This window comes from Procambarus clarkii, chromosome 13 (assembly GCF_040958095.1).
Source record: "Procambarus clarkii isolate CNS0578487 chromosome 13, FALCON_Pclarkii_2.0, whole genome shotgun sequence".
Classification (NCBI taxonomy): Eukaryota; Metazoa; Arthropoda; class Malacostraca; order Decapoda; family Cambaridae; genus Procambarus; species Procambarus clarkii.
In genome coordinates, this window is record NC_091162.1 from 7,292,419 (window position 1) to 7,364,507 (window position 72,089).

The window sequence follows — 72,089 nt, forward strand, 5'->3', positions numbered from 1 at the left end:
AACCCTGAGCATCAGAACTGTACAATAAAGTATTTGTTTGCTTTTCGTTAAGACTTGTGTATAGAGAAATGTTGTGAAAACATCAAGGAATCAAGTAAAAACTACATTCTTAATGCTGCATTAAATATAAGCAATTTAATTCCTTGTCTGTATTGATTTCTTCAAAGTAAATCAAAATGAGTTTTGTGTTACAAGTATTTGTGATCTCTTCCAGGTTGTCACAATAAACCAAGTACAGTACTGTAGATATAATTCAAGTAACTGTAGCAGTCATAATTAGTAGTAATATTAGGGATGGTTTTTGGGAATGTTTAATACAATATTTTATGTTAGCAAGTAATAACCAACACACATTAATGATACCTGTCATTTCACAAAGCTGATTTGTTGTTTGAACATATAATTTTTAAATTTTTTTTCAGAAAGCAGACTTTGACTCAAATTTGTACAGCAAGTTTAAACAAGTTATCTTTTAGCCATAAGTGTTGTCTGTAGCACATTTATTAAAATAATAAATCTTAAAATTTTGTTTTTGAAATTTTCATTTAAACTTATCAATGTCCCGGTCTTATTGTCCGCAACTTTTCTTATGTGACTGGAGTTTAGTGTCGTGTGTTTCTTAGTTGCAATAATGTCCACACCAAGTTAGTTTAGTTAGTTTAGTTCATTTATTATGCACCCCATATCCATCTTGTGGGTGGTAGTGGAAAGGGTTACAGAGGCACATCCAAGGAAAATCATTGTCATTTAGTAAATGTTAAATTGCACCAAATTTAACTGAATTGGAAGATGCGTACCTATCAAATGTGCCACCATTATACGACACTGTAATTGCATATTCAGAAATTCCTAGATGTCGTTCAGGATGGCAGTAATTCAATTTCTTTATTATGCACCCCATACCCATCCCGTGGGCGGTGGTGTAAAGGATTACAGAGGCACATAATAGGTTCAGGAACTGAACCCTCTAGTTTGTTTAGCTAAGCAAATAACAATTTTTGACGCTAGTTACAAAATTATTAATCTTATACTGTACTGTATATACATGTACACATTGAAAGTACAAAGTCAGAAGGCAAGTGATGTCATTAGCACTTCACTCTTATCTTTCTAAACTAATTTATGCTCAGAATTCATTGCAGAATATTTTGCATTTGCTGCAATTTACTACCTTTATTGACACATTCCTGTATTATAAGTCAACATAAGTAATTTTAAAGAATGTGAATACAAATCGAATTAAACCCAGTCTACCCTTGTAGAATTTTTTAAGGAATATAGATTGGCAATTGACTTAGTTCAAGTTAGCAAATTATATAATTGTCTATTGGAAAGTTTTTTCTACAGTAACCAAAGCAATGAACTATAATTCACCTACGAATATAGGTATTTCATCTAACATCATTTAGGTTAAATGATACATACAGCAAGAAATAATTTGCTTTTACCTAAAGTACGTTGATTTACTCTGTGTCTGGGTTCTCTTTCTCTGTCTACCGTAAACCCATGCATAGTGGCATGTACATTCACTTTTCCTACCATCCTCCTTCTGTTAAGAAAAGTGTCCTCGTCTCTCTCTTCCTCCGCGCTCTACGCATCATTCGACCCTCAGTTTCTTGTTTCTGAAATTGCCTTTATCTACAAATCATTCTCTCACCTTGGTTATCCTTTGCATTTCATCAACTGTGCCTACTCTCAAACTAAACGAAATTTCTTTCATCCTAAACCTGCTTCCAACACTAGTAGCACTGTACTATGCCTTCCCTTCATATCTGAACTCAAAACTTTTACCAATACCTTTCGTCCTCTTGACATTAAACTCGCCTTTCGACAAACTAACACACTTCCTAGCAATCTAGTTCACACTGCTCCTCCTGCTTCTAATGCTGCTGGTGTCTACTCTATTTCCTGTTCATCTTGTCCTCTCCAATACTTTGGCGAAACTGGCCGTACACTGAAGGACAGACTTGAAGAACACAAGAGAAGTGTTAAGTCTGCAGACACTAACAATGCTCTCTTCTGCCATGTGAGGGATTCTAATTATCCCATTGATTGGTCTTCCTCCAAAATAATCTTTCCTGCCTCTACTCTACACAGACGTCGTCTTGTAGAATCGGCTCTGATACACAATGTACCCAACATGAACTTGAGTCCTGGCTTTGTTGCTGTGGACTCTTCCCTTTCACAGTACAGTATATACTCAAATGCTCTAATCTTTCTAACAAACGTGACTTAACATAAGCTTACCCCTTCCATTTATTTCTTTCTTTCTCTTTCCTTTTCTTTCTCTCTTCTCCCCTTTTTCTGTTCATTGTCTTCTCCTACGCTCCCTTGCTATCCTCTTCTTATTCCTATTACTATCTCCTTCGGTGGTTATAATAGGAGCTGCCTCGTATAGGCCAATAGGCCTTCTGCAGTTCTCATTATTATTACTACTATCCCCTACACCTTACTTTCCTCCTCAGCTCTCTCTTGCCTATTTATTGCCTGTCTCTACCTCCTCGTCACTTACGGGCTATTCATGCCCGTGCCACCTCTTGGGTGGCTTAATCTTTATCAATCAATCAATCTCCTCATCACAATCGACTTGAGAATGGTCCAGGACGGACTGAAACGTCGTCGTCTCTTCAACTTCTAGTGGTCAACCCGTTCTCACACAAGACAGCACATATATGACTTAATGCTTAAAGTCAATATGTTGAATATGAATTAGTAAATATGTGATATATTCCCAGTTACTTTTTTTCCAAGGCCCAAACTCTTCCTCACGTACCAATTTACGTCTCACAGTACCCGTCCGTCAACCTAGATAGCAGAATAGTCGTGATTGGTTCAATTATAAGGAAAATTGTACTTTTCAGGTCCCACATGGGTTGTGAAATTTACCTGTTATTGTCCATGCTCTTAGAATATTACAGATCAGCTACTTCCTATTGAAGGCTCGTAGTTTTGTTTTGAGAAATATTAGTTGTTCTTAGTAAATTATAATAAGCACTAAAAATGATTACATAGAATAACAGTCCTTCACCAATCAATATTATATACCATAGTTTGTGCTTTACAAATCTTTAAAGGATGTTTTGTAGGAACGCTAACAGAAAACGATGGTACATTGGAATGTCTATGGGGTAAACTACTGTAAACAGGATGGTATTGTGTCTACTCTTTTTTTTTTTTTTTTTTTTTTTTTTTTTTTTTTTTTTTTGAGTTATACAAGAGTTGTTACATTCTTGTACTCTACCAACTACAGGATCGGTATATTGTCCACTACCCCCTGTTAGGTGAGTAAGGGGTGCAATACCACCCACAGGATGGGTATGAGGGTCACATCCACCCAGAGGATGAGTATGGGGATCACATCCACCCACAGGAAGGGTATGGGGTCCAATACCACCCACAGGATGAGTATGGCGTCCACTACAACCCACAGGATGGGTATGGGGCTCCAACCACCCATAGAATGGGTATGGGGCTCCAACCACCCATAGAATGGGTATGGGGTCCAATAACACCCACTGGATGTGTATGGCGTCGAGCTCGAAAACCGCAGCATTCATCTCAGAACCATGCCTATTTCACGCAGATTCCTTAATAAACGTAAGAGTTTTATATGTCACAAGAAAGATAGAAATATAAGCTTTATTCTAAATACCTTACCATGGGCATATTTAAATTTAAAGCGAAGATACGTGTACTTTTATAATAGCCGAGCTCCGACCCCGGACAGATCGATCGACCGAGCAACTCTCTCTCAGAACAATGTTTATTTCACGTGAATTCGTTAATAACGTTAATAAACATATATGTTTTATATGTCTCAAGAAAGGCAGACATATAAGCTTCACTTTAAACACTTTACTATAGACATACTTAAAGTTCTAATGAAGATACATGTGTTTTAAAAATTACGGAGCTCCCACCCCGTACAGACTGAACGACAGAGCAACTCTCTCTCAGATCAATGTTTATTTCACGTAAATTCGTTAATAAACACAAATGTTTTATATGTCTTAAGCAAGATAGGAATAAGAGCTTCATTTTAAATACATTACAATATACATATTTATAGCTCAAGTGAAGATACATATGTTTTTATAGTAGCGCTTAGTAGCTTGTCGGGCATGGAGTGCAGACGCCTACGCACTTGCCGATATATTGTATAATTAACAAAGATACGCTAATAAAGCCTAAAATCTTATATGCCTCCAGAAAGACCGAGATATGAACATTATTATAATTGCACCAAATGAAATATATCATGTTCGAGAACAGAGATATATCAATTTTAAATTAAGTTTCGACTCTTGCTCGGGCGAGAGAGATTGGGCGACTCTCGCCCCATCTATTGGAGATTCTGTGCACTAAAGACCCAAAGCTACTCAACCCCTCCTAGCATTATTTAAGTAATGAAGTAATATGATATATTTACTCACTATAATGTTGGTGCTGAATGCAGAACATGAGAAAACATATATTTACTCCAAACTAATGTAATTTCATTATGAAATAAGTAACATCAAAGGAAGTCGATGGTCTAAGCGGCAATGTTGTGGAGCGACTTATCCAAGATATATCGTTGTTTGGTAAGTTTGTTGGCATATCCAGTTGTCGCACTTCTCTGCACAAATTATCACAAATTTAAAATATAATGTTAACAAGTAGAATACGTATTTTTAATAAAATCTAACATAACTAGCCAGAAAACATTTAACATTTATTAAAAAATATATGTTTGGAAGTTAAATCGACTTCATATTCAATTTCTTTCTTTATTATGCACCCCATACCCATCTTGTGGGTGGTAGTGGAAAGGGTTACAGAGGCACATAATGGGCTCAGGGACTGAACCCCACAATTCATTTAGCTAAGCAAGTTACAATCTTGATGAGCTAATTACAAAATTCAATATAAGTCGTCACATTAACAATGGGTTCGAGATCGACCTCAAGTACAGGTTCTAAATTAAGCAACTGACATATGTGGAGAGCTAGTGTCAAAATTTATTTGTTTGTCCTGCACACCGCCCCCCATCCAGTGGGCAGCGGTGGATATGTTACAATCACTTAGTTACTACCTACAGTTAGGAAACTGGGGATATTTGGCTAAAATTTCTGGTAGCAGATCATTTTGAATGACATATTGACACATCGCTGGAACATTGGTTATAGAATTGTCTCTAAATTCACGTATCTTTTCGCACTCCATCACATAGTGACGGAGGGTGTGCGAATAATTTTGTTGACACAGTTTACATTTGGCCAAGTCTACATCAGCAGATAATGAGAATTCCCAGAGATACTTGTAACCGAGTCTAAGCCGAGCAGTAGTAACATCTAGAAGTCTGCTGATTTTATTGGATGATCCATAGATGTGTGGCTCCTCTTGCATGATAGTATGATGATAGATGGAATTACTGGTGTAAGAGAAAAACAACTATGTACTAAATAATCAACTCCTTGTAACTTTAATTATGCTGACCTTCCTATCTGTATTCAGACTGTGCCTACCATCATTATAGGTGATTATAACGCTAGGCATAGGAATATGGGTAATTTGCAGTTCAGTAATCGTAACGGCAACCAACTGTTGTCACTATTAGGTAGTCACGATGATGCACAGATTGTGGGTGACCTTGAACCGACGAATATCTACGGGGGTATTCTTGATCTATGTCTCGGTTTCAACGTCGCCCACACCGTCTGTGCCTCTTCAATAGTGCCGGATATGGCGTCTGATCATCTGGCCATATTAGCCACTGTAAGTATTGGAAGCTCTATCCTCCCTGGCGGAATGTTCAAGCGGAAGAGGCTGGCTGTGCCCATCGATCAACGAGACAATCTTGTTGCTCATGTGTCAGATTGGTGCAGTTCATCTGAGCCTTCATCAGTTGAAAATTTTAACAATGAGCTCACAGATACTATCGAGCAGTTTATAGAATCACTTGATCCATCGTCCAGGCCACGTAACCCAAATTACACTGGTCATAGCACTTATGCTTATTATATTGATTCTAAATTGCATGCACTAAAACGCACTGCCAGAATAATTGGACTAGCGTATAGAAGGACCCGCACTGCTGAAATGCTTCGGCTCTTTCAAGCGGCTCTGGCTAAGGCCAGGGAACGTATGGTGGAGCTGAGGCAGACAGACTGGGAAACTTTTGTCCGTGGTCTCAATTCTCACACGCCACTAAGTCAGGCATGGAAGGATATCAACAAGATCAAAGGGAAAAATGCTGCAGAGATCTCTGTTACGACCCTGGGTTCTCCAGTGGAAACCAGAGGTCAAAATTGAGCTATTAAACTTCCTAAGTAGTACAGTTGGCGCATTTCGAATGGAATTGTTTGTATCTTCCCTGCCAGACGTAAGACTATTATTGTTTCTCAAAGAGCATTTAAAGACTGAGCTGGGGGTTGATTATTAAATAATAACATAGGCACCAACTTTGCTTACTAATACTTTCTAATCATTCATAAAGTAACAATACGTTGCATAGGGGAAGATCTTTAATGTGCTTAGCTGCACGATCAATTAGGCTCCTCCCGGCACCACGATGAGGGAGGCAGCTGGTGGCTAGCTCGGTCTTCTCTGTGGCTGGTGTGTGCGGTTAAGACCTACTCTGTGGCTGTCCCTACTCTTCTCCTTCTCCTCTTACTTATTTCCCTTACCTGAAGTTCCTGTATCCTTAAGCTAAGTACGGGCATTGTAAGTGTGCCTACTCTGGTAGTAACGATTGGTGAGACCTGGGGATAGTATTTGCCAGTGTTTGGGTACCCCTAAGTGTTGTGTTTTGTATTAGGGTCCCACGTGGTTTCACTACCCTAAGCTGCATCCAGCTTCAGTGCTTATCCAGTAGTACTTTACCCTAGCTTGTTATTAGTGTAAACCTTGTATCCTGCCTACGTGGACCAAGGCTTTTAACGTAAGATAGTGTGGTAAAGTTATTATTATTATTGTTATTGGTGTGAGTGTATATGGGGGGTTGTTAAGGGGTTAATAAATAAGTACATGAATTACAGAGTATCTCTTCTTCCAAGGTGGGAGCGCAGTGATCAACCCTTAGACTAACATATATGGTCTTGTAGCAAGTTATTACTACTGTGGATAGTTTATTTTGGGGGCCGGGCCTTTTAGCTCTCCCATATTTGATACTCTTGTCTTCTAACTACCTTACCCCTTAATAGTACCAGTACCCCATAGAAGCCCCACTCATATCATTTGTAACAAGTGGTTGGCCAGTCCGGGAGGAACATTATAAGTGTAAAAAATTAGATTCTTGAGTGCCAAAATTAAAATTTTTTATTTCCGCAGAACGGTTGTGTGCTAGCCTAGGGTCCAGCTCATCTAGCAAAGGACATTCTTGCACTGACTGGACACCCAGCTGGATCCCTTCACGATTAAGGTTAGTGTGGCCTTGTGTTAGGGGCCGTGCAAATTTTTGTTTTTTTTCCAATTTTTATTTTTTAATTTTTTCTTTGGCTGGGAGCTAAAATTATTAGTGATGTCTTCTGAAATGCAGAACTGGCAAGGGAGCCTTCAGTGGTAGAGATAAAGAAACTTAAAAAGTCTAATTTAGTATTGTTAGGCCAGGAATTTGGCCTAGAATTAAATGTCGCAGATAAAAAGTGGACTTTGGTGAATGAAATATTACAACATTGTATTGATGAACAACTATTGGCAAGTGATACACCTTTATGCCAGCCTAGCCAAGCAGAAAGTGCAACTCATAGGGAAAGTGAATTAGCTTTAGAGTTAGCAAAAATAAAATTAGAGGAGCAAAACTCAAAACCGAGGAGGCTAGAATTAGAGCGAATGCCACTGGACCTCCACCTGCCGGGGATTCAAACCCCAGGCATTATGAGAAAAAGCATAATTTGCCTGAATTTTCCGAGTCTGACCCTGAAAGGTTTTTCAACCATTTTCAGAGAGTGGCCACGTCCATGAACTGGCCAAAGGAAGAGTGGGTGAAAATCCTACAGGGAAGACTTAGGGGTAAAGCACAAGATATTTTTATAAACATGCCTGACGACGAGTGTTTCGAATATGATAAAGTCAGGGAATGTATTTTGCGGGCATATGAAATTACTCCTGAAGCTCACCGCCAAGTTTATCGTAACCTTAGGCCTACTCACAACCAACCGCTCACTGAATTTGTGAATGATCAAATTCGATTATTTGATAGATGGATTCGCTCGGCGAAAGCCGAAACATACGAGGCTCTCAGGAACTTAATTTTAATGGAGCATTTTATAGATATTATGCCAGAGAATGTTTCACAGTATATTAGAGGAAGGATAGAGTTAAATTCTAAAATAGGGGATTTGGCCAAGTTGGCAGAAAACTACCAATTGGCGGGCAAAAGGCCCAATAAAAATAATTATACCCCACAGAGTAGCAAACCTTATACCCACAGCCAGTCCAGACCAGCTCATTCTAACCCTTTACCTAATGCACCTTCTGTTTCAGACATAACTAACCCTGTTAAAGTGTCTAGCCCAACGGCACCTAAAGGTGAACCGAAGGGTAATTCTGTTAGTAATGTCTCTTCTCCCCGACGTTTTTGTGGTCACTGTAATCGTCCAAACCACACTATTAGCCGTTGTTGGCAACTGCACCCTGAAAAAAGACCCAATGCTCTAGTTGTGACACAGGGCTTGAGGCTTTCAGAAGGGTTAGGGAGTAAGACCTCCAACCCACAGTGGTTGGACTTGCTTACCCCATTCTTATCGAAAGGGAGACTACTTTTGTCTGAGGGTTCTTCCTGGAAGGACGTGGTGATCTTCCGAGACACCGGTGCCATCCAGACTTTAATTTTAGAGAGTGCGTTGCAAGGTGCCAACACTCTCGACACTGGAGAGGTGGTACTGGTCGAGGGTGTCACTAGTGATACTCGGGCAGTACCCCTCCATAAGGTTACCCTGGAATCTGATTTCCACAAGGGTGTTTGTACAGTCGGAGTCACTTCATACCTACCTTTCCCTAATGTTGATGTAATAGTTGGTAATGATTTAGCAGGGGATAAGGTAGGGGACTCCAGACTGCCTATTATGTTGCCTACCCCTAAGGTTTGCCTGGATCCACCCGCCGCAGAGGATAATGTTGTGTACCCTGCGTGCGCGGTGACCAGGTCTATGGGACTTAAATGTAAGGGCAGCCCTGTGCTTGCCAAGGTGGTAAATCCCGAGGTCACGAGGAGCTTTCCGAGTGGTGAAAACCAAGTGGACCTCGCGGACACATTCATGGCCCGACTCGATGACGTGGCCGAGGACATTGTGGAGAGCCTGCCACCGCCATACCGAGAGTAGTGGGGAGGTGGAGGAGAACACTGTTGAGCCTCGGCCAATGGCATCTGACCAAGGCCTAGATGCCTCCTTGAGTGAGTTACAGAAAGCTGACCCCACTCTTGCAGATTGTCATGAAACAGCCGTCTCTATGGAGGAAATTGTAGACGCAGCAACTGGGTACTACTACAATGATCGGATTTTGATGAGAAAATGGAGACCACAGAGTGCTCCCTTGTCAAATGAGTGGGAGGTAGTCCACCAGGTTATGTTGCCGACCTGCTATAGAGAAAGAGTTTTGGCAGCTGCTCATGATGATCCTATGGGGGGACATCAAGGTATTAATATTACGTATCACAAAATTTTAAAGTATTTTTTCTGGCCCAAGCTGAAAAGCGATGTGGCAAAATTTTGTAATGCGTGTATTGTTTGTCAACTGGTTGGGAAACCAAACCAGACTCCACCTAAAGCTCCTCTAAGGCCTATTGTCGTGCCAGAGGAACCATTTTCTCATGTGGTAATGGACTGTGTTGGACCATTACCTAGAACTAAGTCTGGTAATATTTACCTAATCACGATGATGTGTATCACTACTCGTTACCCAGAGGCTTTTGCTGTAAGGAACATCCGAGCAAAAACTGTTGTTGCTCGTATGTTGCAATTTTTTTCCACTTTTGGACTGCCTCGGGTCGTGCAAACTGACAATGGTACTAATTTTAAGTCTGATGTTTTCGAGCAATTTTGTAAGGAACATGGAATAACTCATAAGGTTTCCAGCCCATACCATCCACAGAGTCAGGGGGTAATTGAACGTTTCCATCTAACTCTGAAGCAGATGTTGAAGACATCGTGCGAGAGTTCCCACACCTTCTGGGATGAGAATTTACCGTATGTTTTGTTTGCGGCTAGAGAGGGATTACAAAGTTCACTGGGCTGTTCTCCTTTTGAGTTAGTCTTTGGCCATAAAGTTCGTGGACCCTTGCAAATGTTACAGGAGAATCTGTTAGGGAACGTAACGTTATCCGAAGGTTCGGCTTTCTTTGCGCAACACCACCAGAGACTCAAGGACTGCAAGGCGGCTGCATTAAAGTATCTTGGCAAGGCCCAAGAAAAGATGAAAGAACGTAACGATGCTAAATCTAAGTTACGGGTATTTCAGCCTGGCGACCCTGTCCTGGTATTAAAGCCTCGACTAGGGAACACTATGTCCCACAAGTACGAAGGCCCCTACATTGTGACAGAAAAGACTGGGGACCTCACGTACAAAGTGAGGCACTCTGACAAACGTAACCAGGTAATGCTCATACATGTAAATCGACTGAAGAAGTTCCAGGGCCCCAGGCCCATTGCACTAACCAATGTTTCCATTTCCAGTGAGAGAGGGGATGATTGTTCTGGGGACCCAACTAATCTCATTTTCAATAATTCTAGTTCTGTGAATGCTGTGGAGGAACTGTCCCATTTGCAGATGGCCCAACGTGAAGAGGTGCAGTCGTTGGTTGATGAATTCTCCAGTCTGTTCGGGGAGGTCCCGACCCAGACTGATGCCATTTGCCATGATGTCGAGTTGACGGACTACACTCCCATTCGCCTTCAACCCTATCGGATGAGTCCAGAAAAGAAGGCCATCGTACGGAAGGAGGTCGACTTCTTGCTCCAGCACGGCCTCATCCGGCCGAGCCAGGGCTCTTGGTGCTCGCCCTGCCTTTTGGTCCCCAAACCAGACGGCTCCTGGCGATTATGCACCGACTATCGGCAGCTCAACAAGGTGACCATTGTGGATGCCTATCCGCTGCCCCTCCTCGAGGACTGCATCGACGAGTTGGGAAATGCCAAGTACGTTTCGAAATTCGACCTCTCGAGGGGGTATTATCAAATCCCACTCACTGAACGTGCTAAACAGCTCACCGCGTTCGTGACACCCGAGGGTGTTTTTGAGTATCAAGTGTTACCGTTCGGCTTGCGTAATGCCCCTGCCACGTTCCAGAGACTCATGAACTCTCTACTCGCTAAGGTGCCAAATTGTCGGGCGTATTTAGATGATATCGTGCTGTTTGACAGTAATTGGGCTGACCACATAGCTAGGTTACGCCAGTTGTTTGCCATCTTGAAAAGGGCAAATCTTACCTTAAATGCTAAAAAGTGTCATTTTGGCCAAGGCACAGTGACGTACCTCGGTTATGAAGTGGGCCAAGGAAAAGTGTTACCTCGGCAAGATAAAATCAATGCCATTCTGGAGTATCCAGTACTAAAGTCTAAAAAGGACGTTCAAAGATTTATCGGTATGTGTGCGTACTATCGACGTTTTTGTCAGAACTTTTCCAGTGTTGCCACTCCTCTCACAGACTTGTTGCGGAAAGCCGTTAAATTTAAGTGGTCATCAGACTGTGCAGAGGCATTTAAAAATTTGAAATTGATCTTAGCTTCCGCCCCAGTGCTTGCTAGTCCAAGGTTCGACCGACCGTTTAAAATTCATGTTGACGCGTCTGACTCGGGTGCTGGTGCAGTGTTGTTGCAAACTGGGGATGATCAGGTGGAACACCCAGTATATTATTACTCTGTGAAATTCGACAAGGCGCAACGCAATTATTCAGTGGTAGAAAAAGAGGCGTTGGCGCTAGTGTTAACATGTAAAAAGTTCGAAGTTTACCTCACAGGTAATATAGTGGAAGTGTACACGGACCATAACCCACTAGTCTTCCTGACTCAGATGAAGGGTAAGAATAAACGCATCCTCAGGTGGGCGTTGTACCTACAGGACTTCAATCTTTCCATTACCCACCTACCGGGCAGACTCAACGTGATAGCCGACGCTCTGTCCCGGTTGCCTGAATAACATTCATCTGAGCCACAGAAAGCCATTTACCAACTGTCATGCTTTAGTTAATTTTTTTTAGGTTCTCCTGTGACATTAAATATTCCGTGTCCAATTTATTTACTTCCCTGTTCTTTTATTTTTTTGTGTATGTTTTTTTTTCTTTCAGAGAACTCCTTTGTATTTTTTTTTTGCAGAGAAATTGTTTTGATTGATTTTTTGTTTTTGTCATATGTTTTTTCTTTTGTTCTCTGTATACTCTTACAAAAAAATATGACTACTATTCTAGTAGTCACATTTTTTTTTCTCTGAAGGGGGGAGGAGTGTTACGACCCTGGGTTCTCCAGTGGAAACCAGAGGTCAAAATTGAGCTATTAAACTTCCTGTAGTACAGTTGGGCATTTCGAATGGAATTGTTTGTATCTTCCCTGCCAGACGTAAGACTATTATTGTTTCTCAAAGAGCATTTAAAGACTGAGCTGGGGGTTGATTATTAAATAATAACATAGGCACCAACTTTGCTTACTAATACTTTCTAATCATTCATAAAGTAACAATACGTTGCATAGGGGAAGATCTTTAATGTGCTTAGCTGCACGATCAATTAGGCTCCTCCGGCACCACGATGAGGGAGGCAGCTGGTGGCTAGCTCGGTCTTCTCTGGCTGGTGTGTGCGGTTAAGACCTACTCTGTGGCTGTATCCCTACTCTCTCCTTCTCCTCTTACTTATTTCCCTTACCTGAAGTTCCTGTATCCTTAAGCTAAGTACGGGCATTGTAAGTGTGCCTACTCTGGTAGTAACGATTGGTGAGACCTGGGGATAGTATTTGCCAGTGTTTGGGTACCCCTAAGTGTTGTGTTTTGTATTAGGGTCCCACGTGGTTTCACTACCCTAAGCTGCATCCAGCTTCAGTGCTTATCCAGTAGTACTTTACCCTAGCTTGTTATTAGTGTAAACCTTGTATCCTGCCTACGTGGACCAAGGCTTTTAACGTAAGATAGTGTGGTAAAGTTATTATTATTATTGTTATTGGTGTGAGTGTATATGGGGGGTTGTTAAGGGTTAATAAATAAGTACATGAATTACAGAGTATCTCTTCTTCCAAGGTGGGAGCGCAGTGATCAACCCTTAGACTAACATATATGGTCTTGTAGCAAGTTATTACTACTGTGGATAGTTTATTTTGGGGGCCGGGCCTTTTAGCTCTCCCATATTTGATACTCTTGTCTTCTAACTACCTTACCCCTTAATAGTACCAGTACCCCATAGAAGCCCCACTCATATCAGTTGTAACAATCTCGTACCCTAATCCTCTGCACAGAGCAAATGAGCTTGTTGATGCTTGGGCCACGACTTTCAGCTTTGACAGTCTTCCTCTACCCTCACAGAATAAATTAAATAATAGATATACTGATAGAGCAAGGCTCCTTGACTTCATGCTTCATCAAGAGGATGACTGTGACATGCTTTTTACTGAATACGAACAAGACTCTGCTCTACATAAAGGCAAAGCTACATCACCCGGGAAGGATGGAGTTACTTACGACATACTGCGTATGCTTCTGCTAGTTCCAGGGAATCCCTTGCTTCAATTGTATAATATGAGCTATGTAACTGGGGAGCTTCCTAAGTCATGCACCAACAGTGTTATTATTCCCATTCCTAAACCTAACCAGCCGAGTACTTTTCGCCCAATCTCCCTCACTAGTTGTCTCTATAAGTGTCTTGAGAGGATGGTTCTCAACCGTCTCCTTTACAAAATTAATAATTTTCTGATCAGGGGGAGAAAGATACTGGCAGTATGGGGCTTTAAATTTATTGAAGATTAAATTCTGTAGAACATGTAAATATAAAGTTTCAAATATATAAAGTAAGTAAATATATAAAGTTTATATTAAACACGGTTTATATTATAGACATATAAACAAAGTTTATATTATATTAAACTTAATATTGAACATGTAAATATATAAAGTTTCAAATATATAAAGTAAGTAAATATATAAAGTTTATATTAAAATATATAAAGTAAATATATAAAGTAAGAATTAACAGTAACAATTCCAAGTCCGAGGACTAGATTTAACTTAAAAGGTACACCCGTAGTAAGTATGAGACCTTAGCCTATAGTGACATGGAAACTAATTCTGCAGAAACCTAAAGGTTAACTGGTACTAGAATTAAGGCCGAGTGCAAATGTGTAGTAATTATATAACACTAGGATATAACAGGCAGGACACAAAGAATAACTAATAAGTGAGAGACCACATAACACGTAATGTACCCGGCCAAGAGGCCGTAAAAGACCTAATGAATAAGGAGAAGGGGGTGTGACTACAAGTAGGGCTTACTAGCACCTAGACTGGGCAAAGTATTAGCTGCGGACAGCGGGACACTTGGGGACCGGCGCTGCACCCCCACCGCAGGCCAGCGGCCGGACCCCCCCCCCCCCCCCCCCGAAGGGCGAGTGCCAGCTGGCCGCGTGAGGCACTCAAAGTGGCAGAGCAACAACGTCCCGTCTGACGTAGGATGTGAGAGCACTACTTTTCCACCTGCCGGCTGCCATTATTTCTGATGTGGCGAGCCCGTCCCGAGACAGCTGGGTGCGGGGCGTAGTCATCTGGAGGCAAGCCTAGCGCCGAGAGGGCAGCGCGTAGGATCCTGGAGAAATCTCGCCTGGTGCCAGGAGCGCTTGTAGGATCTGTGCTTGTAGGATCCGAAGAGTGTTGATTCCTGACCATGTAAGCGATACCTGGTCCAGTCGGAGCGTGCGTCGATTTTTTGTCGCGTAGATCACCTCCCCCGGGCTGAAAGATATAAGGCAGTAAGGGTGGGCAGAAGCGGCATGCAGTGTTATCGTGACAGGCAAGGGCACAGACGAGAGGGAAAACCTTAGCTGAATCAATACGGAGACGAAAAACGGGGGGAGGGAGCCCGGCAGCAGGAATTAAGAGATTCCTTAATTAACAATCCTGGATGAATAAAGAGTTTTCCGAATAATTATACTGTAGCAATGAAGGGGGCTAACAATTCTAAGAATCTTCCAGCAAACGGAAGGGGGGAAGTACCTTTGCTCAGAGCAAAGGTGGGAGAAAGCCAGTAGGAGAACAGCAAGGAAGCACAAAGCAACTATAAACAGGGATAATACGAAACACTATAAATCTTGAATATAAACAATACATATACCAAGAACGGGTATATACAACAAAGCAATATATACATAAACAATAAAATGGAATAAGAACCAATTCTTAAAGCCAAATCTATAACATGCTTGTGTCCTAAGCGGATGTAGAATGTGAGCGGGGAACATTACCCTTGGTCTCCATCCCATCTCTGCCTCCAGACGGGTGATTGGGCTGGATAGAAGCCAAGGAGTCTGCCTTAAGTGGCCGCTGAGTGTAGTCGTGTGTTGTCAATGAGCGTCTGCAAGCCGCAGCTAGTACGCCGTGAACTTCGGCTACATCTTTTAGAACAGGAGCAAAGTGAAATCGACGGCAGGGAACTGTCATCCAGTAACTGTAATAAGGAATAATATTAAGAATACAATGTCGTAAATAATCGTACAATGTAAGAATACAATGTAATATCGTAAATAACCGATGACGGCAAGTGCCGCAGAATGGAAGAAATTAAGAAAGCAACGCCAAACCATAATAACAATTTATATTTTTAATAAAATACTGGAATGACAGTAACGATACGGAATAATATTAATACTACCATATAGCCCAGCAAATAAGGGAAGATAATAGTATTAACGTAGGCCCTGGCGGCTGCATCCCGGCGCCGCTGCGTGCGTTGCAATGGTGATAAGAGGAATATCCGGCTCGCGTTCTCTTCCTCGCCGCAGTAGGGTGAGGAGGGGGGGGGGGGTTCCGGCTTGTCGTGGCTGCGAAAAAAGGGAACAGAAGAAGCCGACGTTGTGCGCCAAGCGGGCAGAGCGCAGGGGAAGGAATAGCGGTTGGAGGTAAGGGCCCCTAACCTAATGATAGATGAGGTTAAATTAAATAGAATACTATTACGTAGTAGGAAACAACAATGGCGAAGGAACAAGAAGAGTAAAATAGCCCAGAAGGCCGGATGGCCAAAGAACGTTAGCGACCGGATGGCCAACAGCATGCTGGCTGACTGCTGACCAACAACATGCTGGCCGACGTCATGCTAACTGACTGGCTTGAGCTTGCCGAAAGGAAGGCCGAATGGCCAGTTTTTGCATGACACCGTGCGCGAGGCCATGCTAAACTTCTCGGTAGCATTCCAAATGTATCTTAATGTACTGTCGATACGATGAAGAATGGGTGGTCAAATATAATGCACAATATTTAGAATATAGAATGAGGGAAACGAGTGTAATAGGACGAAATAACCGGAGGAAAAAAAATGTGGGGGGGGGGACCCCACCCGAATGCACTGCAACTAGCGTATCCTAGCTGAAATTAACTTAAAGGCACAGAGGCAAAGGAATAGATTAAACAAATTCTAATTGAAAGTCCCTTAATATAATCAATTGAACGTGAAACTTAAGCAAAGTGTAAATTGCGGGAAAAATTTGCCGTAATAAATACAAATCAAATTGCGAGTCCAACAATAACAAATTTAACAGATATGGCCCACTGCCTTTTGACGAAAGGCGGTGGAGTTTCTGACGGGGGAAGGAAGAGACAATTGCGCATCGCGTCCCGCAGGCGTGGTGCGGCCAGCCTGGGTGGCATAAAAGGCGCGGGAAGTCAGGTCCCGCTCTCACTCCCTCTCCCGACCAGGTCCAAGATTCACGAAGCGGCTCCACGCTCAGCACCACGCCTCATCGACACGTGGGCCAGTACCCTTACCACTTCTACGTTTACGTTTTGTTTACTGTGTACACGGGATTTCTCAAGCAATCGGACTCCCTCTCCGCTACTATGGTCCCACAACTGATATTCTCCGATCCTTTGGGGCCTTCCACATCCCAGGCCGGTACCGCAGGGGCCCCCTGCCCTACCCAGCAAACCCTAAGGTAAGAGAGTTTCCTGTACAAGTTAGTCAGGACTACCCCCAGTGCTGGCGTGTGTTTGCGCCGTCCCTCGCGGCCCGTTCGTTCCGCTTAGCTAGTTCCCTAGGGCCTTCCGCCTGCTTGCCTCCCTGGGGTTGCTGGCGTTTCTCCAGGTCGGGACTGGTGCGCTGGTTATCTGCGGCGACTTCATGTGGCCTGGTTTCGGTGGTCCTGTGCCCTGGGGCCCGGCCCTATTGCGTGCTCGGTGGACCATTCGTCCCAGGTGTGCCCTCCCCGGTTTGCTGTGCCCCTAGGCTTGCCCTAGGGGCCATGTTTCGCCCGCGCCTGGCCGTGCGTGCGCGGCCAGGCTCCTTCTGTGGTCTGGCATCGCCCTCTGTGGCGACGCCACGCGGCGGTTTCCGGGGTTCTGAGCCCTGGGGCCCAAGCCCGGTAGGCGGCGCCCACGTGGCTTTGAGCTCGGTGAAGCACTCGCCCCAAGGATGCCCTTCGTTTCCTTCCCCGGAACCTGGTTTGTTGCGCCCTCTTGGCTTGGCCCTAGGGGCCAGGGTTAAGAACATAAGAACATAAGAACAAAGGTAACTGCAGAAGGCCTATTGGCCCATACGAGGCAGCTCCTATTCTATAACCACCCAATCCCACTCATATACTTGTCCAACCCGTGCTTGAAACAATCGAGGGACCCCACCTCCACAATGTTACGCGGCAATTGGTTCCACAAATCAACAACCCTGTTACTGAACCAGTATTTACCCAAGTCTTTCCTAAATCTAAACTTATCCAATTTATATCCATTGTTTCGTGTTCTGTCCTGTGTTGATACTTTTAATACCCTATAAATATCCCCCCGGTTATGTCCATTCATCCACTTGTAAACCTCTATCATGTCACCCCTAACTCTTCGCCCCTAACCCCTAACAGGGTTCGTGATGCACTTGGACGTGCGTGACCGGCCAGGTTCCCTGCGAGCGTCCTGGCGTCACCCTGGTGGCGACGCCTCCTGGCCGGGTTTTTAGTTGTCTTTGTCCCTAGGGCCCGACCCTAGGGGCCCATGCCAAGGACGGCATCACCCACGTGGCATGGAGCTCCAGGAGCGCTTGCCTTGGGCTGTGTTCGCTTCCTTCCTGTCCTTCTCCCTTTTCGCCCTCGGGCAGGAGACGCCCTTGTGGCGGCGGTGCCCCGGTGGGTAGGCCCAACACTTTCTTGTTTGGCTGACTTGCGTCAGCCGGTGTCGTCCGGCATGTTCTTCTGATGTTTGTCTGGACGGTGATGCCCTGCTTGTTCGTCCCAGTTGTTTGTCCGTCCGGTGTTGCTCGTTTTGTCCGTATCTAGGCGTTTTGCCTGGCTGGGGTAGATCAGCCTGTTCGTTCCTAGACGTTAGTCTGGCTGGTGTAGCACAGCCTGTTTGTCCCTGTAGTTTGTCTGGCTGGTGTAACCCAGCCTGTTCGTCCTAGACGTTTGTCTGGCTGGTGTAGCCCAGCCTGTTCGACCTAGACGTTCGTCTGGCTGGTGTAGCCCAGCCTGTTCGTCCTAGACGTTTGTCTGGCTGGTGTAGCCCAGCCTGTTTGTCCTAGAAGTTTGTCTGGCTGGTGTAGCCCAGCCTGTTTGTCCTAGAAGTTTGTCTGGCTGGTGTTGCCAAGCGTATTCGTCCCTAGACGTTTTGTCTGGCTGGTGTAGCCCAGCTTGTTCGTACTAGACGTCTGTCTGGCTGTGTAGCCCAGCCTGTTCGTCCCTAGACGTTTGGGCCGCTTGGTGTAGCCCAGCTTGTTCGTCCCAGTTGTTGTCTGGCCGGAGTAGGCCAGCTTGTTCGCCCCAGACGTTTGTCTGGCTGGTGTAGCCAGCTCGTTTGCCCAGACGTTTGTGGCTGGCTAGTGGCCGCCAGCTCGTTCGCCCAGACGTTTGTCTGGCTGGTGTAGCCCACTCGATTCGCCCCAGACGTTTGTCTGGCTGGTGTAGCCCACTCGATTCGCCCCAGACGTTTGTCTGGCTGGTTGTGCCCAGCTCGTTCGTCCCAGACGTTTGTCTGGCTGGTGTAAGCCCAGCTCGTTCGCCCAGACGTTTGTCTGGCTGGTGTAGCCCAGCTCGTTCGCCCAGACGTTTGTCTGGCTCGTGTAGCCCAGCTCGTTCGTCCCCAGACGTTTGTCTGGCTGGTGTAGCCCAGCTCGTTCGCCCCAGACGTTGTCTGGCGGGTGTAGCCCAGTTCGTTCGTCCCAGACGTTTGTCTGGCTGGTTTCGCCTGCTTGTTCGTCCCAGTCGTTCGTCTGGCTGTTGAAGCCAGTCTGTTCGTCCCAGTTGTTTGCCTGGCTGGTGTAACCCAGCTTGTTCTTCCCAGTCGTTTGTCTGGCTGTTGAAGCCCAGCGTGTTCGTCCCAGTTGTTCGTCCGGTCGGTGTAGCTCAGCTTGTTTGTCCCAGTCGTTTGCCTGGCTGGTGTAGCCCAGCTTGTTCGTCTCAGCTGTTTGTCTGGCTGGCGCAGCCCTGCTTGCTCGTCACAGACGTTTTGTCTGGCCGGTGGAGCCCGGCTTGTTCGTACACGGATGTTCAGTCTCATCCGGTGATGGTGTAGCCCGGTGTAGCCCGATCTGTTCGTACCCAGTCGTCTGGGATGGCCGGGTATCCCGGCTTGTTCGTACCCAGTCGTTTGGGCTGGCCGGTGTATCCCGGTTTGTCCGTCCCCAGGTGTTTGCTGGCCCCGGTGTCCCACGTTATGTTCGCCCCAGCCGTTTGGCCTGGTCGGGGTAGACCGGCCCGTTTGTACCTTGACGTCTCGTCCACTCGGTAGCCGCCTGTTGTTCCTGCACGTACACGTTCCCTCCTGTTTCCCTGTCCTGTCCTCCTGCGCAGGCGCATGCCGTCGGGCGGTCTGCCCGCTTGGGAGGGCTATGTTATGTTATTATCTTTTATTTAAGTTTCTAAATTAATTATTGCATTGTTCAGCTTAGTTATGCCTTGTATTTACTTACTATTCCTCTAGCAGCGTTAATGCAGTGTCCATTGCTGTGGGATACTCAACTAATTTTGTTTCACTTTTGAGAATATTATTGCTAGGCTAGCCATTCTCCCTTGATTAATACTGTTTTAATAACCATTCCATCCCTTGAACATTACAGTTTTACGCTATCCAAACCATACCATGCACATTACTGCTTAACCTACCATCCTATCCCTTGATTAATCCCGCTTTAAGCTACCAAATCTTCCCATGATTACCACTGTTTCTTTTATTTGTTCAGCTTATATGCAAGTACATTATATTACGGTCTTATTCTATTATTAGAATATATTATTCCCCTCCCGTTCTCACTGTTCTGTTCTACTCCTCCAGGGTAGGCGCATGCCGTAGAGCGGTCTGTCGGTTTGGTGGCGAGAAGCCGGATCACGCAGCAACTGCAACACGGAAGAGGGCTCGGGCGACGTCGCGTGAGGACAACAGCGCAGTGGGGTGAGGACGCAGCCGGCCTTCGCTTCGCCCCCCCCTCGGGGGCCTCCTCGGGCGGCTCTGATGTGCACGGCGACCACACTTCCCAGAGGCCACTGCCGGCAAAGCGGCGGTGGCACAGCGTCGCAGCCTCCACCTTTTTCGGCCGACGATTGGACGACGCTGCAGGCGCCCATCGCGCAGGCTCGGGGGCCCTCTCATGTCACAAGCCTTCAGGGCATTGGAACCACCGAGGCAGACCCTGCCGCGGCTGCTACAGCCGCCCCTGCCCCCCACCTTCACCGTCCGTCGCCCACGGGCCAAGGCCAGGGGGCATAAGTCGAGGCGATGTGCGAGCTCCTCCAGTTTGTCCTCCTTCCTTCCTAGTTTTGTAGCGTAGTTGCTCTGCCTCCCTGAGGTTTCCCTCGCGGCCAGCGGGCACTCGCCCTTCGGGGGGGGGTCCGGCCTGCTGGCCTGCGGGGGGGGGTGCAGCGCCCGTCCCCAAGTGTTCCGCTGTCCGCAGCTACTACTTTGACTTTACAGACATTCTACTAGTAAGCCCTACCTTGTCAGGTAATTCCTTCCTTGGCGGCTCGGCCTCTGGCCTGGGGTTATTTTCTTCTCCAAATACATATCAGGCTTCCCCAGTCACTATGTTTTCTGCCGCCTGATTATTCTCCAGCTAGGGTTTCCCTATGTTATGTTGTTCACTTTGGTGTCCTGTTATACTTAGTATTAGATTTGTTACATTCGCCTCACTGCTAATTCTAGACATTAGGACATTAGGTTTCTGCAGAGTTTGTTACTAGGCTATAAGATTACGTTTTACTACGGGTGTACAATTTAAGATGTTTCGTGTACTTTGCGTTAGCCACGGCTATGTTATACATTTGTTAAGTCCTATTTAAAAGCCTGTTTTACTTCTGCAGAATTATTTATCATGTCAATAAAATTACGCCCCCAAGGCTTGGTGTCTTCCTTCCCCTGATCAGAAAATGGCCCACTGCCTTTTGACGAAAGGCGGTGGAGTTTCTGACGGGGGAAGGAAGAGACAATTGCGCATCGCGTCCCGCAGGCGTGGTGCGGCCAGCCTGGGTGGCATAAAAGGCGCGGGAAGTCAGGTCCCGCTCTCACTCCCTCTCCCGACCAGGTCCAAGATTCACGAAGCGCCCACCCTCCTCCCCCTTTCTGCTGGCTGCCAGTTCTCACGGTTCTGACTACGTCAGTCGTTGTTCCTCACGTTTTCCTCCGTTTCACTGGGGATGGGTGGGGGGTGCAGCGCCCGTCCCCAAGTGTTCCGCTGTCCGCAGCTACTACTTTGACTTTACAGACATTCTACTAGTAAGCCCTACCTTGTCAGGTAATTCCTTCCTTGGCGGCTCGGCCTCTGGCCTGGGGTTATTTTCTTCTCCAATACATATCAGGCTTCCCCAGTCACTATGTTTTCTGCCGCCTGATTATTCTCCAGCTAGGGTTTCCCTTATGTTATGTTGTTCACTTTGGTGTCCTGTTATACTTAGTATTAGATTTGTTACATTCGCCTCACTGCTAATTCTAGACATTAGGACATTAGGTTTCTGCAGAGTTTGTTACTAGGCTATAAGATTACGTTTTACTACGGGTGTACAATTTAAGATGTTTCGTGTACTTTGCGTTAGCCACGGCTATGTTATACATTTGTTAAGTCCTATTTAAAAGCCTGTTTTACTTCTGCAGAATTATTTATCATGTCAATAAAATTACGCCCCCAAGGCTTGGTGTCTTCCTTCCCCTGATCAGAAAAAGCAGATGTAGGAGGAACCAAGGGACGTTTCCCATAGGCGAGCCCGCACGGCTGGGGGGGGGGGCGGAAATGACAGAGGGCCGAAAGAGAAGATAACGTCGGTGAGGCGCGCTGGACGGCACACAACCCGGCTGAGAAAGGACATAGGCCCAAAAGCGAGAGGCGATAACGTAGAATGGGATGGAAGAATGCGGAAGTAAGAGGGCGAGACCGAGTAAACAGGGAACCAGGGGGGGGGGGGCAACCAATAAGCCGCGGCTCGCGCACCGCTAGCCATACCTAAACATACCTAGACAGGAAGGGAGAAGCATAAAAGTAACCCAGCAAAAGAGACAAGCAGCTGTCAAAGCGTAGCCTGCAGGAGGCGAATGACTGGGGAAGGCTGACGAACAGGCCCCAATAACTTAAAGCAAGAGCAGAGGCCCGTAACACAGCAACGAGCCCGACGCGTCGGAATTTACCCAAACCATAAAGGCAAAGCTCAGTAAACACCAGAAGGAGACCAAGAAAATATCTAAGCAACAGAAAGAAAGTTAACCAACCCAATGAAAAACCCCCAGAGAAGGGGGAGGAAAGTAGCCTGAATAAACAAGCAAGAAGCAAGAGGCCCGCAACACCGATAGCGAGGCAAGCAGCAGACCTTACGGACGTAGTAGCAACAAGCGTAATTGAACGACAGAGGAACCGGGGAAGAACATAACTAACAGCGAGAGCTAGGCGTAATCGAAATAAATGAAAGGAACCCAACAACTGCAGGGCCAGAAGCATAAAGCTAGAGGCGAGTGCCCACAACTGCACCTCGCGCATCCTGGCTGCCTTGAAACAACGGCGAAGGAAAGGGGACTACTGACTGTAGACACTGCCAAGGAAATAAACAAAAGATGGCAGAACAAAATAACGTAAGGCAAATATAACATTTCGCCCTATAGTAAAAATTGTTTATAACAAACATAAAGGATGCACGACACAAATGTAACCAAATAAGTAACAGGGATTAAATAGTGGTAGGGGAATGGGACTTCGCCCATTTATCTATAATAATAGATAATAAATTTAATGACAAACATAAAATGATGCACAGCACAAATGTAACCAAATAAGTAAGATGTATTAAATTGTGGTAGGCTAAATGGAACATTTCGCCCTAGAAAATAAAACCATTTTTACATTAAGAAAACGGAGGAGAAGCATAACATAATATAACTATATAAGTAACGTGAATAAACTGCAAGAGCTAAGCATAAACTACTGTAACTACCGATGAAAACTAGGCAAAAGTGCAGGGCCAGGAAACGGGAAGCTAAAAGGGGGCCCGCGAATACTGCAAATAGCACATCCTGGCTGACTCTACTTAATAATTTACTTAGTAACTCTGCAAATAGCACATCCTGGCTGACTCTACTTAATAATTTACTTAGTAACTCTGCAAATAGCACATCCTGGCTGACTCTACTTATAATTTACTTAGTAACTCTGCAAATAGCACATCCTGGCTGACTCTACTTAATAATTTACTTAGTAACTCTGCAAATAGCACATCCTGGCTGACTCTACTTAATAATTTACTTAGTAACTCTGCAAATAGCACATCCTGGCTGACTCTACTTAATAATTTACTTAGTAACTCTGCAAATAGCACATCCTGGCTGACTCTACTTAATAATTTACTTAGTAACTCTGCAAATAGCACATCCTGGCTGACTCTACTTAATAATTTACTTAGTAACTCTGCAAATAGCACATCCTGGCTGACTTTACTTAATGACGTAAGGCAAGGAAAAAGTGAGCAAACATACTGAACACAGCAACGCAAAATTAAACATGCGACATGAGCAAAGCATCAACTGTCGGAGTAAATTAAGGAGGCTGTTTGGGAAAAAGAATCCGTGGTGACCTGAAAGCAGGAGGCATGTTAGTGCTGAAATGTAGAACGTAATTAAGAGTAAGGGCAAGGCATGTCGCGAGATGTCTGCAAGTACAAAATAAGAAACCTTCCATATAAAGTGTGTGAAAAATCTGAATTTACATTGTCTTAGGAAGGCAAAGAATGGGATATCATTAAATATACGACGTTCCCGACGACGCTTCGACGCCGCCATCTGCTGGAGGGTACCGTGCCCCAGGCAACGTGGGGGCCACCCCCCTGTCCAGGGCACCTGAATAGGGGCAAGGCATGGCACGTGATATCTGCAAGTACAAAATAAGGGGATACAATCGGCGTGCATATATAACCATTTTTACATTAAGAGAACGGAGGTGATGCAAACATAAATATAACCAAATAACTAACGTGAATAAACTGCAAGAGCCAAGCGTAAATACTGTAACCACTGAGGAACTAGGCCAAAATGCAGGGCCAGGGAACGTAAAGCCAAATAAGGGCCCGCGGATACTGCAAATAGCACCTCCTGGCTGACTTTACTTAATAAATTACTTATCACTCTGCAAACTACTCAGTACTTACGCGCTGCGCAAATGTTTCTTTCTCCCCCATCAGAAACATCCCCGCTTGCGATCAAGCAGTGGCCATATGTTGTCTCCCGAGATATATGGTTTTACGCATGGAAAGCGTGTACATTACTGTATTACCACATTCCTCACCCTGTTTTGTACTCTGTATTATGTTTAAGGTCCTCATTTTTACCGTACCTGAGTACCTGGAATTTATCACTGTTAAACATCATGTTATTTTCTGATGCCCAGTCGAAAACTTTATTAATATCAGCTTGAAGTTTTTCAATGTCCTCAGCCGAGGTAATTTTCATACTGATTTTTGTGTCAAATCCTTTAATTAAATCCTTTAAAAAGGATAAATCCTTTAATTGGTTGAAATTGGTTTTAACATTCGAAATCTAATTTGTTGATGTTAAATAATATAATATGTTGATGTTGATAATATAAGGTTCAAATTTATTAAGATACATACTTTAAAAACTATTTCTATTTGATACCAACAGTATCACGTTAAGAGAAGCGTCTCGCCTTGCTAACCCAAGTATAAAATATATAAAGAAACGGTGCAACTGTACTGGTATCTGCAGTACAAATATATGTCCCTATTTAAAGAAAAAATAAACTGCACCAATCACTGCCACTCCTCACACCAATGCAACAATAAGGAGAGTGATAACAGTGCTTCACATTCGACAATGTTAAATTATTTAACAGATGACGAGATAATGAACATTGGAACAAATGTACAGCTCTCTGACCTTCATATAAAATCTGCATGTGACCTCATCAAACAAACTGTGCCAAGCGTAGAAGGCCTTCATGACCCAGCGTTGTAGCGGGACCTCTCCTGGCCAGTTACAATTGGTGAATTTATTCAAATTATCCAAGTTGATGGTTGTCACTGGGTCACCGTTTCCAACATTGGAGTAACGGAACAAATTAACATATACGACACCAGGCATAAATTACCATCCAAATCTACTGAAGTTATCTTGTATGCTCTTGCTAATTGCCAGGATGATAAGCTGATATGCAATATAATGAATGTCAGCAGACACAGGGACTCAAGTATGAGTGGAGTATATGCTGTGGCGTTTGCTGCATCACTTGCAAGTGGTGTAGATCCGGTGAACCTCGTATGATATGCAGAATATGAGAACATCTTCAAGAGAACTTTAAAGGAAAGTGTCTCATCTCATTCCCTGCAGCTCAGACACTGAGAAGAAAACGAATCATCCGGTCATGCTCGATGGAAGTGTACTGCATTTGCAGAAAGCTAAATGATTTGAAGCTGATGGTATGCTGTGACCGTTGCAATATTTGGCACCATGAATCATGTGTAGGTGTTACAGAATGTAATGATGATTCGTGGATTTGTTTCTTGTGCGCTAGCAAGTTGTGAATTATAATTTAAAATACTTAATTAATACATTATTATTATTATTATTATTACTATTATTATTATTATTATTATTATTATTATTATTATTATTATTATTATTATTATTACTATTATTATTATTATTATTATTATTATTATTATTATTATTATTATAACTTTACCAAATGCTTTGCTGAATCAAATAATGTTATTACTTTCAATGTGTTACAATAGCATAATTAAGTGCTGCAAGTGTCAGGTCTTTTATATAATCGGTATTTGTTATATTCTGTACTCTTTTTATGTTATTTAAATTTCAAATAGGAATAGTTTTTAAAGTATGTATCTTAATAAATTTGAACCTTATATTATTTAACATCAACAAATTAGATTTCGAATATTAAAACCAATTTCAACCAATTAAAGGATTTATCCTTTAATGTTAAAAATTGTTCAAACTGAAATAAATATATAACACTGTACGGTACAGTTGTGTTTAATTATGTTTTGCGATTCCTTTGGAAAAGGTATTTGTGCACCAAGTACTACTAGGTCAGTATGAGATATGCTGAATGTTGTCAATATACCATCTGAATACGCCTCACTTTTCTTTAATCATTGGACGTCCTAACGATTAAGGTCCCCAAAAGGACTTAATCAGACCTCAGTGGATGTTTTTACTCTCCCTCTCTCTCTCTCTCAGAGCATCCCTTGTGTGTTGTATGTGGGTGCTGAAGTTCAGTCTCTTGTCTATGTATAGGTGAAGGAACTTTCCATAATTGTTATTGCTAATGTTTACTTGTAATACTGGGTATACATCCGGTGTTCTTACCCTCGACGGCGGCGAGGGTAAGCCGCGGCCGTATGGTCTGAAACTCACAAATATTTACAAAGGGGGGGGGGATAACATTTCCTCTTCAAGCACGCGCACACAAATGAACTATGTTACTTAACTGGAAGCACTCGCACAACATAATTTACACGATTTTTCAGGATTATTATACTTCTTACCAGTATATATACAGTATAGTACCTAGGAGGTTCTCTTCAATGATATCTAAGATAATTAAAAGAACCCAAGCAAACTACTGTGGAAATGTGCAGGACAAACATATCAATTGTGACACTAGCTCTCCACATATGGCATTTGCTTAATTTAGAAACTGTACTTGTGGTCGATCTCGAACCCATGTTGTTGATGTGACGATGTGTTATGAATTTTGTGCCTAGCTCCTCAAGATTGTAACTTGCTTAGATAAATAAATTGTGTTCAGTCCCTGAACCCATTATGTGATAAATTAACTAAACTAAAAACTATAGTATGGCGACGAAACCTGAACTGCATAATGTAAATAGGGATTAACCAGAAAAAGATATAGGTGAAGAATAACACCAGGTAACTGTAAAGCTGGCGCCCAGTTGGGTGGGTGAGGAGCACATGACTGTAAAGCTGGCGCCCAGTTGGGTGGGTGTGGAGCACATGACTGTAAAGCTGGCGCCCAGTTGGGTGGGTGTGGAGCAAGACTAGAAACTGTGTGACTCCTCATAGATGTAAAGTGCCTTGTATAGTGACTGTTGTGAGCCTCTTGTTGAATCACTTGTGACACAAAAGATTACTGATGTGTGTATTTGTGTGGGTGATTAAATATGTATGTGTATTTATATATGTATACGTATGTATATGTACATGTATGCATAAGTATGTGTACATTAATAATTTTGTAACTAGCGTCAAAAGATTGTTATTTGCTTAGCTAAACGAACTAGAGGGTTCAGTTCCTGAACCGATTATGTGCCTCTGTAATCCTTTACACCACCGCCCACAGGATGGGTATTATGGGGTGCATAATAAAGAAAGAAAATGAATGGACCGAACCCCACAATTCATTTAGCTAAGCAAGATACAATCTTAATGAGCTAGTTACAAAATTCACTATAAGTCGTCACATCATAAATGGGTTCGAGATGGACCACAAGTAGTGCATTACATAATTTATCAGTATTGTGCAGCCTGTGATCCCCGCCTGGCTGGATACTGATACCTAGGTAGTTTTCATGTGTCCGGACACCGGCGATAAGGTGGTATTATTTATTTAACTTAAGAGATATATATTTTTAAATGTTGTCACATTAACGACTACAACTTCCTTTCTTCTGACATATAGATTTTTAAGATTAATTAAAATATATGGAAACTAATTATACAATTTATTGGCTGGTGTGCAGGGCTTCACACTCTCAGAGCTAGCCATCAAGTAACTATCAAAACGCATATATCTTCGTTTTCACTTCAGTTATATTTATGACAAAGGATTTTAAATGTAGCCTATATTTCTACCTTTCTAATGACATAAATACTTTCGTTAATTACAATATCTAGATCAAACTAACATTGATTTTCAACAGGTTGAATATTTTCCATCAATGGAGAGCATCAGCCAAGAAGCCTTCTTTATAATATGAATATCTTTCCTCACCCAATAAGACCTAATCTCTGAATAAAACGCAAAAAAAGACTTGATTGTAACCTATCCACCGCTGCCCATTGGATGGGGAGAGGGGGTTATGTGTTGGATAAACATATCAATTGTGACACTAGCCCTCCATATAAATCAGTTGCTTTAAATTATAAACTGTACTTGTGGTCGGTCTCGAGCCCATTGTTGATGTGACAATGTGTATTGACTTTTGTAACTAGCTTATCAAGATTATAACTTGCTTGGCTATAAGAATTGTGGGGCTCAGTCCCTGAGCCCATTATGTGCCTCTGTAACACTCCACTATCGTCCATAGGATGGGTATGGGGTGCATAATAAATGAACTAAACTAAGCTCTGCCTTTTTGATAACATATACAATTATTAGCTTTATTTGTGAATCTCAATTAATTAAACAATATATCAAAGAGCCTGTAGGGTTCGGTGAGATGAGCGAAGAGACATGGGAGATTTTACATAAGTACAGTACATGGTAGTTTAAGTAGCGAACGCATGTCAACGAATAACGAGTATATATAACAAAACCATTGTCCTATGAAGTCGATTTAACTTCCAAACATATATTTTTTAATAAATGTTAAATGTTTTCTGGCTAGTTATGTTAGATTTTATTAAAAATACGTATTCTACTTGTTAACATTATAATTTAAATTTGTGATAATTTGTGCAGAGAAGTGCGACAACTGGATATGCCAACAAACACTTACCAAACAACGATATATCTTGGATAAGTCGCTCCACAACATTGCCGCTTGGACCATCGACTTCCTATGATGTTACTTATTTCATAATGAAATTATATTAGTTTGGAGTAAATATATGTTTTCTCATGTTCTGCATTAAGCACCAACATTATAGTGAGTAAATATATCATATTACTTCATTACTTAAATAATGCTAGGAGGGGTTGAGTAGCTTTGGGTCTTTAGTGCACAGAATCTCCAATAGATGGGGCAAGAGTCGCCCCATCTGTCTCACCCGAGAGAGAGTCGAAACTTAAATTAAAATTGATATATCTTTGTTCTCGAACATGATATATTTCATTTGGTGCAATTATAATAATGTTCATATCTCGGTCTTTCTGGAGGCAAATAAGATTTTAGGCTTTATTAGCGAATCTTTGTTAATTATACAATATATCGGCAAGTGCGTAGGCGTCTGCACTCCATGCCCGACAAGCTACTGAGCGCTGCTATAAAAGCATATGTATCTTCACTTGAGCTATAAATATGTCTATTGTAATGTATTTAAAATGAAGCTCTTATTTCTATCTTGCTTAAGACATATAAAACATTTGTGTTTATTAACGAATTTACGTGAAATAAACATTGATCTGAGAGAGAGTTGCTCTGTCGTTCAGTCTGTACGGGGTGGGAGCTCCGTAATTTTTAAAATACATGAATCTTCATTAGAACTTTAAATATGTCTATAGTAAAGTGTTTAAAGTGAAGCTTATATGTCTGCCTTTCTTGAGACATATAAAACATATATGTTTACTAACGAATTCACGTGAATAAACATTGTTCTGAGAGAGAGTTGCTCGGTCGATCGATCTGTCCGGGGTCGGAGCTCGGCTATTATAAAAGTACACGTATCTTCGCTTTAAATTTAAATATGCCCATGGTAAGGTATTTAGAATAAAGCTTATATTTCTATCTTTCTTGTGACATATAAAACTCTTACGTTTATTAAGGAATCTGCGTGAAATAGGCATGGTTCTGAGATGAATGCTGCGGTTTTCGAGCTCGACGCGCGGCAATGGACACCATACACATCCAGTGGGTGTTATTGGACCCCATACCCATTCTATGGGTGGTTGGAGCCCCATACCCATTCTATGGGTGGTTGGAGCCCCATACCCATCCTGTGGGTTGTAGTGGACGCCATGCTCATCCTGTGGGTGGTATTGGACCCCATACCCTTCCTGTGGGTGGATGTGATCCCCATACTCATCCTCTGGGTGGATGTGACCCTCATACCCATCCTGTGGGTGGTATTTGCACCCCTTACCCACCTAACAGGTGGTAGTGGACAATATACCGATCCTGTAGTTGGTAGACACAATACCATCCTGTTTACAGTAGTTTACCCCATAGACATTCCAATGTACCATCGTTTTCTGTTAGCGTTCCTACAAAACATCCTTTAAAGATTTGTAAAGCACAAACTATGGTATATAATATTGATTGGTGAAGGACTGTTATTCTATGTAATCATTTTTAGTGCTTATTATAATTTACTAAGAATAACTAATATTTCTCAAAACAAAACTACGAGCCTTCAATAGGAAGTAGCTGATCTGTAATATTCTAAGAGCATGGACAATAGCAGGTAAATTTCACAACCCATGTGGGACCTGAAAAGTACAATTTTCCTTATAATTGAACCAATCACGACTATTCTGCTATCTAGGTTGACGGACGGGTACTGTGAGACGTAAATTGGTACGTGAGGAAGAGTTTGGGCCTTGGAAAAAAAGTAACTGGGAATATATCACATATTTACTAATTCATATTCAACATATTGACTTTAAGCATTAAGTCATATATGTGCTGTCTTGTGTGAGAACGGGTTGCCTTCTAGTGTGTGGTCTGGGCAACCTAACGTACGTTCTTGCTACGTTAAATAACATCGGCATCGTTTCCTTCGATTAGGAAATTATAGTAAAATATTGCAAATTATTATCCAAGTTTGCGATATCGGGCGCGTGGAGCACTGCGAGAGAGAGACTTGACAGAGAGAAGCCATACTAGAAGAGTGTCCTGAAGCTAGTGCCAAACTTAGTTCATTACCCGCTGTAACGGCTTGGGAATTGGAATGATTATACTGTTGGTCCAAGAGATAGGAAGTTCCCCAGTAACATAGCTCATATTATACAGCTCAAGCAGGGGATTTTGTCCATAAAATTATTATTTTACATGTCTGGGACGATTCAACTAAATATCCGATTACAAGAACATATTCAATCACGATTGGAACCAAACTAAGATGATTGGAGGTTGTTGTAAGTGTAATGGTCTAGAAACTGACTTTACTCTCTTGGTTTGTTAATATGAATAGTATTGCAGTACTATAATTCAAATTTTGTGTTATTGCTGCAGCCTTCTTTAGTTACTCCTAAACAACAGGAATCTGGTCATAAAAAACGGTATTGGATTTAAGGTGAAATTTCTTGATAAACTATTAAATTTATGTTTAAATGTTTGTTATATATATTTTGTGGATATTAGCTCTAATATAGGGATTTTCATTCTCATTAAAACAATTAAATGCAAAAGCAGTTTTCATCCAATGTTTAGTAGGTGCACAATAATATAGTGGGGAGCTACATTTCAATAATGATGTCTTTACTGTCGTTGGCTATGGCATCATCATTTCAAGACTTGAAAAAACAATACAAATAATTATATAACAATAAAAACTATATCATGAGTATGCAGATTTGTTGAGTTATTATGTAAGAAATTGCTCAAACGTTTAACAATTGTATAAATACACTTCAGGTTTTTAAATACTGAATGATATGTCTTTTTAGTATTTAAATTTTATACATGTGTGCTATCAGCAATTGTTCCCTGGTATCACCAAATGTTTGTGATATTAATACTATACATGGAACATTGAAGAATTTTTAAATGCTTAATTGCTAAAGAAAGAGTAAAGCCCTTTATATCTACTTACAAGTTAAAATCCAAATATCAATTAAGTACACATACACATATTGGTTGATTAATAAGTACATATGTGGTATATGTCAAGCTCATATATCAACTCTTGATATATGTCAGTACGGTCTGCTGCATGATGCGAGGAAGATGTGTTGCTCCGCATCTTCGTGTTTGCACGTGGCTGCTGCAGCTAGATGTTGTGTGTTTGTTCTCGACTGTTGCAGTGATGCAGTGCCTTTGTGTATCGAGGAAATGGCTGAGGCGGTCTGCCTAGGTGATGGAAGATCCTGCACTGGGCCTGGAAAGTGTGACAGTGGGGATGGCAGACAGGATGATACTAGGCCGTATCAAGCAGTAGTGAATAAACGGCGAAATATTCAAAGACAGCGAGACGGAGACAGTGAGGAGGAAATAACAAAGAGACCAAAAAATGAAGCCATGCTCATCAGGACGCGGGAGATGCAGACTAATGGAAGGAAGAGGCTGTTGTTCCCTACAGCATGTCAACTAAATTTTCATCAAAAGCTGGAGTGGACGGTTCGTTTGGCTAAGAAGTTTTTTGAATATGAACCACTATTCAAGGAGGGTCTTCACCGGCCCTACATGACAGTTGGGACAGAAAAGGCTGTGGAACACCTAACGAAGGATGGGTTTGAGAATATTGTGATGGTTACTCCGGAAGAAGGTATGATACACACCAAGGTCATAGTGTTTAAGTATCCAACTTATTTGGATCCTGATTATCTATTGCTCAACAATGATAGTGTTGTTCGGGCAAAGAGGAACAGTGTTCGTGGTGAAAAACAAAGCCAGGTTGTTGCCTTGGTAAAGGGTCAGGATCCAGAAAGAATTTTTGTGCAAGGACTAGGCTACAGGAAAGTTGCAAAATACATTGAGGAGCCCATATTGTGCATGAAGTGTTCTCGTTGGGGACATATGGCTTGGAAATGCCAGTTTGACTCCAGGTGTCGGTACTGTGGTAAGATTAAAAACGGTGAAAAAATTGTCCCATCTTGTTGCATTGCCTTGTGAATTTGCAGCCTTCGCCTATTTTTTTACCTTACACTTTCCTGAGTTGAACTTTAGCAGCCTTTTCTAGACCTTTCCTCCAGTTTGTCCAGGTCTTCCTGTAGTAGTGAATGTCTGCGATCACCTGCAAGGTGACTTAGTGTTGACTACAAGACGACTTCTTGATGCCTGCACGATGCTTTCTTGTTGGCGCCTTCCTGTCTCAGGATGATTGCCAGATGATCTCCAGCTGGCGTCTGGACGACTTCAGGACGAACCCCAAACGACTCCTAGTTGCTTTTCATGTTGTCTGGTGGCAATATATTATTTATTACATTGTTACATATTAATTTAAGTTCTTTTCTATTCAGTTCGGGTTTATGGTTGCCACACTTCACCCCCCCCCCCTCTCTGCTATTATTTGTAATTATTGAGTTTATTCTGGGTCTTTCTGCTACTATATTATTGTTTTAAGACTAATTTGCTTATGGTCTTTGGCTTCATGGGCGGATTTGGCTGAGTTATTCTCCACTTGTTACTATTTGCTATTGATGTTTTGATGTTATTTATAGTCACTTTTTTGGTGTTATTGATCTCATGTCAATTCCCCTTTTGGCTTCCGGCCTCGCCTGACGCCCCGAATGTTGTTATTATTGTATCATACTATTATTAATTCAAGTTCTTTATTATTCGGTCCAGGTTTTAGTTGGCTTACTTCCACCCTCCCTTTGCTTTAGTTATTATCGTTTTCTCTGGATTACGGCTTGTTATTGTTTATGCTTTTTAGCATAACGGTCTTAGGGTAATGAGTGCTATGCTGGCGGCGGTAGTTCTCATACTATATTATTACTTCAATTTCTTTACTGCCTTACCCCCCCCCCCACCCTTTGCGAGGCACCTTTTTGCAGTCCTGCCTTTTCCTTAGTCAAGGCATCCGTAGTTACGGCCCTCACCTGGGCCCGTCAGTCCGTCACATCCTGTTTCACTTTCCATTTCACGTCCTGTTTCACTTTCCAGTTCACGTCCTGTTTCACTTTCCATTTCACGTCCTGTTTCACCACCATCTTCACCCCCGGTTTGGAGAGCCGGTTGGCCGAGCGGACAGCACGCTGGACTTGTGATCCTGTGGTCCCGGGTTCAATCCCGGGCGCCGGCAAGAAACAATGGGCAGAGTTTCTTTCACCCTATGCCCCTGTTACCTAGCAGTAAATAGGTACCTGGGTGTTAGTCAGCTGTCACGGGCTGCTTCCTGGGGGTGGAGGCCTGGTCGAGGACCGGGCCGCGGGGACACTAAAGCCCCGAAATCATCTCCAGATAACCCCGTCTACCCTCCATAACTAATTTTTCTAATGCCTCAATCCTCTTGTCTAGTTTTTTTAGATATTCCAATATTTGAGTACCAACCTCAGAGTTCACTATATTGTCCTGAACCTTGTTTCCACAAGGTTAAATTTTTTCAGCTGCATTTCCTACTTTCCCTAGGCTCGCCTTAAGTGTCTCCGTTCCTTTCTCCCACACATTGTTCATAGGCGCTGCCATTGACTTCCAGCTGTTTCCTCTATGATCCTGCTGCACAATCTTTCCTTCCTTCGAGGATACATCTATCCTGCTTGTAGCACCCGTCCTAGAGTCTCTCAGATGAGGCTTCATGCGGCATAGATAGGAACCAGCATTGTGGCTGCCTCGACAATTGCAACAAGATGGGACGATTTTTTCACCGTTTTTAATCTTGACTCTACACTCTCGAGAGTCGTGTTTCTTACCACAGTACCGACACCTGGAGTCAAACTGGCATTTCCAAGCCATATGTCCCCAACGAGAACACTTCATGCACAATATGGGCTCCTCAATGTATTTTGCAACTTTCCTGTAGCCTAGTCCTTGCACAAAAATTCTTTCTGGATCCTCACCCTTTACCAAGGCAACAACCTGGCTCTGTTTTTCACCACGAACACTGTTCCTCTTTGCCCGAACAACACTATCATTGTTGAGCAATAGATAATCAGGATCCAAATAAGTTGGATACATAAACACTATGACCTTGGTGTGTATCATACCTTCTTCCGTAGTAACCATCACAATATTCTCAAACCCATCCTTCGTTAGGTGTTCCACAGCCTTTTCTGTCCCAACTGTCATGTAGGGCCGGTGAAGACCCTCCTTGAATAGTGGTTCATATTAAAAAAACTTCTTAGCCAAACGAACCGTCCACTCCAGCTTTTGATGAAAATTTAGTTGACACGCTATAGGGAACAACAGCCTCTTCCTTCCATTAGTCTGCATCTCCCGCGTCCTGATGAGCATGGCTTCATTTTTTGGTCTCTTTGTTCTTTCCTCCTCACTGTCTCCGTCTCGCTGTCTTTGAATATTTCCCCGTTTATTCACTACTGCTTGATACGGCCTAGTATCATCCTGTCTGCCATCCCCACTGTCACTCTCCAGGCCCAGTGCAGGATCTTCCATCACATAGGCAGACCGCCTCAGCCATTTCCTCGATACACAAAGGCACTGTATCACTGCAACAGTCGAGAACAAACACACAACATCTAGCTGCAGCAGCCACGTGCAAACACGAAGATGCGGAGCAACACGTCCTCCTCGCGTCATGCAGCAGACCGTACTGACATATATCAAGAGTTGATATATGAGCTTGACATATACCACATATGTACTTATTAATCAACAAAATATTGACTACAACCAATAAGTCATATATGGAGTATGTGTACTTACTTGATAATTGGATTTTAACTTGTAATTAGATATAAAGAAAAGGGCTTTACTCTTTCTTTAGCAATTAAGCGTTCAAAAAATTTCATAATTCAATGTACAGTGTTTATTAAACCCGAACATTTGGTGATACCAGGGAACAATTGCTGATAGCACACTTGTATAAAATTTAAATACTAAAAAGACATATCATTCAGTATTTAAAAACCTGAAGTGTATTTATACAATTGTTAAACGTTTGAGCAATTTCTTACATAATAACTCAACAAATCTGCATACTCATGATATAGTTTTTATTGTTATTTAATTATTTGTATTTTTTTTCAAGTCTTAAAATGATGATGCCATAGCCAACGACAGTAAAGACATCATTATTGAAATGTAGCTCCCCACTATATTATTGTGCACCTACTAAACATTGGATGAAAACTGCTTTTGCATTTAATTGTTTTAATGAGGATGAAAATCCCTATATTAGAGCTAATATCCACAAAATATATATAACAAACATTTAAACATAAATTTATTAGTTTATCAAGAAATTTCACCTTAAATCCAATACCGTTTTTTATGACCAGACTCCTGTTGTTTAGGAGTAACTAAAGAAGGCTGCAGCAATAACACAAAATTTGAATTATAGTACTGCAATACTATTCATATTAACAAACCAAGAGAGTAAAGTCAGTTTCTAGACCATTACACTTACAACAACCTCCAATCATCTTAGTTTGGTTCCAATCGTGATTGAATATGTTCTTGTAATCGGATATTTAGTTGAATCGTCCCAGACATGTAAAATAATAATTTTATGGACAAAATCCCCTGCTTGAGCTGTATAATATGAGCTATGTTACTGGGGAACTTCCTATCTCTTGGACCAACAGTATAATCATTCCAATTCCCAAGCCAAATAAAGAAAATGCTTTCCGCCCAATTTCCCTTACACGCTGCATTTGCAAAACATTCGAGAGAATGGTCCTAAACCGTCTCCTCCATAGAATAAGAACCTGCATGCTATCCCCCCAGATATATGGCTTCATGCATGGAAGGAGTGTGCATCATTGCATCACTATCTTTCTTACCCTACACACTGAAGTCATATACCACCTTTCTAGATCTCAAGTCTGCCTTGGATATTGCAAAACTCAACTTCAGCACCCACATTCAACACATAACTAAGAAAGTCTCTAAGACAGTTGGTATACTCTCTAAAATAAGATATTATGTTCCCAACTCTGCTCTCCTCTCACTATATTATGCACTAATCTACCCCTATCTTACTAGTTTACTAGTTGTGTTTTTGCGGGGGTTGAGCTTTGCTCTTTCGGCCCGCCTCTCAACTGTCAATCAACTGTTTACTAACTCCTTTTTTTTTTTTTTTTTTTTTTTTTTTTTTTTTTTTTTTTTTACCCTCACCACACACACACACACATATCTTAATTCTGGTATCTGTGCATGGCTGTCTACCACTGCAAACCACCTTAAGCCCATCATCACCCAGCAAAAATCTGCTATCAGAATAATAACTAACTCAGCTTTCAGACAACACTCAGCTCCCTTGTTTAAATCCCTAAACTTGCTAAATATTAACTCCCTCCACACATCCTCTTGTGTCAACTACTTACAAAACCCTGTTCTTAAATGCAAACCATGCTCTGAAACTCTCCCTGGACAGATGTAATAGGACCCTTATCACCACGCCAGAAATAAATATCTCTTTGATATCCCCAGGGTCAAACTTAATCTGTGTAAACACTCTATGCAAATTAAGGGACCTAGTCTATGGAACTCACTCCCTAGTGAATTGAAAAGCTGTCAAACTTTTGCCTTATTTAAAAACAAACAAAATGTACCTAATTTCATCTTAGTTTCCTACACTGAGCTTTAAATTTGCTCTGTACCTAGTGTTACCCAATCTCCTAATTTTTATGTATTTAACCCAAACAACCTTATCATTGTGTTCATTGCTGTCTTCTTTTATGTGCTAGCCATATGCTGTGTTGTGCCTACCAATTTTTGTAAACTACCATTCACGCTGTCATTGCAATCAATCTTAGCTACCTATGTGCTTTAATATACCTACAATTTTCTCTTCTTTTTTTTTCTTGCCTTTTAACTGTTAACTTTTTTTTATATATTTTGCAAGTATTTACTTACTTAAAATTTTCTTAGATTAAGGACCTGCCCGAAACGCTGCGCGTACTAGTGACTTTACAAGATTGTAATTACCATATTATGTATCCTCACAATCCCAATGTACCTTCTTGTATATGCATAAATAAATAAATAAATAAAATAAATAGACATGTTATCTTGAGTGAGCTTGCAAGAATGAATATTGGTGGTCGGCTTCTTTCTTGGATCAGAGGTTACTTATCCAACAGGAAGTCATCTGTATTTTTCCCGGGGCATAAAAGTGTAACAAGAGACTTTGAACTAGGTACCCCGCAGGGATTTTTTTTTTGTTTTGTTGCCGCCGAAGGCAGCTAGTTTATTGTGCACTCCATACTCATCCTGTGAGCGGTAGCGCAAAAGCATTACAGAGGGCACAAAAGGTCTTTATCAGACCTCATCTTAGATTATTACATAAACAATTTCTTCAATCCTTCACACCTTATAGATACAATGTCAGCTAGTTACAGAGAAAGTGCTATTACAAGAGCTACATATTTACAGTAAGTCATCATACATTAATGGTAGGTCTTATCGCTAATACATAATAGTTTGGCCAATGTGGATATTACAGAGTCATAGGGGAGCTTCTGTTTATTATTAGTCCTCACAATACACTACTTGTTTCTGAATCTCATATGTCGTTCATCTACTGGAAGCAAAATGTGGGTACAGTGCAAGGATTTCATCCATTGTAATAAGATAGGTTTCCATATCATACAGAGTGAGCTTAGATTTATCTCTAAAAGGCTCAATTTTACTACAATCCAAGATATAGTGTTCGAGTGTGTGTCCCTGCCTATGTCCACACACTTTACACTTTACTTCATCTAGATCCCTATACAAGCCGAACTGCCAGAGATACTTGTAGCCAAGTCTTATACGCGCTGTGACAATATCTGTTAGTCTACTGACTTTGTTACTTGCCCCATACACATGTTTTACTTCACACATTTCATTGTGATGAACAATGGACCTACTAGTTCCAATGAACAAATCCACAAGGGCCGTGACGAGGATTCGAACCTGCGTCCTGGAGCATCCCAGACACTGCCTTAATCGACTAAGCTACGACAGGGTAAAAGGGTTGAAACCCTGTGTGTGATGATGTAAGGGCGAAGAGGGAGAACGGCCTATTGACATAGCTCGGGTGCAGGGGGGGGGGGGGGGGTGTAAAATCCTGGTTTGTGCCTCGGAGAGGCTACGGGATCCAGTAAGTTCAGTAGAACTTCGGTTTCAACCCTTTTACCCTGTCGTAGCTCTGTCGATTAAGGCAGTGTCTGGGATGCTCCCGGACGCAGGTTCGAATCCTCATCACGGCCCTTGTGGATTTGTTCATTTGATGCATCACGTTAGTGTGATATCTGTGTGTGCTGCTAGTTCCAGTTTGCACTGTTCTACTTTCCTCAAATTCATCCAGGAGTTCTCGTCTAATGACACTTTTAAGGGACCTATTTGATAGCTCAAGATTCCGCTCAATACTGTCTTTATTTACTGCAGCCTTAGCAAGGGTGTCAACTTTATCATGTTCCTGCAGGCCAATATGAGAAGGAATCCACAACATTTTTATATTTACCTTCTTGCTAAGTATTCTTATATATCTACGTCTAGCTTCCAAGACAAGCACGTTATTACTTGATTGCAAACTGTTTATTGCTCGTAGTGAGGAAAGGGAGTCAGAAATAATTAAGCTGTCTACTTCAGTGTTGTCAATAATTTCGAGTGCTACCAGTATTGCTACCAACTCGGCTTGCATTGTGGATGCTCAGTTACTAATTCGGATATTCCTTTGAATTGTGCTGCCATCGGGCTGATGAGCAATAACAGCACTTCCTGCCCTCCCTGTAGCTGTATTGAGTGATCCGTCAGTGTATATGGTCTGTGCAATGTTGTTTTCAGCTTGTATATTGTGAATGTGTTCTATGGTGCTTAATTTAGCAGCAAGCTGAGCATGAGGGTTGCTTGTGATTAGTTTCTTGGTGGGGTATGCAGGGGTCAGTATGTCAAAAGGTACTATCTGCCAGGGTGGAAGGAAGTGCTGTGCACTTTCATCTGTATATACATCGTGCAGTCTCATCATTTTAATATGAGTGGCAGTTCTTTGAATCCATTTAGACTCGCTAGTTCCATTTCGTATGTGTTCTAACAGTGCAACTGACACAATGTTGTTTTTGTTATCACGCAGAAGCTTTAGTCCCATCATAAGATTAATTTCAAATATTCTATCTCTAATGCTAAGTATATTTAATTCTTTCCGCATGTTGAGAACTTTGGTAGTTATAGGACAGCCAAGTATAATTCTGAGTGCTTCATTTTGCATTAGTAGAGAAAACAAAGATCCTGAACCGACGTCCACCCAGACGAGGTGGGACCGTTCGCAAGATGCAGCTGCATGATGGCTCTCTGCTCGACTATGTAACCAGATACAAATACCTTGGTCTTGAAGTTCCACTGTACCGCAATGTTGTAGCCAGACTGGGTCGCCAATGTAGAGAGAGGCTCCGTGCTCTCAAGGCTGTGGCAGGCTACCATCCAAGCTATGGTGCAAAGGTGAGAATTGTCAAAATGATGTATCTCTCATATATTAGGTCACTGATTAATTATGCTGCACCCATGCTTGCTCTAGTGCCTGAGAGAATGCTTGGAGGGCTGGAAAAGATGCAAAACGAAGCCATGAGGATAATCCTCGGATGCCCCCGTACAACTAAATTACTAAACATGAGGAAGGAACTGAATATTTCATGTGTAAGTGATCGTATCATTGAAATTAATGCTTTAATTGGTATCAAGATGCTTAGGCTAACCCACCCTAACCCCTGCACTGAAGCCCTCCAAGCCTTCCTCCTTGAAGGTCAGCATCCCTCCAAATGGATTACCAGAACTGCAAATGTTCTCAGAATGTATAATATTCATCACCTCTACCAAGAGAGACAACAACAACACTTTCCTGCCCCATGGGAGATCACTCCTTTCCAAATTACTGTCCCCTCTTTCCCACCCAAGAAGCTGATTAAAGAACAAGCCCTGCTTCGACAAGAAGCAAAGTACAATGCCTTAAGCCAAATTGTTGTTTTAGTCAGAGAGCGCTCCCTTTCCCAGATTATTTACACTGATGGATCCTTGCAACAGTCCCATGGTGCAGCTGGAAGTGCAGTTGTTGTGACAGGGAGAGATGGTTCCATCTCCCATGAGTGTAGAGCGCGTCTAAGTAACTGTGCCTCCACTCTTCAAACAGAATTGGCTGCCATAATCCTTGCACTCGAGCGCGTATATGAATCCAAAGTTGACACGCTAATTGTAAGTGACTCCTTGTCCTCCTTGGAGTAAGGGAATACCCTCAGCTCCCCAACACAGATATAGTGAAATAATCAATGATGGAGTCAGAGTTTGTCTCCTGTGGATTCCTTCCCATATTGGTCTCCGAATGCATGATAAAACTGATGAGTTGGCCAAGACTTTTGCTCGTAAAGAAGGAATTGGTTACCAACTTGAACCATCTTTGAGCAGCCTGAGGGCAGTAATATTCTGGGAACATCAACTAAATTTCGGAGACTTGAAGCAAAGTGAAATTCACACCAGTTACTCCATCTATCATCATTCTATTATGCAGGAAGAACCGCACGTCTTTGGGTCATCCAATAATGTTAGCAGACTTCTAGATGTTACCACTGCTAGGCTTAAGCTCAGCTACAAGTACCTCTGGGAGTTTGTAACATCTGCTGATGTAGATTTGACTAAATGTAAACTCAGCAGAACTAGTCGCATACTTTGCGTCATTATATAATGGAATGTGAACAAATCGCGGAATTTAGAGATAACATCATCAATGGTGTCCAAGAAATGTGTAAGTACTTCATTCATAATGATGTGCTGCCCGAAATCTTAGCGAAGTATCCAAAATTTGCTTATTGTAAGTAATGCTGCATATGACTGTAAAGCTGCCACCCAGTTGGGTGGGTGTGGAGCACATGACTGTAAAGCTGCCGCCCAGTTGGGTGGGTGTGGAGCACATGACTGTAAAGCTGCCGCCCAGTTGGGTGGGTGTGGAGCACATGACTGTAAAGCTGCCGCCCAGTTGGGTGGGTGTGGAGCAAGGCTAGTAACTGTGTGACTCACCATAGATGTAAAGTGCCTTATATAGTGACTGTTGTGAGCCTCTTGTTGATCACTTGTGACACAAAAGATTATTGATATGTGTATTTGTGTGGGTGAATAAATATGTATGTGTATGTATATATGTTTACGTATGTATATGTACATGTAAGTAGTGTAAAAGGAGACAAATTGAGGTAAAAAAATTTCAGAAACGGTTGGGCACTTCCATGCCGACTTGACCCTGGCGGGCCAGATCGTCCATCCCTCTTATTTTAGGTGGTTAGGTTAGGGCACAGTCAGCGCGCTCCTGGCTGGCTTGCGGGGGTGGGGTGGTGGTCCCTCCTGGGGTCCCGGGGGGACCACCACCCAGGGTATACCTGAGGAACTGGTGCCCTATCCTAACCTGTTTTCTTGCACGATTTGTCGCCTTGCTTTAAGATGAGTCTAGGGCCTCAAGAAGGGGGTCTCTACTTATGAGAGGTACCGAGGATGAATGTTCAATAGTTGGAAACCAAAAAAATACACTGGTGAAAGGCGTATAAACGTTTTTGGAGTATTTTAATGGCATGAGCAAAATGCACGATTTGTCCCGGGGGTGTTACGAGAGTACTACGGTATCAATTTGGGGGTGGTAACCCTTCCCACTACCCGCCCCACATGATGGGATTCATAATAAATGAACTAAACTAGCATTCAATTATATTCTCAACAAACTTATGCAACCCCCATACAATTACATTAGCAAGCTAACACAAATTCATTGAGCAAGTTTAACTATTCGCATACTTTGCGTCATTATATATTGGAATACGAAAAGGAAATTCGCAGAATTCAGAGATAACACCATCAATGGAGTCCAAGAAATACGCTTGTACTTCATTCATAATGATGCGCTGCCAGGAATCTTAGCAAAGTAACCAAAATATTTGCTTACTGTATGTATGTGCAGGATGCACATGACTCTCCGGTTAGGCGGCTGTGGAGTGAGACCAGCAACTGCAGACTTCCCATAGTCGTAAAAATGCCTTGCATAGAGACCGTTGCAAGCCTCTTGTTGAATCACTTAGGGTGCATATATGTGTGTGTGTGTATGTAACGAGCTTTCAAGAGATTGTCACTTACATAGCTAAACAATATGTAGGGTTCAGTTTCCAAATCAATTATGCGGCTCTCGAACCCTTTTCCCCCGCTACATGCAGGAGATCCCTTTTATTTTCAGCTAAAATATGCATTATATTCAGGGGGGTATGTGTATATAATATACACATTATATTATATTATCCAACGTCCAAACTATTGGACATTGCAAAATTTCACTAAATAATGCAATATTTTAGTTGCCCCCTCTAATTATAGAGATTTTAATCTCTAAACATTTGAGTGTCAAGAACAACTCTCGTGCAGGCCCGCATTCAGTTCTCGACGTTCAAGCTTTTGCTATAGTAAATGTCTCTAAAAATGAGGCCGTATCTCGCCCTGACCAACTGTTTTTGGCTCAATTGTAACCCATCCAGCCGCAGTCTGCTGGGCAGGACCCAGTGCAGGTTTGGAAGGCTTTGGAAATTAAAGCACCGTAAGATTGTGAGTGTTCAAGTCTAGGGGGGACTAAGCATTTTTTTTGTGTGAATGTGCAAAGCCCGTGTTTATTTGTGTAAGTTAAAAATTGAGTTTTTGTTTGTGTATAAGAGTTTAGCAATGTGTTTAAGTAAGATTGTGCAACTGTTTTAAGTTTAGGGGGGACTAAGTATTTTGCGCGAATGTGAAAGCCCTGGGTTTATTTGTGTAAGTTAAAAATTGAGTTTTTGTTTGTGTATAAGAGTTTAGCAATGTGTTTAAGTAAGATTGTGCAACTGTTTTAAGTTTAGGGGGGACTAAGTATTTTGCGCGAATGTGAAAGCCCTGGGTTTATTTGTGTAAGTTAAAAATTGAGTTTTTGTTTGTGTATAAGAGTTTAGCAATGTGTTTAAGTAAGATTGTGCAACTGTTTTAAGTTTAGGGGGGACTAAGTATTTTGCGCGAATGTGAAAGCCCTGGGTTTATTTGTGTAAGTTAAAAATTGAGTTTTTGTTTGTGTATAAGAGTTTAGCAATGTGTTTAAGTAAGATTGTGCAACTGTTTTAAGTTTAGGGGGGACTAAGTATTTTGCGCGAATGTGAAAGCCCTGGGTTTATTTGTGTAAGTTAAAAATTGAGTTTTTGTTTGTGTATAAGAGTTTAGCAATGTGTTTAAGTAAGATTGTGCAACTGTTTTAAGTTTAGGGGGGACTAAGTATTTTGCGCGAATGTGAAAGCCCTGGGTTTATTTGTGTAAGTTAAAAATTGAGTTTTTGTTTGTGTATAAGAGTTTAGCAATGTGTTTAAGTAAGATTGTGCAACTGTTTTAAGTTTAGGGGGGACTAAGTATTTTGCGCGAATGTGAAAGCCCTGGGTTTATTTGTGTAAGTTAAAAATTGAGTTTTTGTTTGTGTATAAGAGTTTAGCAATGTGTTTAAGTAAGATTGTGCAACTGTTTTAAGCTTAGGGGGGACTAAGTATTTTGCGCGAATGTGAAAGCCCTGGGTTTATTTGTGTAAGTTAAACAAAAAAAAAAATGAGTTTGTTTTTGCGAGCGAGTTTGTTTAAGCATGTGCTATAATTAAAAAACTTCCAAAGTAATGACAGTAATGCCAAAATGAATTCATCTTTTCACTTTTTGAAAGGTGGAGGTGTAACATTTTCTGAAAACCTTTGCGCTTGATATACCATGGCACTGACATAAATGGCAACTGTCGACTTTTAAATTTTAACACATGATTTCAAAAAGCATTTCATAGCAACAGTCGTTGCGCTATATGAAGTTATTGGGCCCCCACCACAATAGCTGAAAACTATTATGTTAAAAAAATGAAATTTCATACAGAACGTATTAAATTGCTTACACTACTCAACTACTTTCCTTTATAATATATTTACAAGTGTCAAAATAATGTTTGGAGTGTCAAACCCAACACAATATGGCTGAGGCCCCACTATTTAAACTTCTTTTCGTATTCTATGAAATATCACAGGTATTGTTAATGCTTGTAACGTTTATTACAAAAGATAGACATACATTTGATGCTATTTTTCATATTAAAATCTAATTTGAGGCCCGAAAAATATATCTATAAAATCTATAAACAGGTTAGAACCATACAAAAGCAAGTATGCCTTTTTCACCAGTAATCAACTGAATGCCACAGAAAATGGAATCTTTACTTTAGCTACAGAAAATGGAGCAAAGCCAAGGGGGGATGACTGGAATAAACAGTTTCCAACCTGACTCTTCTCGCACATAAACATGTCTTTCTTGACCTCATTTCAAATTATATAGAGTACTGAAAGCTCATTTTCCATAGCAAATATACTAAGGAACTCATTTTACGACTAGAACGCAAACTAAGACCCCTCATTCAGATTCAAAACACGAGAATTATTGACTGAACATTTCCCCACTATCAAGCACACAGGACTCTTTAAAGCTATCTTAACTTCTTTAAAACCCCAATATGACCCATCTCACATGCAGATCCTGTTCTATGACTCGCCCTTCATATCAATGTACCCCACAGTATCATGCAAATTCAAGATAAGGCTTACTACACCTATACCTTTCAGTCTCCGTGGTGTAGTGGTAAGACACTCGCCTGGCGTTCCGCGAGCGCTATGTTATGGGTTCGTATCCTGGCCGGGGAGGATTTACTGGGCGCAATTCCTTAACTGTAGCCTCTGTTTAACGCAACAGTAAAATGTGTACTTGGATGAAAAAACGATTCTTCGCGGCAGGGGATCGTATTCCAGGGACCATAGGATTAAGGACTTGCCCGAAACGCTACGCGTACTAGTGGCTGTACAAGAATGTAACAACTCTTGTATATATCTTGTATATATATGAAAAAAAAAAAAAAAAAAAAAAAAAAAAAAAAAAAAAAAAAAAAAAAATATATATCCAAACTTGGTCTTGGTAAGGAATCTTGACCCCCCCTTGTATGCTTGACCCCCCACTGGGGTTATCCACCTCTGACCATTACAGAAAATGGAGCTGTGCCCAAGGGCTCCCTATACTATTCAGTCATAGCCTCATTAAAGTACTCCAAAAACTTCTATATTCGCTTTCAACTGTGTTTCTTGGTTTGAATCTATTGAACATTCACCCTCTGATCCATTCAAAAGTAAGGGCCCCCAAATTGATACCGTAGTACTCTCGTAACACCCCCGGGACAAATCGTGCATTTTGCTCATGCCATTAAAATACTCCAAAAACGTTTATACGCCTTTCACCAGTGTATTTTTTTGGTTTCCATCTATTGAACATTCATCCTCGGTACCTCTCATAAGTAGAGACCCCCCTTCTTGAGGCCCTAGACTCATCTTAAAGCAAGGCGACAAATCGTGCAAGAAAACAGGTTAGGATAGGGCACCAGTTCCTCAGGTATACCCTGGGTGGTGGTCCCCCCGGGACCCCAGGGGGGACCACCACCCCACCCCCGCCAGCCAGCCAGGAGCGTGCTGACTGTGCCCTAACCTAACCACCTAAAATAAGAGGGATGGACGATCTGGCCCGCCAGGGTCAAGTCGGCATGGAAGTGCCCAACCGTTTCTGAAAATTTTTTACCTCAATTTGTCTCCTTTTACACTACTCATGTATGTATGAGAATGTGTACATGTATATATAACATAAATAATTTTGTAACTAGCGTCAAAAAATTATTATTTGCTTAGCTAAACGAATTAGAGGGTTCAGTTCCTGAACCGATTATGTGCCTCTGTAATCCTTCACACCACCGCCCACGGGATGGGTATGGGGTGCATAATAAGAAAAGAAATTTAATTCCCTTGGAGATGTATTTCTTTCTTATCTCAATAAACATACTTAAACTTGATAAAACAACAACGTGAGATCAGGTTTATTGAAGTTATTCAACAACTATTGCAATAAAAAATATTGCAAATTATTATCCAAGTTTGCAATATCGGGCGCTAGGTGGCGCGCGAGCACTGCCAGAGACTTGACAGAGAGAAGCCATACTAGAAGAGTGCCCTAAAGCTAGTCATTATTATAGTCTAATTATTTGATCTCCGGGCTAAGTAACCCGATGTATATAGTTGTGGCCTCAATTTATATATTATGTAGGGTTCCTTGTCTTTATACTCCTTAGGTAGAAAGTACTTGACATTAGTATTTAAGCGTGGAGGAAGCTAGAGGGGAAGAGTACTTTACCCCGTGGGATGGCGTGTTTACCTGAGATAACAGACACTGACAAGCCTACACGACTTGAGAACTGTAGAATGGGATTTTAAATTTACTTTTGGTAGATATACCTTTAAAATTTTATTATTATTATAAGTAAAAGAATTAAATATAACTGATTTTTTGTGATACCAGGGAACAATTGCTGATAGCACACATGTATAATATTTAAATACTAAAAAGACATATTACTCAATATTTTTAAAATTGATGTGTATTTATACAAATGTTTAACGTTTGAACAATTTATTACATAATAAATCAACTTATATATGCATATTCATGATATATAGTTTTCATTTGTATTTAAAAAAAATAAGTCTTGAAATGATGATGTCATAGCCAACGACAGTAAAGACATCATTATTGAAATGTAGCTCTCCACTATATTATTGTGCACCTACTAAACATTGGATGAAAACTGCTTTTGCATTTAATTGTTTTAATGAGGATGAAAATTCCTATATTAGAGCTAATATCCACAAAATATATATAACAAACATTTAAACATAAATTTATTAGTTTATCAAGAAATTTCCTCTTAAATCCAATTTCGTTTTTTATGACCAGATTCCTGTTGTTTAGGAGTAACTAAAGAAGACTGCAGCAATAACACAAAATTTGAATTATAGTTCAGCAATATTTTTTTTTTTTTTTTTTTTTTTTTTGAGATATATACAAGAGTTGTTACATTCTTGTAGAGCCACTAGTACGCGTAGCGTTTCGGGCAGGTCCCTGGAATACGATCCCCTGCCGCGAAGAATCGTTTTTTCATCCAAGTACACATTTTACTGTTGAGTTAAACAGAGGCTACAGTTAAGGAATTGCGCCCAGTAAATCCTCCCCGGCCAGGATACGAACCCATGACATAGCGCTCGCGGAACGCCAGGCGAGTGTCTTACCACTACACCACGGAGACTGCTAATACTATTCATATTAACAAACCAAGAGAGTAAATTAAGTCAGTTTCTAGACCATTACACTTACAACAACCTCCAATCATCGTAGTTTGGTTTCAATCGTGATTGAATATGTTCTTGTAATCCGATATTTAGTTGAATCGTCCCAGACATGTAAAATAAGCACTTTCGCGCTCTCGGTGTTCAAAAAAAAGCATACCCCAGATGCTTTTGGGGCTTCGCGCGCCTACGCGGTAAGACCGAAAAAGTGTACACTCTTTTGACTGTCCTGATAATAATTGAAAACGCACGTATATAAATTTGGTATCACTGTGTTCGCAATAAAATTTTCTATAAGAACATATCTATAAAATGCCGCCAAAGCATAAGGATTATCAACACCAAATAAAAAACTATTCAGATCACTAGAGGAGAGCGCCAAACAGCAACAAAATGTTTCCACTCTTTTAATGGTTGCGAAGCCTACAGTTGTCCTACATCGCTAATTGTGGTATCATTGGAATCGCAATAAAATTCTCTACACGGACATATGCATATAAATATAGATTCAATGTCGTAGCCCACCCAAAACAGTGTGGGAACTGGCCGAAGTGTTACCCGCGGCGGCATATCCGCGAAACTCGCTTTGAAAAGTGTATATTCAATTCACTGTCCTGACATTATTTGTCGATGTATGTATTTCATTTTTGTACCAATGTGCTCGCAATAGAATGTTCTATAAGAACATAAGTATTAAAGGTCACATAAGGATGCGTTCGACCGGCAACATATATAAAAACTACGTCGATTACACTCATCGTGTCAATAATACAATTGTTTTACCACGATGATTCACTGCCACGCCGTTTTCTTTTATAAGCTGTTCGGCTATTAGAGAAAACGTAAATTTCATGGCAAACATTTGTAAACTATTCCCAAGTTGATCGGATAATAAATGGATTTTATACAAATATTTTTGCTCGTGACTCCCGTGAGGGGCACGCGTGCGGTATGATTAATAATATTGGTGCCGACGACGGTCTGCTGGAAAGCGCCAAAGTGTTATGGACAAAAGTACATAAGAATACATTATAGTTTCACTAGATACTTCAAACAAAATACCACAGAATACTGTAAGGTAATAACAATAAATACTACTTAATAAGGTACTCGCCACCAGTCCAGGTATTTCTCCTCATACCATCTTGCAATGATGTCTTGTACTCACCTAATTGTGCTTGTGGGGGTTGAGCTCTGGCTCTTTTGTCCCGCCTCTCAACTGTCAATCAACTGGTGTACAGGTTCTTGAGCCTACTGGGCTCTATCATATCTACATTTGAAACTGTGTATGGAGTCAGCCTCCACCACATCACTGACTAATGCATTCCACCTGTTAACTACTCTGACACTGAAAAAGTTCTTTCTAATGTCTGTGGCTCATTTGGGCACTCAGTTTCCACCTGTGTCCCCTTGTGCGTGTGCCACTCGTGTTAAATAATCCATCCCTGTTCACCCTGTCAATTCCGCTGAGAATTTTGTATATGGTAATCATGTCTCCCCGAGCTCTTCTGTTTTCCAGCAACGTGAGGTGAAGTTCACGTAGTCTGTCTTCATAAGTCAAGAGTCAAGCCTTTTAGTTCTGGGACTAGTCTAGTGGCATACTTCTGAACCTTTTCCAGCTTCGTCTTGTGCTTGACAAGGTACGGAGTAACTGAATCTAAAACAACAACAGAGCATACATCTCATTTCTTCCATAGAAGTGTTCCCAGTTACCAATGAATGATATTACATTTGATTTACAATACATGTCCATATATGTCCAATATATAAGTGCCCTCGACAACCATTTATTTTCAATTCCCTTTCTTGGAAGAATGCCACATATGATCGGGATTCCTCCCTTGCTCATAACTAATTATATGGCTGTCTTAAACCTCAGTATCAGTGCCTCACTCCTACCTCGTCCTACACCATTTCCATCGGCACTGATACAAATAATGAGTTTGTTCCCATTTCTAGCCAATATATTTAACTTGCCCTGAGACTTTTAATTGTGTTGTAGGGAACTAACAGCGCTAGGCCATAATTTTACAGGACTTTAGAAAGCCTGCTCCAAGTTCAGAAGAATTTATATTGCAAATGTAAACGCATCTCGACCTAACTAACGTTAGTTAGGCCAAGTAAAAAAAGTTTATACAGTCCACTGTATAAAATCATAATAGAGAGCATCAGACGTCAGTGATACCAAGCCGCCATGGCTGATAACATGCAACTAATCCTTTATAATTCTAAAATGGCATATTTTCCAATTTTATTTAAATTTGTTTATTTTGTTTTAAAACTTGTGATAGATATTTCTTATATAACACATGCAAAATCATGATATTCTATTATTTTCTATATAATTATTTGTATTGTTTTTTTTATATTGAAATATGATATACTAATAATTCTAAATACTCACATGACTCAAATGTCACTCACGAGTATATTAATGTGAACCAACTGCAGGAACATCTGATCAAACTGCTTTTGCAACAAAGTGTTTCAATTTGCAAGAAAAATCTATATTAAAGCAAATTTCCACAAAATATATATAAAATATATACACACAAATAAACATTAATATATTAGTCTGTCAAAAAGTTTCATGTGATATTCATTTTCGTTTTTAATGATGAGATTCATATTGTGTAGGCATAACTAAAGAAGTCTTTGTAGTAAACATGCAACGTTAGGATTATATTACACTATAATAATAATAATAATTTTTATTTAAGCATAAGTACATACATAGGATACAAGAAGAATGAATGATTTATAGGTAAGGCAAGTACTACACCTAAAGCCACTAATACGCAGAACGCTCCCAGCACAATGTGCAAAACAAAATACAAAACTAAGGAACTAATTGAGATTTTTTAAGCAAAACTATTGAAAACAAATGATAATTATTGCATTACCTATACCAAACCAAATTCGAGGGTAAAATCCTAAGTAAGATATTAACGAAGCTCTAACGATGCACTTATTAGTATGATTAACTTGATACATACAGCTCTTGATAAAAATGAGTTCCCTGTTGGGTTATTTGTGGACCTGCGTAAGGCTTTTGACACTGTCAACCACCAAAACCTTCTTAAATTACTTCATTATGGAGTCAGAGGTCACTCCCTGCAATACCTTTAGTCTTACTTTTCTGACCAGGGGGAGAAAGATACCGGCAGTATGGGGCGTTAAAGTTTATTGAAGATTAAATTCTGCAGAACATGTAAATATATAAAGTAAGTAATTATATAAAGTTTATATTAAACACGGTTTATATTATAGACTTATAACAAAGTTGAAATTATATTAAACTTAATATTGAACATGTAAATATATAAAGTTTTCAAATATAAATTAAGTAAATATATAACGTTTATATTAAAATATATAAAGTAAATATATAAAGTAAGAATTAACAGTAACAATTCCAAGTCCGAGGACTAGATTTAACTTAAAAGGTACACCCGTAGTAAGTATGAGACCTTAGCCTATAGTGACATGGAAACTAATTCTGCAGAAACCTAAAGGTTAACTGGTACTAGAATTAAGGCCGAGTGCAAATGTGTAGTAATTATATAACACTAGGATATAACAGGCAGGACACAAAGAATAACTAATAAGTGAGAGACCACATAACACGTAATGTACCCGGCCAAGAGGCCGTAAAAGACCTAATGAATAAGGAGAAGGGGGTGTGACTACAAGTAGGGCTTACTAGCACCTAGACTGGGCAAAGTATTAGCTGCGGACAGCGGGACACTTGGGGACCGGCGCTGCACCCCCACCGCAGGCCAGCGGCCGGACCCCCCCCCCCCCCCTCCCTCCCCCGAAGGGCGAGTGCCAGCTGGCCGCGTGAGGCACTCAAAGTAGCAGAGCAACAACGTCCCGTCTGACGTAGGATGTGAGCACTACTCTTCCGCCTGCCGTCTGCCATTATTTCTGATGTGGCGAGCCCGTCCCGAGACAGCTGGGTGCGGGGCGTAGTCATCTGAAGTCAAGCCTAGCGCCGAGAGGGCAGCGCGTAGGATCCTGGAGAAATCTCGCCTGGTGACAGGAGCGTTTGTAGGATCTGTGCTTGTAGGATCCGAAGAGTGTTGATTCCTGACCATGTAAGCGATACCTGGTCCAGTCGGAGCGTGCGTCGATTTTTTGTCGCGTAGCTCACCTCCCCCGAGCTGAAAGATATAAGGCAGTAAGGGTGGGCAGAAGCGGCGTGCAGTGTTATCGTGACAGGCAAGAGCACAGACGAGAGGGAAACCCTAGCTGAATCAATACGGAGACGAAAAACGGGGGAGGGAGCCCGGCAGCAGGAATTAAGAGAATCCTTAATTAACAATCCTGGATGAATAAAGAGCATCCGAATAATTATACTGTAGCAATGAAGGGGGCTAACAATTCTAAGAATCTTCCAGCAAACGGAAGGGGGAAGTACCTTTGCTAAGAGCAAAGGTGGGAGAAAACCAGTAGGAGAACAGCAAGGAAGCACAAAGCAACTATAACAGGGTAATACGAAACACTATAAATCTTGAATATAAACAATACATATACCAAGAACGGGTATAACAACTAAGCAACATATACATAAACAAAATGGAATAAGAACCAATTCTTAAAGCCAAATCTATAACATGCTTGTGTCCTAAGCGGATGTAGAATGTGAGCGGGGAACATTACCCTTGGTCTCTATCCCATCTCTGCCTCCAGACGGGTGATTGGGCTGGATAGAAGCCAAGGAGTCTGCCTTAAGTGGCCGCTGAGTGTAGTCTTGTGTTGTCAATGAGCGTCTGCGAGCCGCAGCTAGTGCGCCGTGAACTTCGGCAACATCTTTAGAACAGGAGCAAAGTGAAATCGACGGCAGGGAGCTGCCATTCAGTAACTGTAATAAGGATAATAATAAGAATACAATGTCGTAAATAATCGTACAATGAAGAATACAATGTAATATCGTAAATAACCGATGACGGCAAGTGCCGCAGAATGGAAGAAATTAAGAAAGCAACGCCAAACCATAATAATAATTTATATTTTAATAAATTAATACTGGAATGACAGTAACGATACGGAATAATATTAATACTACCATATAGCCCAGCAAATAAAGGGAAGATAATAGTATTAACGTAGGCCCTGGGCGGCTGCATCCCGGCACCGCTGCGTGCGTTGTAATGGTGATCAGAGGAATATCCGGCTCGCGTTCTCTTCCTCGCCGCAGTAGGGTGTGGAGGGGGGGGGGGGGTTCCGGCTTGTCGTGGCTGCGAATAAAGGGAACAGAAGAAGCCGGCGTTGAGCGCCAAGCGGGCAGAGCGCAGTGGAAGGAATAGCGGTTGGAGGTAAGGGCCCCTAACCTAATGATAGATGAGGTAAAATTAAATAGAATACTATTACGTAGTAGGAAACAACAATGGCGAAGGAACAAGAAGAGTAAAATAGCCCAGAAGGCCGGATGGCCAAAGAACGTTAGCGACCGTATGGCCAACAGCATGCTGGCTGCGCTGGCCAACAACAAGCTGGCCGACGTCATGCTAACCGACTGGCTTGAGCTTGCCGAAAGGAAGGCCGAATGGCCAGTTTTTGCATGACACCGTGCGCGAGGCCATGCTAAACTTCTCGGTAGCATCCAAATGTAACTTAATGTACTGTCGAAACGATGAAGAATGGGTGGTCAAATATAATGCACAATATTCAGAATATATAATGAGGGAAACGAGTGTAATAGGACGAAATAACCGGAGGAAAAAAAAAATTGTGGGGGGGGGCCCACCCGAATGCACTGCAACTAGCGTACCCTAGCTGAAAATAACTTAAAGGCACAGAGGCAAAGCAATAGATTAATACAAATCCTAATTGATAGTCCCTTAATAACAAATTGAACGTGAAACTTAAACAAAGAGTAAATTGCGGGAGAAAAATTTGCCGTAATAAATACAAATCAAATTGCGAGTCCAACAATAACAAATTTAACAGAACGCAGACGTAGGAGGAACCAAGGGGACGTTTCCCACAGGCGAGCCCGCACGGCTGGGGGGGGGGGGCGGAAATGACAGAGGGCCGAAGAGAAGATAACGTCGCCGAGGCGCGCTGGACGGCACACAACCCGGTCTGAGAAAGGACATAGGCCCAAAAGCGAAAGGCGATAACGTAGAATGGGATGGAAGAATGCGGAAGTAAGCGGGCGAGACCGAGTAAACAGGGAACCAGGGGGGGGGGGGGCAACCGATAAGCCGCGGCTCGCGCACCGCTGGCCATACCTAAACATACCTAGACAGGAAGGGGAGAAGCAAAAAGGTAACCCAGCAAAAGACTAGTAATTAGTAACTCTGCAAATAGCACATCCTGGCTGACTTTACTTAATAATTTACTTAGTAACTCTTGGAACTAATTAACTAATTAACTAAGGAACTAATTGAGATTTTTTAAGCAAAACTATTGAAAACAAATGACAATTATTGCATTACGTATACCAAACCAAATTCGAGGATAAAATCCTAAGTAAGATATTAACGAAGCACTAACGATGCACTTATTAGTATGATTAACTTGATACTTACAGCTCTTGATAAAAATGAGTTCCCTGTTGGGTTATTTGTGGACCTGCGTAAGGCTTTTGACACTGTCAACCACCAAAACCTTCTTAAATTACTTCATTATGGAGTCAGAGGTCACTCCCTGCAATACCTTTAGTCTTACTTTACTGACAGGCTCCAGTATGTTTCTGTGAATAATTCCATTTCTCCTACACTACCCATAAACATTGGTGTTCCACAGGGCCCTCTCCTCTTTCTCATCTACATTAATGACCTTCCAAATGCCTCCCAACTCCTCAAACCAATCTTATTTGCTGATTACACAACTTTCATTTTCTCCAGTCCTGACCCTCTTGCTCTAAATGTCACTGTGAACACTGAACTAAATAAAGTCCATCTTTGGCTAACTGCTAACAAACTCACCCTTAACATTGACAAAACTTTCTATATTTTGTTTGGTAATAAATCCTCAAATGAAATTAATCTAAGAATAAACAATATACAAATCAAGTGTTGATAGAGCATCAACTAAATTACCAAGTTGATGGTAAATTCCTTGGTGTCCTCATCGATAACAAGCTGAATTTCCAGAGACACATTCTAAATATAGCAAAAAAAGTTTCTAAAACTGTTGGCATTCTTTCTAAGATCAGATATTATATACCCCGCCCTGCCCTGGTGACTCTCTATTACTCTCTCATCTATCTTTATCTCAACTATAGTATTTATGCTTGGGGTTCTATTACCCAAAATCGTTACGTCCTCTAATTACCCAACACAAAGCTGCTATTAGGACAATATCCAACTCTGGCTCCAGACAGCACTCGGTACCCTTACTCAAATCTCTGAATATATTAGATATTAAGTCACTGCACATCCTCTCATGTGTACTCTATATATTTAAAACTCTGAATTGTAATGTCAATCCTGACCATAAAAGCTTCTTAGAAGGTTGTAACAGAACCCATGGGCACCACACCAGAAACAAATACCTATTTGATATTCCAAGAGTACGACTTAATCACACTAGAAATGCTCTACAAATCAAGGGACCCAGAATGTGGAATGTCCTTCCCAATCATGTCAAAGGCTGTACCTCTCTCAACCAGTTTAAGATGAAAACTAAGTACTACCTAATTAACTCCATGTAACCTACCTTACCCCTAAATGTCATCCCATGTCTTACTGTTTTTAAACAATGCTGTTTGTTGACCAACTTGTATACTGGCTATTTTCTACCATGTTCCCCCTTTTTTATCTTTTAGTTTGTTTTTCTTTCAACGCATTTATACTTTAAGCTCAATTACTATTAAGTTTTAGTTTAAGTGTTTTTTCCCCACCTCACCTTACCCGAAAGGCTATGCGTACTAGTGGCTTTAGGTATTGTATGTACTAACTCTATCTATAAATCCAACATTATGTTTGTAACTAATCCTCTATGTATATACTTTTACCTGAATAAACATTTGATTTGATTTGATTGATTCGTTTCAAAACACTCCATGTACAAATTGCTCAAAACCGGGGAGGGGATTACCTATCGTCATTCCAACAGTTACAGCCCCGCTCCTGTGCCAGGTAAGTCCACTACGGGCTCACCACAGCCCGTAGTGGACTCACCTACTTGGAACTTTTTGTTCCGAGTAGCTGAACCTAAAGCAACAGCCATGCCAAATGTTTGTTTATAAAATGAATGGCTATGGGTAATCCCCTCCCCGGTTTTCAGCAATTTGTACTTGGAGTATTTTAAAACGAATATCTTGCCTAGGATTTTACCCTCGAATTTAGTGTGGTATAGGTACATTGACGATACTTCATGCCTGTGACCGGTTAACCATGACCAAACTGAGTTTCTCATTCAGCTTAAATCGCTGATTCCGTCAATTAAATTCACAATTCAATTTCAATTCAATTTCTTTCTTTATTATGCACCCCATACCCATCCCGTGGGCTGTGGCGAAAGGGTTACAGAGGCACATAATCGGTTCAGGAACTGAACCCCTTAGTTCGTTTAGCTAAGCAAATAACAATCTTTTGACGCCAGTTACACAATTATTAATGTCACAACTGAGAATGAAAAGGATGGTGTTCTGCCCTTTCAGACATTATGATTCATAGAATCGGTAGGAGTTTCAAAATCCATGTTTATAGGGAACCTACTAATGTGTGTTCGTATGTTCATTTTTACTCAAATTAAATGTGTCAACAAAATTATTCGCACACCCTCCGTCACTATGTGATAGAGTACGAAAAGATACGTGAATTCAGAGGCAATTCTATAACAAATGTTCCAAAGATGTGCAAATATTTCATTCAAAATGATCTGCTACCAGAAATTTTAGCCAAATATCCTCAGTTTGCTAACTGTAGGTAGTAACTAAGAGTGATTGTAACCTATCCACCGCTGCCCACTGGATGGGGGGCGGTGTGCAGGACAAACATATCAATTGTGACACTAGCTCTCCACATATGTCAGTTGCTTAATTTAGAAACTGTACTTGTGGTCGATCTCGAACCCATTGTTAATGTGACGACATATTTAATTTTGTAACTAGCTCATCAAGATTGTAACTTGCTTAGCTAAATGAATTGTGGGGTTCAGTCCCTGAGCCCATTATGTGCCTCTGTAACCCTTTCCACTACCACCCACAAGATGGGTATGGGGTGCATAATAGATGAACTAAACTACTCAAATCACCATATTCAGCTTAAGCAGACAGAATTTTCTGGAATGTTTCTCAAGAGTCCTGAGAGTTTGCAGCCCGGAATTTTTTGATGAAGAAATAACGAAAATATTTGAAATTGGGAAGAAGTTAAAATACCCAAAATCGGTCTTGGATTTTGCATTTTGTCAAGTGAAAAGGACGTTCAACAAACATGCTCCCAAGTCTAAACCAGAACTAAAAAAAACTCGTTATTACCACATTTTGATGGACTAGTAAATCTTGCCCCAGCTCTGAAAAACCTTAATATTAACCCAGTGTTAAAAATAATAAAACGGTTAAGTCCATGTTAATTAAGAACTCGCCCTCGTCTGTAGCAGGTTGTGTGTATTTCATCCCTTGTAATGAGTGTGCATGTGTTTACATCGGCCAGACAGGTAAATCTCTTTCCTCATGTTTAAAACAACATTCATATGCCATTCGTACAGCCCAGCACTCCAGTGCATTGTATTTACATTCCAGTTTATGTGATCATTCTATTGACTTCAGAAAGGCGAAATGTATTGTTAAAATTACGGGTTTTGTTGAACGAAATGTGATTGACTCCACTCTGATCAGTGTAACAACAGCCTTAATGTAAGCCCTGACATGTACAAACTAGATCCCCATATAAGCTTCAATATAGCACGTCAATACAATATATTTTCCATTTAACCTGTGTTTATTTATTCCAGTTTTCAGGACATACATATGAGTGAGATGGATATAAATAAGAACTGCCTCGTATGGGCCAATAGGCCTTCTACAGTTTCCGCCTTTCTTAAGTTTCATTCCCCCCTACTACTGGAAGGACGATACTCAACTCACAACAACTTCACCCTGCAACTGGAAGGACGATACTCAATTCACTGCACCCTCGTTGAATGGTGAACACTGGATGGAGCCCAAGGGCATGCCACCCTAGTGCGTGTCACTGTGGGCGGGCCTGCAGGGACAACGCCAGCCACGGGGTCGACCCTGGGGAGTTGGCTCCCCAGGGTCCCATCCCAGACGCTGCTTAGCTAAGAGCATTAGCCTCGTATAACCGTATCTGTACCTTTTTCAGTTCAGGAAATCCTAACTGTTTAATCCTAATCCTAACAGCAAAAATGGGAAGACGGGCACGGATGCGGACATTTTCAAGAGGAAACTAGATTTATTCCTCCAAGGAGTGCCGGACCAACCGGGCTGTGGTGGGTATGTGGGCCTGCGGGCCGCTCCAAGCAACAGCCTGGTGGACCAAACTCTCACAAGTCAAGCCCGGCCTCGGGCCGGGCTTGGGGAGTAGAAGAACTCCCAGAACCCCATCAACCAACCGTTTTACTTTAACCTTTGTTTCAACATTTGTCACTACAAAAGGTTGAACACCGCTAACACTACTAGAAAGTTCATTTTCCTGACTATCCTCTATCATCAATACGTTATGTTCTTCCTTACTTCAACACACGTTTCACTTTCCATTTCACGTCTTGTTTCACTTTCCATTTCACATCCTGTTTCACTTTCCATTTCACGTCCTGTTTCACTTTCCATTTCACGTCCTGTTTCACTTTCCAGTTCACGTCCTGTTTCACTTTCCATTTCACGTCCTGTTTCACCACCATCTTCACCCCCGGTTTGGAGAGCCGGTTGGCCGAGCGGACAGCACGCTGGACTTGTGATCCTGTGGTCCCGGGTTCAATCCCGGGCGCCGGCAAGAAACAATGGGCAGAGTTTCTTTCACCCTATGCCCCTGTTACCTAGCAGTAAATAGGTACCTGGGTGTTAGTCAGCTGTCACGAGCTGCTTCCTGGGGGTGAAGGCCTGGTCGAGGACCGGGCCGCGGGGACACTAAAGCCCCGAAATCATCTCCAGATAACCCCGTCTACCCTCCATAACTAATTTTTCTAATGCCTCAATCCTCTTGTCTAGTTTTTTTTAGATATTCCAATATTTGAGTACCAACCTCAGAGTTCACTATATTGTCCTGAACCTTGTTTCCACAAGGTTTAATTTTTTCAGCTGCATTTCCTACTTTCCCTAGGCTCACCTTAAGTGTCTCCGTTCCTTTCTCCCACACATTGTTCATAGGCGCTGCCATTGACTTCCAGCTGTTTCCTCTATGATCCTGCTGCACAATCTTTCCTTCCTTCGAGGATACATCTATCCTGCTTGTAGCACCCGTCCTAGAGTCTCTCAGATGAGGCTTCATGCGGCATAGATAGAAACCAGCATTGTGGCTGCCTCGACAATTGCAACAAGATGGGACGATTTTTTCACCGTTTTTAATCTTGACTCTACACTCTCGAGAGTCGTGTTTCTTACCACAGTACCGACACCTGGAGTCAAACTGGCATTTCCAAGCCATATGTCCCCAACGAGAACACTTCATGCACAATATGGGCTCCTCAATGTATTTTGCAACTTTCCTGTAGCCTAGTCCTTGCACAAAAATTCTTTCTGGATCCTCACCCTTTACCAAGGCAACAACCTGGCTCTGTTTTTCACCACGAACACTGTTCCTCTTTGCCCGAACAACACTATCATTGTTGAGCAATAGATAATCAGGATCCAAATAAGTTGGATACATAAACACTATGACCTTGGTGTGTATCATACCTTCTTCCGGAGTAACCATCACAATATTCTCAAGCCCATCCTTCGTTAGGTGTTCCACAGCCTTTTCTGTCCCAACTGTCATGTAGGGCCGGTGAAGACCCTCCTTGAATAGTGGTTCATATTAAAAAAACTTCTTAGCCAAACGAACCGTCCACTCCAGCTTTTGATGAAAATTCAGTTGACACGCTGTAGGGAACAACAGCCTCTTCCTTCCATTAGTCTGCATCTCCCGCGTCCTGATGAGCATGGCTTCATTTTTTGGTCTCTTTGTTCTTTCCTCCTCACTGTCTCCGTCTCGCTGTCTTTGAATATTTCGCCGTTTATTCACTACTGCTTGATACGGCCTAGTATCATCCTGTCTGCCATCCCCACTGTCACACTCTCCAGGCCCAGTGCAGGATCTTCCATCACCTAGGCAGACCGCCTCAGCCATTTCCTCGTTACACAAAGGCACTGCATCACTGCAACAGTCGAGAACAAACACACAACATCTAGCTGCAGCAGCGACGTGCAAACACGAAGATGCGGAGCAACACGTCCTCCTCGCATCATGCAGCAGACCGTACTGACATATATCAAGAGATGATATATGAGCTTGACATATACCACATATGAACTTATTAATCAACCAAATATTGACTACAACCAATAAGTCATATATGGAGTATGTGTACTTACTTGATAATTGGATTTTAACTCGTAATTAGATATAAAGAAAAGGGCTTTACTTTTTTTTTAGCAATTAAGCATTCAAAAACTTTCATAATTCCATGTACAGTTTTAATAACCCGAACATTTGGTGATACCAGGGAACAATTGCTGATAGCACACTTGTATAAAATTTAAATACTAAAAAGACTTATCATTCAGTATTTAAAAACTGAAGTGTATTTATACAATTGTTAAACATTTGAGCAATTTCTTTCATAATAACTCAACAAATCTGCATACTCATGATATACTTTTTATTGTTATTTAATTATTTGTATTGTTTTTTCAAGTCTTAAAATGATGTCATAGCCAACGACAGTAAAGACATCATTATTGAAATGTAGCTCCCCACTATATTATTGTGCACCTACTAAAGATTGGATGAAAACTGCTTTTGCATTTAATTGTTTTAATGAGGATGAAAATTCCTATATTAGAGCTAATATCCACAAAATATATATAACAAACATTTAAACATAAATTTATTAGTTTATCAAGAAATTTCACCTTAAATCCAATTTCGTTTTTTATGACCAGATTCCTGTTGTTTAGGAGTAACTAAAGAAGACTGCAGCAATAACACAAAATTTGAATTATAGTACTGCAATACTATTCATATTAACAAACCAAGAGAGTAAAGTCAGTTTCTAGACCATTACACTTACAACAACCTCCAATCCTCTTAGCTTGGTTCCAATCGTGATTGAATATGTTCTTGAAATCGGATATTTAGTTGAATCGTCCCAGACATTTAAATAATAATATTATGGACAAAAGTACATAAGAATACATTATAGTTTCACTAGATACTTCAAACAAAATACCACAGAATATTGTAAGGTAATAACAATAAATACTACTTAATAAGGTACTCGCCACCAGTCCAGGTATTTCTCCTCATACCATCTTGGAATGATGTCTTGTACTCACCTAATTGTTCTCACCTAATTGTGCTTGTGGGGGTTGAGCTCTGGCTCTTTTGTCCCGCCTCTCAACTGTCAATCAACTGGTGTACAGGTTCCTGAGCCTATTGGGCTCTATCATATCTACGTTTGAAACTGTGTATGGAGTCAGCCTCCACCACATCACTGCCTAATGCATTCCACCTGTTAACTACTCTGACACTGAAAAAGTTCTTTCTAATGTCTCTGTGGCTCATTTGGGCACTCAGTTTCCACCTGTGTCCCCTTGTGCGTGTGCCACTCGTGTTAAATAATCCAACCTTGTTCACCCTGTCAATTCCGCTGAGAATTTTGCATATGGTAATCATGTCTCCCCTAACTCTTCTGTTTTCCAGCAACGTGAGGTGAAGTTCACGTAGTCTGTCTTCATAAGTCAAGCCTCTTAGTTCTGGGACTAGCATAGTGGCATACCTCTGAACCTTTTCCAGCTTCGTCTTGTGCTTGACAAGGTAGGGGCTCCATGCTGGGGCCGCATACTCCAGGATTGGTCTTACATATGTGGTGTACAAGATTCTGAATGATTCCTTACACAGGTTCCTGAACGCTGTTCTGATGTTAGCCAGCCTCGCATATGCCGCAGACGTTATTCTCTTTATGTGGGCTTCAGGAGACAGGTTTGGTGTGATATCAACTCCTAGATCTTTCTCTCTGTCCGTTTCGTGAAGGACTTCATCTCCCATTCGGTATCCTATTCGTACTCTTGAGGAGTACGGTGGTGTTAGTTGAGAGTTGAGGCCGAAATGTTGAGGGTTGAGGTCTTGGTTGAAGGTTGAGGGTTGAGGTCTTGGTTGAAGGTTGAGGGTTGAGGTCTTGGTTGAAGGTTGAGAGTTGAGGCCGAGAAGTTGAGAGTTGAGGCTGAGAGGTTGAGGGTTGAGGCTGAGAGGTTTAGGGTTGAGGCTCAGATGTTGAGGTGGAGAGGTTGGAAGTTTTATAGACTTTTAACAATCAATAATTAACAATGGTGTAGGCATGATTCCAGAGGTAAACCAGGTTAACCCGGACGGAAGTCACACACTCAGGTAAAACACTTTAAATGCAGGCAGAGTTGAAGATTGTGATGTAGAAGATTTGGTGAGCGTAGCAGAAGCTTTAGGTACAAAACTTCTAAACAACCTCATGGTGAGGAACCTGCAAAAGTAGAGTGTACGAATGACCAGGAAATCGTTATTATTATATTATTATAAATCGATTAATATTATAAATTTTTCACTGAATGCACCAAGCAACAAGGAATGAATTTGTTGCTATTAGCCAGAGGCAAATTTCTTACTGGACCGGTGCTACCTCAGAAAATTTCAACATCAGCTAATAATTAACACATTAACTCCATTATGGTTGCGTGACTAGGCTTGGAACAGTCACCTCTCCAGTTCAGAGACATTATGGTTGCGTGACTAGGCTTGGAACAGTCACCTCTCCAGTTCAGAGACATTATGGTTGCGTGACTAGGCTTGGAACAGTCACCTCTCCAGTTCAGAGACATTATGGTTGCGTGACTAGGCTTGGAACAGTCACCTCTCCAGTTCAGAGACATTATGGTTGCGTGACTAGGCTTGGAACAGTCACCTCTCCAGTTCAGAGACATTATGGTTGCGTGACTAGGCTTGGAACAGTCACCTCTCCAGTTCAGAGACATTACTGAAGATACCTCTGATCCCCCGCACATAAATTATGTTAAATAAATCGGGCAAGATGTGGGGGAAAAACACTTACACTAAAACTTAATAGTAATTGGGATTCAATTTCTTTCTTTATTATGCACCCCATACCCATCCCGTGGGCGGTGGTGTAAAAGGTTACAGAGGCACATAATCGATTCAGGAACTTTTTTCTTTTTTCTTTTTTCTTTTTTTTTGCAGGGATATTCCTGCGCGGGTCCTAAGCCTCTGGCTGGCCCACTAAGTGTTGCTTGTTTCTGTTTTACTTGGGCGGAGTATGAGTATTTATGACTCGTAAGGTCGCTTCAGTAAGATTTTGCCATATGTGTTTAACAACTTCTTCTGCTCTGTTGAATCTGAGTTGAAATCTTAATGGGTTTGTAACTGTGCACTGTGTTAGATAATGTTCCAGTGGTCTGTCGGGCATTTCTCCACTGTGCTGACATTTCCTCTCATCTTCCGGAACCTGTAAGCCTATTTCCCATGCACATGGGTATCCAAGCCTGATGCGCTGTAAGTGTACTTCTGTTGCTCTACTGCTCCCTTTCATCAAACTAAGTGGTTCGTAGTTGCTTGAATTCTTGTACCAACCCGCAGATCCTGATGTTGCAACTGCTGTGTTGTGGTCACTGTACACCTTTTGCATTGCTATGTTTCTAATTACTTTCTTAATCTGTGATAAGACTCTGTGGTCAACCCGTTCTCACACCTACTTACAGTCAATATCTTGCTTATGAATAAGTGCATATGTGACATACTCATTTATTGTGAATATTTGAGTTTACCTTGAAAAGCTGAATAGAAACCCCCAACCTGACCTAACCGTCCAACCTGTTCTCGCACTTTCGTACAGTCAATATTGACTTATTAAATAAGTGCATATGTGACCTACTAATTTATTGTGAATATTTTAGTTTACCTTGAAAAGCTTCATAGAAAACACCGACCTTACTTATGTTAAGATAAGCATCTTATTGCTTCGTAATTACAATTATTACTTAACCTATACCTAGCTTCATAGAAAACACCGACCTTACTTATGTTAAGATAAGTATCTTATTGCTTCGTAATTACAATTATTACTTAACCTATACCTATAATAGGTTAAGTAATAATTGTAATTAAGAAGCAATAAGATGCTTATCTTAACATACTAAGAAGGTTAGGTGAGATCGGTGTTTTCTATGAAGCTTTTCAATGTAAACTAAAATATTCACAATAAATTAGTATGTCACATATGCACTTATATAATAAGTCAATAGTGACTGTACGAAAGTGCGAGAACGGGTTCCAACAGATCCTCACACCATGATACCAATGCATCTTCTTGTATATAAATAAATAAATAAATAAAACGTTACACCCTGTTCATTTTGCTAATTTCCTTCCCCCCCCCCCCCACCACCACCAACATATACTTTTATTGCCTCCTTTCTTCATATCAATTCCCATATCATTTTCTACTAACAGTTTAAACCCAAACAAACCCCTCCAACCACAGGTTCCAATGAATTAGCAACAGTAACAACCCCATCCCACTCCTGTGCCAGATAAGTTCACTATGGGCTCACCATAGCCCGTGCTACTTGGAACTTTTTGTTCCGAGTAACTGAATCTAAAACAACAACAGAGCATACATCTCATTTCTTCCATAGAAGTGTTCCCAGTTACCAATGAATGATATTACATTTGATTTACAATACATGTCCATATATGTCCAATATATAAGTGCCCTCGACAACCATTTATTTTCAATTCCCTTTCTTGGAAGAATGCCACATATGATCGGGATTCCTCCCTTGCTCATAACTAATTATATGGCTGTCTTAAACCTCAGTATCAGTGCCTCACTCCTACCTCGTCCTACACCATTTCCATCGGCACTGATACAAATAATGAGTTTGTTCCCATTTCTAGCCAATATATTTAACTTGCCCTGAGACTTTTAATTGTGTTGTAGGGAACTAACAGCGCTAGGCCATAATAAGAACACTGTTTCCCAAAAACAGTGGGTTTTCTGAGTGGAAGAAAACGTATGTCTGGAAGCTGACTTTAACCGCCCCAAGCTGCGCGGGCATTGACCCGAGGTTATATAAACCGGGACGGAGACGGCGTGGGCCCCTTTCCCAAGCCAGCAGCTGCTCTTACATAACGACTCACTGCTGCTCAGCGAGTCGTAAACACAGAAGTTTAGCCCGCTCAACTGTTCTCCCAGCATGGACTCTACACCAGTTCCTCTCGGAGCGACCCGTTAGGGGCGTCCTGCCCTTCTCAACATTTAAGGTAGTGTTTGTGTTTTGTTAGCGCGCCGGACCAGTGTTTGTGTTGTTGGCGCGTCGGACCACTGTTTGTCTCTTTGTGGGCGCGCGCGCCCTGAAGCACGCCTGTTGGTCCAGCCTTGGTGACCAAATGCAGGTGCAGTGGTCCTAGAGGGGGAGGTGACCCTCGGTGTTATGGGGCACTGGGTTTTCTCCAGTAGGTGGCTGTTATTTGAAGCACACTCGGGAGGAGGCCTGTCCACCCCCACCCTCACCTTCCCCATCTGCTCCGCCCTGTCCTTAAGCTCCCTCACCCAGTCGACGTGAGGTATGCTGTTGGGCGACTTCTGTTATGCCGTTATTTATTATTTACGTTCTTTATACAAGTCCTTCCTTACAGTCTGACTGTTAGTCAGGGTGTGTTTCCTCACGCTACAATATTTACTGTAATTTTACCTTTGCTTTCGCCCCTAGCTTTAAATTTTCATGGATTTGTATTTTCATAAGTTCCTTAATTTATTAATGAATTTAATGGTGGCAAGCTGCATGTTTTCTTTTGCAGGCTTTTCATTCAGGTCTGTTTTAACTTTTGCTTATTGCCTATAAGTTATTAGGTAAAGTCAGCTAGGTTAGGCTAGCTGCCGAGTCACAGGCCTCTGGCCACCAGCTTTAAGTTTAATGGACTAGTATTTTCCATAAGTTTCTTTAACTTATTAATGAATTTAATGCAGTGTCAAGCTCCATGTTTCTTTTGCAGGCTGTACATTTAGGTTTATTTAACTTTAGCTTATTGCCTTTAAGTTGTGATGGTAACGCGTTGGTGTTCGGCTGTTCAAAGCTAGGGGTATGGCCTCGTCACATAGTATTAAAAAAAAAATAGAAAATCTGGAACTTCGTCTGTGGTAAGGTAAGGAGAAGACACAAAACACAAGTAAACTTTAACAATGAAATTTTAATTACGTTAAATAAACAAAACATGAATAAAATGGACATACAAATTCGTATAATAAAATCAATCAATCAAAATAAGAATAATTTAAATGACAAAGTGAAAAGTTACGTTAAGATAAGTGAGCAATAACAAGAAGTGCAAATAACATAAATATTGGTGCAGGAATATTGGCTTTAAGCTATCACCTCTCTTAGTACACGTAAGCCAAAGCTCCGTCTACTAGGAAGAAGTGTTAACCGTATGAAAGCACTGAATATTCTGAGGACTGAGGTCGTGGCAGCCCCAGACATCAAGTAGTATAGTGGGTGGAGTGCAGTTGCAGCCAGACCGGCGGCCAATCAGCGAGGAGCCGGCAACAAGACAGGTAGTTTGGCGGTTTGAGGTGAGGCAGGTGTTCCTGGCTGCATACGTTTTGCTCTCTGGCAAACCTTGGAGATGTTGTTGTCGTTGTTGGACATTTCTTCCATAGTAGTTTTATATAGATGTATCGACGTATTTTTGGAGGGAAGAGCAGGCTCAATCTCTTGAAGGAGATTATCGTCACAAAGTTATTAGGGAAAGTCAGCTAGGTTAGGCTAGCTGCTGTGTCACAGGCCTCTGGCCCCTAGCTTTGTTTTCATGGACTTGTTTTCCTACAAGTTTCCTTAATTTACTACTGAAATTTATGCAGTGTTAAGCTGCATGTTTCTTTAGCTGGTTTTACATTTAGGTTTGTTTTAACTTTTGGTCTTTGCCTATAAGTTAGTAGGTAAAGTTAGCTAGGTTAGGCTAGCTGCAGTGTCACGGGCCTCTGGCCCCTAGCTTTGTTTATGGACTTGTTTTCCATAAGTTTCCTTAATTTATTAATGAATTTGTAATACTGTAATTTGGCAAGTAATGACCACGGGGTCCTTGGCGTGTGTGGTGTGTTCTCAGCTAGGCACGTCGCCCTCGGACGTCTCGCCCGGCCGTGTTGCCCGGGGTGTTAGTCCCAGGCCCCTTGGTGTCCCGGAGTCCCCAGGTACGTCTTCCCCGGAGTTGTCGCCGAACAAGTTGTCCCCAGACGTCCGTCTGCCCGGTGTAAGTCCGGCATGTAGTCCCCAGACGTACGTCTGGCCGGTGTAGCCCGGTATGTTATTTCAAGCTTTCCGTCGTCCAGGCCCTCAGGCACGTGTCCTGCTCGCCTGGGGGGTAGCCAGGACCGTTACTCCATGTCCTCCGTCTGGCCGGTGTTGCCCGGCAGGTTGGTTCCCAGGCGCTCCCGCCTGGCCGGGGTAGCCCGGTGCGTTTGTCTTACGCGCCCTGCCCGTCCGCCTTGTGTCGTCTGTCGTTCTTCTTCGTCGGAGGGAGACGCTGGCGTTGGAGCACGGACCCGAGATCAGCTCGACGACGTCTGCAGGTTTACGTCTAACGGTACGCACCACAGGCCCTGGGTTCGGCGTTGCCGCCGGCAATCCAGGATGACTCGTCTCCCTCGGTGTTCGTTAAGTCCTCGGCGTCCAGATCCAGGGGCAGTGCCCTGGACAGGGGGGTGGGCCCCATGTTGCCTGGGGCACGATTCCTCCAGCAGATGGCGGCGTCGAAGCGTCGTCGGGAACGTCGTATATTTAATGATATCCCATTCTTTGCCTTCCTAGACAATGTAAATTAAGACTTTTCGCACACTTTATATGGAAGGTTTCTTATTTTGTACTTGCAGACATCTCGCGACATGCCTTGCCCTTATTCATAATTATGTTCTACATTTCAGCACTGACATGCCTCTGCTTTCAGATCACCACGGATCCATTTTGCCAACAGCCTAACTTAATTTACTCATTCTTTCGATGCCTTGTGCATGTCGCATGTTCAATTTTTGTGTTCGCTGTGTTACAGTATGTTTGTTCACTTTTCCTTGTCTTACGTCATTAAGTAAAGTCAGCCAGGATGTCCTATTTGCAGAGTTATAAGTAATTTATTAAGTAAAGTCAGCCAGGAGGTGCTATTTGCAGTATTCGCGGGCCCTTATTTTGCTTTACGTTCCCTGGCCCTGCATTTTGCCTAGTTTCCTCAGTAGTTACAGTAATTTACGCTTGGCTCTTGCAGTTTATTCACGTTGCTTATTTGGTTATACTTGTTATGCATCACCTCCGTTCTCTTAATGTAAAAATGGCTATATATACACGCCGATTGTATACCCTTATTTTGTACTTGCAGATACCACGTGCCATGCCTTGCCCTATTCATAATTATGTTCTACATTTCAGCACTAACATGCCTCCTGCTTTCAGGTTACCACGGACTCTTTTTCCCAAACAGCCTCCTTAATTTACTCCGACAGTTGATGCTTTGCTCATGTCCCATGTTTAATTTTGCGTTGCTGTGTTCAGTATGCTCGCCCACTTTTACCTTGCCTTACGTCATTAAGTAAAGTCAGCCAGGATGTGCTATTTGCAGAGTTACTAAGTAAATTATTAAGTAAAGTCAGCCAGGTTGTGCTAGTTGCAGAGTTACTAAGTAAATTATTACAAATACAAACAAATACAAATACAAATATTTATTCAGGTAAAGTACATACATACAAGGTGAAATACAAAAGTTGATGGATTTATAGATAGAGCTAGTACATACAATACCTAAAGCCACTATTACGCAAAGCGTTTCGGGCAGGAAAAACACTGAAAAACGTTTCGGGCAGGAAAAACACAAAACACTTATTAAGTAAAGTCAGCCAGGATGTGCTATTTGCAGTATTCGCGGGCCCTTATTTTAGCTTCACGTCTCCTGGCCCTGCACTTTTGCCTAGTTTCATCGGTAGTTATAGTAGTTTATGCTTAGCTATTGCAGTTTATTCACCTTCCTTACATGGATATATTTTGTTATGCTTCTCCTCCGTTTTTCTTAATGTAAAATTGGTTTTATTTATTCTAGGGCGAAATGTTCCATTTAGCCTACCACAATTTATTACATCTTACTTATTTAGTAACATTTGTGCTGCGCATCATTTATATATTTACTTTATATATTTTAATATAAACTTTATATATTTACTTATATATTTACTTACTTTATATATTTGAAACTTTGAATATTTGTCATTGAGTTTTAAGTTAAGTCAGCTAGGACGAGCTAGTTAGGTTATGCTATGGGGTCTTTCAGTCACGACGTATATTGAAGACTTTCAGTTTATTCCTCAATTTAGTCGGAAGGTACTGCGGCTTCCCAGCCGACGTCCTTCCTGTGACGAGTTAAGCCGGCGATGTTTTCAGTTTTATATTTATTTGGTCATATAAATAGGTGGCCTCCCAGGCCGCTGGTTTATCCAGACGTGTTGTCTGCCCGGTGTAGCCCGGATGTCACAGCGGCCTCCTAGGCCGCTGGTCGCGAAGTTCCAGCTGAAGCCTTCCAGCCGAAGTGTCTTTTTTCACTCCTTTTCGTTAATGTATTTGGTTGTATTTCCTCGGCTCAAAGTGTTAATCCCGTTTCTCTAACGAGTTATAGTCCAGCTTTACTTTGAGCATACTTTGTTTTGCAATTTAATTATTTATAATTAGTTATAATTAATTATAGTTATAATTGGTTTATAATTGGCCCGGGGGAGATGATCTACGCGACAAAAAATCGACGCACGCTCCGACTGGACCAGGTATCGCATACATGGTCAGGAATCAACACTCTTCGGATCCTACAAGCGCAGTGCAGGACACACGCATACCCTAGCCCAGCGAGCGCCCCCCGGCAAGTTCTACCCGGCCCGCGCCCAGTGAACAGGCAACACTTCTTCAGGGCGATTAATTCGCGCCGCCCTCGCAGAGCTAGGCTCGCCTTCAGCCGACCACGCCCTCTTACCTTTAGAATTGACAGGGCCACTCGGCTCTCTTGACGGGCTAGCCATCGGAGTTAACGGCGGGTCCAGCAACCAGCTGGAACACCCAGCTGACTACGTCCGGGACGTTGTTGCACTGCCACTCTAGCTGAGGCCTCCTTGCGACCAGCGGGCCTCGCCCTTCGGGGGGGGGGGGGGGGTCCGGCCAGCTGGCCTGCGGTGGGGGTGCAGCGCCGGTCCCCAAGTGTCCCGCTGTCCGCAGCTAATCCTTTGCCCAGTCTACGTGCTAGTAAGAGTAAGGAACCCCTTCTCCTTAATCCTTCTCCCGCTGGCCCTCGCGGGATTGGGGGTGCTCCGCCGGAACCCCCAAAGTGATAAGCCTGCAGATAGCTAAGAAATATTCCCATGAATTGTAATTAGTCTAATTAATGCAACTTTCATTTACTACCTATGGATGTAGTTATTAATTGTAATTGATCTCTACTTTATCATTAAGGATTATTCATTATAATTATTCCTTAATACTTTATTGTTATGCACTAGTCAATAATTATTTATCATTCATCCTAATTAGCTATTTGATTCATTAAAAATAATTGCTTATCATTATACTATTTGTTATTATTATTATTATTTATTATATAATAATAATTTTATCTATTAATTTATTATTTATTAATTTATATAATAAATTAATTTATATAATAAATTAATTTATTATATATTAATTTATTATTTACCATTATAAAATAAACAAGTCCCCAATCTGAGCACGTTTTCTTCCAACCTCAGAAAAAGTAATTTAACAGGACTTTAGAAAGCCTGCTCCAAGTTCAGAAGAATTTATATTGCAAATGTAAACGCATCTCGACCTAACTAACGTTAGTTAGGCCAAGTAAAAAAAGTTTATACAGTCCACTGTATAAAATCATAATAGAGAGTATCAGACGTCAGTGATACCAAGCCGCCACGGCTGATAACATGCAACTAGTTATTTTTAATGCTAAAATGGCATATTTTTCAGTTTTATATAAATTTGTTTATTTTGTTTTAAAACTTGTGACAGATGCATATACTTATATAACACATGCAAAATCATGATATTCTATTATTTTCTATATAATTATTTGTATTGTTTTTTTTTATATTGAAATATGATATACTAATAATTCTAAATACCAACATGACTCAAATGTCGCTCACAAGTATATTAATGTGAACCTACTGAACATCTGATCAAACTGCTTTTGCAACAAAGTGTTTCAATTTGCAAGAAAAATCTATATTAAAGCAAATTTCCACAAAATATATATAAAATATATACACACAAATAAACATTAATATATTAGTCTGTCAAGAAGTTTCATGTGATATTCATTTTCGTTTTTAATGATGAGATTCATATTGTGTAGGCATAACTAAAGAATTCTTT